Here is a 72,089-nt window from a genome sequence, read left to right as displayed (position 1 = left end):
TTTTTGCTTTGCAGTTCTCCATATAGTACAATGTGTTTTTAAGGACTTGAGTTATTGTTTGCCCTAGAAGGGATGGCAGACTGAAAATAAATGAATAGAATTACTTAAATGTTTTGTATTATGATTAAAAATAAATGAAAAAAGTAACATAGTGAAATTTACATGTGTTATTTTTTATCAGGTAAAATAAAGAATTTTAGTAAATATTTTACTCTTAGGATAATTAGGATAATTAAAAGTAAAGTCAAATAGAAGTCAAAGGAAAAGAAAGATAAAATATAAATGTTATGGCAGATGATTGGAGAAAAACTAGACAGCAGTAATGATTCATGATACTTACTTCAGTAACTCAGGTCAAAAATCAGCCAAGGTTAAAATGAAAAGTAGAAGTTCTAGTTTGACTAAGATAACTTATATAGAAATAATTACATTCTGAATGATATCTAAACAATTAATCCAGAGGGAATTATTTACAATTTCTAGATAGTAAGGGGCATAAGTGATATGCAGTGGATTTTTGCTCAACTGTCTGAAAAAGATAGGGGGTAATGTGATTGTGTTGCACTACATAAATCTTAAAGTGAAAGTTAAAAAGTATATATAAAGTGTTGTTTGATTATTTTTAACTTAATTATGTATTTTATTCAACTCAATATATCCAGATTATCATTTCAACATATAATAAATTTAAAATTATTAAAATCTTTTCTATTATTTAAAAATTTGAATTCTGAAAATCTGATTGAAGTTTTATATTTATAGAACATGCCAGTCAGTATTAGTCACATTCTAAGTGCTCAGTAGTTATGTGATGTTGGTGATTAATGTTATGGGCAGTGCAGCTCTGCATCATTAGACATGATGAAATGCCTTCTTCCCCTAACTGTCTGTGTGGGTATAGTCCTTTAGCATAGAACTTAGACATAATTCCAAAGTAGCTAGGTTGGTATTATTTCCTTTGTCAGGTGGGACACATACTGCAACCCACTCCAATCTTCCTAAAAGGATTTGAACTTTGAACTAAGTATTATTTTATTATACTAATTATATAAAATCATATAAAATAATTATATATAATTTTATTATTATATATCAGCTTCATTATACATGAAGCTGAAACATGTTTATATTTATTAAATAAAAGAAAGTTGGGGCATGGCTCAAGTGGTAGAACACCTGCCTAGCAAGTACAAGGCCCTGAGTTAAACCTCCAGTGGTATCAAAAGTAAAGAAAAATATAATACAGATCATTTTCCTAAAACTAAAGCTTAGATTATGGATGGCAAAAGATGTGAGGAAGAATTTTAATAGTTCACAGTAACTTACCCTTTTGCATTATTTCATGTCATGCATTCTAAAGATTGGAAAAACATAATATTAAATAGAAATGTTATCTAGCTTTAATAAAGCCACAAATGTATTTGTACTCACTGTATATGTGACTAGAATGCTTGTTGTTTCTGGTTATGTATATTTATATTTCTATTTAATAGTAAAATCATTTAAACCACTCAGTCAAAATATATTTATTGAATACTTGCCATGTGCCAGTACTCTGCTTAGTTCTAGGAGCACAGTAGATGATATATCCAAAACACAAAGACATCTATGGTGCTATAGGGCCTTTCAGTCAGTGGTGAAGTTAACAGTAAAAGAAGTAAATTAATTAAAGAAATATTTATTAATATAAAGAATATAAATTCAGGTTCAACATTCAGTCCCTTTTTTAAAGCTGAAAATGTGTAATATCTGTTGAAATTGTTCTGGGAATTGAGGAAGGGGGATGAAGGAGAGCAGCAGAAACAGTGAATGCAAGTATGATATATTTTATGCATTGTAAGAACCTTTGTAAATGCCACAATGTACCCCCACCCAGAACAACAATAAAAGAAAAAATAACTCACAAAGTTGTCAGGTTATAGTCATAGCTCTAAACTGAACTGTGATCCCAAATTTATTTTTTTAATTTTTTTTATTGTTTTATTATTCATATGTGCATACAAGGTTTGGGTCATTTCTCCCCCCTGCCCCCACCCCCTCCTTTACCACCCACTCTGCCCCCTCCCTCTCCCCCCCTACCCCCTCAATACCCGGCAGAAACTATTTTGCCCTTATCTCTAATTTTGTTGAGGAGAGAGTATAAGCAATAATAGGAAGGAACAACTGTTTTTGCTGGTTGAGATAAGGACAGCTATATGTGATCCCAAATTTAAACATATCATGTTAACTCACAGATACTTTTATTATTGAGGGACTGCTGTTTCTATGTTTAATGAAGTAGAAGGGTAAACTCTTTATTCTCCAATCAAATGACAACTAAGCTAAACAAAGATAGCTCCTGAATTAACAGGTTTACTCAAATGCACACAGAAAAAATAAATCAAAATAAGCAAAGAAATATATGAAAATACTAATAAAAATAAGTGAAATCACTCAAGCACAGAGTATTAGTAATGAACAAAACACTTTGTATCTAGTGAAGATGTTGCTCAGTTGTCTGAGAGATCAATCCATCCAAGATAACCATGAAAAAGGTCTGTAATGCCCTCAAGTCATTAGCAATGAAGCAAAGGATTGTTCCCTCAGGCATAGCCTCCAGCAGCTAATGCCATTTCAGAGTGAATATTTGTAAAGGGTGGAGTCATACTGAGCTGTGTCTCAAATGGCAGAATGAAGGCATTAGTATTTATATAGTCCTAGAAGATGAATTATCACAGCTTTTAGATATTAGCCTTATAGAGAAAAGTCCCTGATTCCTGTTATCTTATTTGCATATCAACACACAATTAACCTGGGTACTATCAATCAGACACTTGACTGGATTACAGTGTATGTTACTCAAGATGGAGATAGTCCTATCAAAGTATAGTCATATTAATCATAATAAAACACATTTACTTAGGTTTACAAGACTCAGAACAAGTCAAGATACACATTACAATAAGCTTGTATCATAACAATTCTCTATTTGAGAACTATATAAATTGTATGAAATGCAAATACACACAGCTTTCTGAAGTCATTGGAGGATAACCGAGAAAGTCAAGACTTTACAGATCAGTATGAGGAAAATATAGGAAATTCAAGGAGATATACCGGATATGCTTCACTCCTTTTCCCTAAAGCAACTGCTACAAAAGAATGAGAAGTTAAGAAAATGGTTGGGGGAAGGGGAGGGGTGTGTCATGGGATTAACGTTTATTGCTATTATGTAGTCTACGATTTGAAGAGTCAAATACTTGGAGAGAATGCCACCAAAAATAGTAGACTAAGGATCTCCAAAATACATTTCCTCCATAAAATTATTAAGAAAACAGGCAAAAATATTCAGAATAGGCTATTTTTTTAGCAGTTTGGGAATTAACCAAAGTCTCCTAGTGAGCAAGCAGGCTAGGTAGGTAGCTGAAATTATATAGTATAGCTGGGAGAGAAGGACCCCTGGAAACCTTCATTATGACCTCCCTGTGCCCTTAAAGGGCAAAAAGAAAGAAAAGCAGGACAGACTAGAATGAGGACACTATGAGGACTAGAGCAAGACCAATTAAAACTTTGTAGGCACAGCCAACTGGAATGCAGCTTTTTGCACAACCAATTATCATAGAGACTGAGCAATGCTCTGGAGAAAATGGATAAAAACCATAGACCATGTCACTTCTCTGACATTCCTCTCTTGGGACTCCTCCCATCTCTAGGAGCTCTACTCTTTGCTATTTTTCTATTTCAATAATTTTACTCACGCTCTCATGTCCATGATTTTCATTTTTTGAAAGTACAAGACAAAGGTCACAGGCTCAGACAGAGCAAGTCTGGTAACAGTAGCAGTTGAATGAACATTTACTCAAGAAAAACAACAGAAGCTAGATATAGTGGTCAACCACTGTAACCTCAGTACTCAGGAGGCTGAGGCAGGAGGCAAACCTGGGTTACATAAGCAAGACACTGTCTGAAAAAGAAACAAACATATGAGAAACAACAGTGTAGAATATCAATAAGAATAGTAAGCAATAACATGTATGATGCCCTGTTTGTATCCCACTCTCTTCATGTCTATGGCAACCTTGAAACCCCTACATCTAAGATAAGGTGGAAATCAACTATTTAGCAGCCACTTAGGCAAAACTAGTTTGTATCTAATTCTTCCAAGAATTATTCCCAGGTAATCCTAGAACTTTATTCGACTAGGAAGCATATACAAAGTAAAAAGCTTTACCTCTAAGATGTTAGCAAAAAACATTAGAGGAAATTGAGTTTAACTCTAGTTGCCTGACACAATAAATATCAGTTTGGGTAAACAATATAGGTTAACCAAAAAACATCAGAAATAAAGTGTCTATAGGATTTATGAAAAACTCTGACATATTTTCGAAAATCTAGAAAATCACTTATATATCTAGGGCTATGAATATGTCCAGGACTATGTACATACTCAGGGCATACTTTAGTAGACACAAAACCTTTGACTGATTTTGAGGCTTAGAACAAACAAAAAGTGAATGCTATGTTAATTCTCTGGCCAAATATTGAAGGCATAGCCAGCCCATTACACTGCCTTTTGGCAAATACTGGAAGACATTGATTCTAGGTGTTTATAGATATTTCTTAATCTTGCTTAGTTATGGATAATCAAACCAAGAAATACTTCATGTAGCATGTAAAAAAATAAAGGATTTACAGTAAGTTTGTAAAGGATATTAAATAAATAATGGGGGTGATTTTTTCCAACTGCCAATTACTATCACTGCAAATGTCTACTTTTTTTAAAAAGTAGGAGATATGCAAACAAGAAAGTATAGTTTATGCATAGGAAAAGAACAGTTACTGGTTTTGCCCCTTAAACTTTGTCTTTTAACCCTCTTGGAATTGTGAAACTAATCACAAGATGGAGCACCAACTGAGCATTAAAAGAGACTTTTATTCTTAGCCGAGAATGGGGAAAAAGGGAAATTAGCTCACAAATCAACTTCTTAGTGGTTAGGAGTCAAGAGGCTATGCATATATGATGAAAGAAATGAGGGGGTGGGTATGTTGATAAAAGGGGAACAATTTTCATGTCTTTTCTGGGAATTGGAGGGAATTGTCAGGAATTCAGTCTCTTTCTCTTTTTACTGCCTTTATAGTTCTTTCCAGACTTGTACCCATTGCTATTGTCAACTGTCATGGCCCAAGAAGGTAGGTAATTTAACATGCAGATGGGATTATAAGAAAGTTAGAGGTTGTTTGGTGGTCATAGTGGTAGCCATCCTAGATGCAGCTAGTTTTAGCTAACCATCCTGAAGAGGGCATCAGGCCTATAGGCATCCTGCCAAAACAATAAATAAGATTAGGGTGGAATAAAAATTCTGCCAGATCACCTAAGTAGTTCTCAACAGAAACAGGAATAAAATCTTTGCCCTTGGAAGCCAAGGTGTTGGATTAGCACAACAAAGATTCTAAATCAGTAATTTGAAGTTCATTTTATAAAAGCTAAAGGAAACAATATCTAATGAATTAAAAGGAAGTATGAAAAACTTTCACTAAGTAAAGAATATAAAGATAGATATTATAAAATAGAATCTAATAAAAAATTTTAAGTTGGAAAGTAAAATACTTGAAAGGAAAGAATGTACTAGAGAAGCACAAAAGCAGATTTGAACTGCCAAAAACACATAGTATAAACAAAATTATGCATCCATATAGGAAAAATAACTTAACAAAGAAAAGGCATAAGCTAAAAGCACAAATAAATCTCAAAAGAAAATGTGTGTTGAACGAAAGGAGCTATACTCCAAATAGTGTATACTGATTGATTTAACTTACATAAAACTCTAGAATGGGCAAGACAAATCTATAGAAGCAGGAAAAAAATCATTTTTTATGTAGTTATGGGATGAGAAATTGTTTGAAAAGGGGAAAAAAGTAACTTTTTAAGTGCTAGAAATTGAATTTAGGGCCACACTGAGCCACACACCCAGCCCTAGTTAAATTTTGAAGGGACAGAAGTTTTCTATAAATTCCTTGTGATGATGGTAACATAAGTGTATCGTTGCATTGAAGTCATTGACATGTTTTGAAGCGGGCATATTTTATTTTATGTAAATTATACTGATTGAAATTGATTAAAACTCATGCAAATAAAACAACATTGCATATTTTAAATGAATATACAAATCTGTTAGAATGGATTCTGCAGTGTGTGTGTGTGTGTGTGTGTGTGTGTGTGTGTGTATGTGTGTGTTGTGTGAATGAGAGTAGGGAATGGTAAAATATGTGAATCAGTAATAGAAGCACCTTGTATGGATAGTGATGAAAATATAACATGATCAGAGGAATATAATGAGCTCAGCCCTCCACATCTGCAGTCCAAAATTTGGAGAGGAATCCTTTACCTATTACATTATAAATATTTTTTAAATTTTCTATATATATGGATTTTGGAGGATAATAGTTTTCAACTCAGGTGGTCCTTGTTATTAGGCAAGAAGTTCTACCACTTGATCCATGCCTCCAGCCCTATATTGATACTTTAACATCTTAAAAACCTTTCTAGTCTGGGTGCCAGTGGCTCATACCTATAATTCTAGCTACTTAGGAGGCACAGATCGTGAGGATCACAGTTTGAGGACAGCCTAGGCAAGTAGTATGTGAGACTCTATCTCAAAACATACACAACACAAAATGGGCTGGTACAATGATTGAAGTGGTAGAATACCTGCCCAGTAAGCATGAGGCCTTGAGCTCAAATCTCAGTCCCATCAAAAAAGAAAAACTAACAAACAAACAAAAAACCTTTTTCATTTCCAGTTGAACAGAGACTGCCCATCTCAGGACAAGCCAATAATAAGGGTCTGCACAGAAGCATGTCTTTGTTATACAAACTAATCCATCCAGAGAGCCTTATATCTTCAATCTGTCCTTGACAGGAGACAATATTTCTCTACTTTTATCATCCTAGGGCTAGATATCAAGCAACAAGAAACTACCTTCTCAATAATCCAAAGCCCTCTGAAATTATTCAAATTAATCAATCCTAAACTATTCACTTTATCCTGCCTAGTCTTTTCAACAGAAACTCCAATAAAATCTCTGGTTTAAACCTCCCCTAGCTCTTATCTTCATCTTCCTGATTACCCAGGTATATCTCTTTTTTTTGTTTTACTTTTTTAAATTTTATTTTATCATTTTTACATTTACGTACATGTGTATACATTATTTGGACAAGGTACATTTCTTATATGGCCATGTATGGCACACTGTACTCATGATTCTTGTCTCTAGTACTCTTAAGTATAATAAACAGTTTTTATCTGAACCTCTACTGTGTCTCCTTTAGTGGTGACACAGGAATGATGACCATCTCATAAAAGAATTACAAAACAGCTATGTATTGAGTGAAGTGCTAAGCCATGTGCTAGATGCTGAGGATAACTGCCTCCACAGAGCTGATAGTATAGGGAAATTATATAATAAGTAAATTGTTATGATTACTTTACAAATTGCATGATTAATCATTTATGAGAAGGAAAAGCTTCAGAATGCTAAGGAAACACAAAGGAGACAGAAGAGGGGTTTAGGCCCGGTGAGACAAAGCTTCACTATTACAGTGACACGTGACATTAAGTATAAGTAGGACTTAGCTAAGGAAACAGAAGCATAGAGATTTTTCAGCTAGAGCAAGTAACATGTGTTTTGCTATGTTCACTCATATTTACTCATGTTGATCTTTTCAATTACTAATCTGACATTCAGCTATGATCACCCATCTGGACTTTTGGAACTTGTAATAAGTATTTCAAATTTTGATAATAATGCCTTATTATTTGTTATAGTATATTCTGCTGCTTAACTTTGTCCCCTTTTCTCTGTAGTGGCCTGATTTTGTTTTAATGATACAAATGACAAAAGTATTCAGCCATATCTTGTGTTTCACATGTAATAAAACAGAACTATAGCTGGGTGCAGGTGGCTCAGGCCTATAATCCTGGCTACTCAGGAGGTAGAGATCAGAAGGATCGCGGTTCAAAGCCAGCATGCGCAAATTGCTTGTAAAACTGTATCTCAAAAATATTCAACACAAAAAAAAGGGCTGGTATTGTGGTTCAAATGATAGAGTGCCTGCCTAGCAAGCATGATGCCTTGAGTTCAAACCTCCGTACTGCCCAAAATAAAAAAAAAAACAGAACTATAGACAGTTTATGTTCAGGTCAGCTGACATTTTTCAGTGCTTTATGGTAGTAATACTTTTTAGAATCTCAAATGATTCCTAACAAGTTAATGATGTGATGGGTACAAGCAAATTACTATATTTCCCGGTGATTTAAAAATTATGCTTTTCTGCATCTGATTCTCTTTGTTGAGAAAGAATATGTGTACTCAAGTTCTGTATTAGACTCTTGAGATTTTGAAGGAGAGAGAAATGCTGTGTTATAAATGAAAAGTATTATGTACTCTCAGAGTGAAATTGTGTCATTTCATGTACTCACATTACCCAAATCCAGACAGGTGATTTAGTAGAAAAATAACATAAAATTTAAAAGTATTCTATGCCTGATCTTTATCCAAGTAGCTTATTAAACTATGCAGTAGTGATAGCTAAACCATTTCCACTTAATGTAACTGTAATTAACAGTTAATTGGTTAATTAGTTCATTTTCCTACAGTTGCACTAAAATCATTTTGAAATGATTCTATTAAAATATGTTTTATTTGACTGTAGTGGCACAAGTCTGTAATCTCAGCACTTGGGAGGTAAAGGCAAGAGAATCAGGAGTTTTAGTCCAGTTTGGGCAGCATAGAGTTTAAGGCCAGCTGGAGCTACATACGGAGATCCTCTGTCAAAACAAACAAACAAAAGAAAGTCTTTATGAGAAATATGTAACATTTTGAAAGTATTAACTATTTTGCTGTCCAAAATTGAATTTATACATGAAGATATATATTGGAGTCTGTCTTTGACTAGAAAGACATCAAGAAAGTAATTGTTTGAAAATTGCTTAGTGAATATTTCTATTTTTTCACCTGTGACTTCTAAGTGACGAAAGCACTGAATGGTGGTATTATTTGTAATGTTCTCAACTAAATAAGATAATCATTAATTAATATTACTGTTTGAGATGCAGCCTCCTATTCTCTGAAAATTTGTGTTCTTCAACTAGCACTGCAAAAGAAATCACAGGTTAAATCGCCACTTAATTTGTTATAATAGTTTATCTTTTCATTGTAATTTTGTAAATATTTGTCATTGTAGGTGAAAGATAACATAGGTAAGAGGTGTTCAGTGCACAAGGATTGCAGATAGCCCTAAATATAGGCAAAGTTTGATGTATTGATTTGTGTAATAACAGTGATGATTTGATACTTCTACAGCACATAAGACATGGAGAGAGTAGTTTTACATGCCATTTCTTTCATCTTTAATACAGTTCTACATATAATTTACATTTCATAGATGAGTTAATAGAGAAATAAATTTTTTTATGCTTCCAAAATTAGCTGCTTTTATTCATGGTGTTATATTGCTTGAAGCGATTTACATTTTCTTTTTTTTTTTTAATAAAAGCATTAAATATCATTTTAAAATTTGGCAGTACTTAGGGTTAAACTTAAGGCCTTTTTTTATTGAGGGTAGAACAGATTCTGCCCAGGGGAAGTTTCCCCTTCCAGTGTGTTTGGAGAGGTGGTAGGGAAACCGGATAGTAGGGCAAAAATCCAAGACTCTATCTGATAAATAACTAAAGCAAAAAAGAGCTGGGTAATGGTTCAAGTGGTAGAGTAGTTGCTTAACAATCAGGACTTACTGATTTCAAACCCCAATATCACCAAAATAAAAGGATAATGTATTCAACAAATGGTTCTGGGGAAACTGGATATACACACATAAAAAATGAAATTACGTTCTTATTTTATACCGCACACAGAAAATTTCTCAAAACAAAAGGCATAACTTAAGAACTGGTACTATATACAACAAAATTAGAAATAAGGGCAAAATAGTTTCTGCTGGGTATTGAGGGGGTTGGGGGAGAGGGAGGGGGTGGAGTGGGTGGTAAGGGAGGAGGTGGGGGCAAGGGGGAGAAATGACCCAAGTCTTGTATGCACGTATGAATAATAAAGTAAGAAGAAAAAAAAAGAACTGGTACTATAAAAGCACTTAGATGAAAACATAGAGAGAAATCTTCCTAATAGTTAATCTTGGCAATACTTGCTTAGATCTGACACCAGAAGTACAGACAACAAAATAAAAAAAATACAGAAGACTATATAAAATTAAAATGTTCTGTGAAGCAAGGAAAATATTAAGTGGAAAGACAATGCACAGAAAATGAGGTAATATTAGCATATTATTTACCTGAAATGTGGTTCATTTATAAAATATACAAGAAACTTATAATTCAAAAAGCAATAAAAGCAAATAATTCAAATTCTCTTTCATTTTTGGAGAAAAGTTTTCCAAGATATATTACTCTTTTTAGACACCTTAAATGAGGATTTCTAACTTATCATCCCTCTCTATTTTTTTCTGGAATGTTTTTATGAGAAATTCACTAAAACAATACTATTACTATAATTCCCTTGTATATTACCTCTTAGTTTTTCTTGCTGCTGTCAAAAATTCTCTTTTTCTTTGTCTTTTGTCAATGTTATTTTTAATGTGTTTAGGTGTGGGATTCTTTGGACTCATTCCAGTTGGAGTTCTTTAAGTTTCTTGTAACTGAATGTCCATTTCCTTATAAAAATATTGAAGTTTTTAGCAACTAGTTCTTCAAAGAAATTTTATTCTACTTCCTCTCTCTCTCTCTCTCTCTCAACATCATGGATTCCCATAATGTCTACATTTGCATAGTGGTCCATTTGATCAAGTTCTTCAAGATTCCTTCATTATTCTGTTATTATTGCTCCCCTGATTATATAATTAGGAATGACTTCTTATTCAGTTCCATGATTTTCCAGAAGAAAGTTTCTGCTTCATCAAGTCCATTATTGAATCTGTCTAGTAAATTTATTCATTTCATAGTTTTCTTAGCTTCATGATTTTTATTTGGTTCTTATTTATATTTTTCTTTCTCTTGGTGATATATTGATTCTTTCATGGTTCACTTTTCTGGGTTTTCTGAGCTTCTTCAGAATGGTTATTTGTATTTACTCTCAGGTGAATAATATAACTCTGTTTCTTTAAGTTTGATTTCTGAAAATTTGTTTCTTTGATCAGTTCATGTTTATCTCTTCTTCATGTTCTTTGTAACTTTGTGATGGGATGCTTACATTTGAAAAAAATAACTACTAGTCATTATGGACTAAATACATAAAGGAAAGATTTTAACCTGACGAGAGGTTCAGAGAGTCTCTAAAACCTTTTGTCTATATGCATATTCTCTAGATTTGTCCAAGTAAATTCATGATTTCATGATTGAGTTAGTACATGCTATCCAAATCTTTGCTTTTGTTCTCAGTGACATTCAATGATGAAGCCATTCCTGTCAGAACTTAGATTCAGGTAAGATAGTAACCAGTCTCTCATTCACCCCTAAAACTCCGCAAAAAGATTTGCAGGTTGGAACTGTGTATATATCTTCTTTTTCCATTATCATGGTGAATCCAGAAGCTAGTTTTCTGCTGATCATTTCATCCTGAGTTAAGGAAAGAGACTAATGCAAATGAGTGTCAAACATTTTCCTGCCATTCCCTATAGTCGGAATCACACAGATATGAGGTGCAAGAGCCTTTTAAATATTTTGTGAACCTTTCATAAATCAAATTGTTCCGTGTATTATTGAATTGGTATCTCCAGGATGTCAAGGAAGGTATGGATCATTCTATTCCTCCACCTTGATTATATAATCCCTTACAAATTTTTAAAACTATTTTAATAGATTCTCATCAAGTATATAACTTCTCCACCCTCCAGACAATTAACAACCCTCTTATTTTTGTGCTTACTTATTTAATACTACTTTTCTACTTTATCTTTTTTTTGAGTACACATTTACAACTCTGACCTTAAGAGAAAAAAAAATCTCATTCCTTTTTGTCTTAAATGCCTTAATTGTGACCTGACATGTATTCTTTTACTTAAAAAGTAATTTTAATTCAGATAATATTTTTTATGAAAGAATTTATGTGGGCCGGAAGAGTAGCTCAAGTAGTAGAGCACCTGCCTAGCAAGTGTAAAGCCCTGAGTTCAAGCCCCAGTACCACCAAAAGAAAAAAAGTTAAAAAAAAAAGAATTTGTAATATGTATCCTCTGAATGTATTAATAGCAAGTTTCTGCTGACTCCACTCTGTTCAACTGCAAGTACTAAATAATTTCAACTGTCTGACAAACCAGTATATGTAAATCTTAACCAAAAAAACTAATATTTTAAGTAATCCATCTCTGCTAGTGATTGTTATCACTTTTTAATAGAATTCTACTCTGAGTCTGCTAGCTAGTGTATTTTGTGCTAATTCATGCCCCAAAAGTTAAATTTTTCTCCTGTGCACTACTCTTGCATGGGTTTTAGTACTACCTTCTGGGGAAAGAGTTCTGTACTAGTTCTAAAATTGTTTTCTCTGAATTTTGCCTACTGTTATACAGCAAGTCTGACTTATTTCTGGCTTTATTACATGTTGTTTTGACCAAGTATGGTCAAAAATAATACATAACTTTTTTAATTAAGAAAATTTTTAAATTTTTTACACTCATTAGGCAGGTCAGTTAATGAAGAGCTTTCAGTCAGTTACATGATACTGTCACTTGTTTTTAAATAATGTAATCTGCTGAGTGCTTCCTTGCCCTTAATTTTGTGAATATCCGTCATCCAAAAAGCAAATGGTACCCCAAAAGCAAGGTAAAAATTAATGTACCTAATTTAAATGATAAAGTGAAAATTTTAGATTTGCTGAAAGGTGGCATGTCTTTAGTAGAATTGGGTTTTAAAAACACAATATAAATTTGTATAGAATAGTAATGAAGCATTAATGCTTGAACCCAGGCTTGGAGTCATTTGTAGGCTAAGTAAAAGTGTTGAGTAAAGTCAGAGTCAAGCATGTTGGTGCAAAACTATATTCCCAGCACTTGGAAGGTTGAGGCAGGAATATCACAAGTTCAAGCCAACTTACTATGTCACTACGTAAGTGACATATGAGTGCTCTGGTTGAGATCAGCCAGAGCAACATAGTGAGACACTCTCTCAAAACACATAGAAAAAAGAATATATCTATATTTCTAAGTCTCTATATGAGGAGATACATGTGGGTAAGAGAAAGAGAGACAGAGAGAAAGACAGGGTGAACTATTTGGGAGATTTTAATTATTATTGGTAAATTTATCAAAAGATGTAGTGTCACTAATTATTCAATAATCAGCAGCAATATCAGCAGTCTAAAAGTGTTCTTCACTTCTTAAGCTTCTATAGTTATTTTTTGAGTATGAGAAATAATGGCTAAGTTTAGCTACATTTTTCACAAATTTGATTTTTAAATTGGCAACTTCAATCTCTTCCCACACTTTCTAAATACTCAACACATGTACACACACACATCCACATATATAATGTTATCAGTTGATTAACATGCAATTCTCAATTTTAACCATTAATTTTTTGTATTTATTATAATTATTTCTTGATATAGCACTATCTTCACTGAAGATTTTCCATAAAATATCTTGTAAACATTATAAACTGATGCTTATTTTGTAATGCTAGATTTTTTATTATAAAATAAAGATAAATGAAGTTATATAAGATATTATGTCCATAGTCAAAATTATTTTTGTAAGTGGCATTATTGCTCAATATATGTGCTATTTCTATGACCCTATAATGTTTGGGAATTCTTTTACTTTTCATGTAACTGAGATTTGAATTCAGGACTTAGTGCTTGCAAAGCAGGCACTCTACCACTTGAACCACTGCTCCAGTTTACCCTTATAATGTTCAGATTGGCATATGATTTATTTGTTTAATTTTATGCAGGCAGATGTGATTTTAAAACATCCAATAAATTCTAATTAATGCCAGTCTTCTTGAGATTCTAGTAGGTGTCTGCAGAATAAAATGTGTTATACAATGGGTATTAATGCATTCTAGGTCCCCAAGTTGGAAAGCACATCAAGCGTAATTTGGCCCCATTTTCAGCATGAATTCATAACAAGTCAAGATGAAGAAAGCACAGCAAAATTATAACTAACATGAAATTTCGTGGCTGAGAAATATACATTTGTTGTAATCTATGAGATCTGTGGGCTATTCATTACAACAAAATGGGCTTACATATTATGTTTGGAAAAGACATTTGATATGTATTTCCACAGTAAATAATAATCAAAATAGTATAACCAACTATTTTTGCTTAAGCATCCACTATATGCTTGCTTTCATTACAGACAAGAATATTAGGATAGTAAGTAATTGTTGCTGGCATTTATTTGGTGTCTCTTGGCTTCTCCATTGTTTTCTTTTTTGGTGTTTATGTGGCTGCCATAGTTTTAGATACTATATTAGCAATCAGTGCAAAAGAATGAGAGAACAAAAAGGGATAACATCTTATTTTTTTTCCACTTTAATTGGGAAAGGAAAAGCTTTTACAAAGGTGACCATGTCAGACTTGTGGAATTGGGTCACATGGACACTCCTAACTATAATGTAGGCTAAGTCCCAGCAATACACTAACCATATAGGGTTAGATAAATTATATCTCTTTATTTATAATGGTACAATGTTCCATACAAAATCTGGTTTTTTATAGCAAGGAAGAAAAGAGGAAATAGTGATAAATATTAAGGAGAAAACCAACAACGATTTCTGTTGTTAACATTGTTTACTACATTCTCTAATTCTTGCTCTCTCCATCCATCCCTAATGCCAAAAGAAGGTATTATATATGCTTAATTCCATGTATTTCAATAATGTGTTTTGCTGTGTTACAAAAATGTCCTACATTAATAATAAGACTTTACTAACAGATGTTACAGTTAATTGAAACAAGGCAATCACAGAAGTTAATTGAAGCAAAGAAAATACAGTATCAAGGTGAAGTCTTCTTCCCTTAAGGTTCATGTTTAGTGGGCAGTCATCCTAACAACACTGCTAAAGATAATAAAATTTTGTGTGTCAGACATAATGATACTGAATGTAGAGAATTCATATTAAAATGCAGTACAGGTACCATAGTCTGAGAGTACATGAACCGTAGCTTTTATTACTCACATTTTCCTTTATGATTGGATGTTATATATTATTATGCAATCTTCAAATGTTCAATGCAAAGTTGTGACACTGATATAAAATCCTTATAATGCAGAAGAATTTAATATCTTCAGGGTAACTATGTTGCTTTCATGCTTTCAAATATTATGTGAGGCAACATTTCAATACTAAGTTAAACATAAAATACAGTCACATACCTTGTTTCTGCGTATAAGTTTAGCTTATTCTTTGTATGTCATTATTTTGCTCTGAATACACAAATGAATCACATTCACTCACCAATGTAATCCTTTCTTGTTTTGGATAATATCAACATCCTAAATGTTTTCAGAAAACCTTTTATCTTCTTTTCTAGAACAGTTGGTTTCTTCTTAAAGTATAAATCAAAGTATATTTATATGAAATTTTAATATATAAATGCATCTGTTAGTTTTAAGAGCATCTCATCGTTTTAACATAATTAAAATAGAAGATATAATAGTGATTGATTCATCCCAGTCTTTGGCTGTAATTGTATATATTAAAAATTCCTTGCTCAGTTTTGGCTTGAATTGCTCATGCCCTGTGTTAAAGATAAAGAAAAAACTTAACTTTCTTTTCTTTTCTTTTTTGAAGGTACTGAAATTTAAACCCAAGGTCTGACACTTGGCAGGCAGATGCTCTACTACTTTGAGTCACTTTGCCAGTCTTTTATGCCTTTGTTATTTCTGATATAATAAGCCTTATGAAATGATGAATTAATGAACTTTAGCCCCATGCCATTAATCTCACTTAAAAACAAAGGAAAAATTCTAGTTTAAGATTATTTTAACAGATTAGCTACTTAATGGCAATGAGAGAAGAGCGGTCTCAGAAAGTAAAATGTTAAATAATTTTTGATGAATGAAATGATCACGTAGGAAATATCAAAGGTCAATTGCTTTGAAGTTTGTGCTCTTCCTTTTTTCATTCAGTAGTTAAAAAAAGAGGTTCAAGAAACTCCAATCACATTTCACATCTTTTACCAAACATTATCAGGAAATTGCATTGTTTTTCTTTTCTGTTTTAATGACATTTTATACTTTTCTAAGGAAAAAATTTAAGAGTCTAGAAAAATGCCCCTTAATATCATTTAAGAGTGGTAAAATAAAAATAAAAAGAAGTAAATATAGATCTTTCCACTACTAATAGGTATAGTCATGCTTGAAAGAGAGAAAACTATATGTTGTAAAAAATCAAAGCAATCATATCAAGAAAGCAAGCTGAGAGATAAAGACAAAATTAATGTAGAATTATTATATTTCTTTTTTCTCTTTGAATTTTTTATTGTTTATTCCTTTATTCATATGTGCATATATTGTTTGGGCCATCTCTAACCCCTACCCCCTGCCCCCTCCTCTCTCCTACCGACCCCCCTCGCTTCCAGACAAAACATGTTCTGCCCTCTTCTCCAATTTTGTTGAAGAGAAGACATAAGCAATAAGAAAGATATTGCGTTTTTGCTAGTTTGAGATAAAGATAGCTATACAGATAGATTCCTAGCATTGCTTCCATGCACATGTGTATTACAACCCAAATTGGTTCATCTCTACCACAAGTCTTCACTACTTTCTGGTCACCTTCCTATAGTGGCCTCTGTCAGCTTAAAATTACTTTATTTGGTCCTCTACAGGGGGCACATCAAACACTTTTAAATTTGGGGGTTACTCCCTTTCCCTATTCCTCCTGTACACATTCTCCCATTAGCATGTGACCCATGCCCAATAATATTATTGCAGTTACTTTAGGTTTAACTCTGCAGATGACGGAGAACACAATTTTTGGTATTCTAAGCCTGGCGAATTTCACTTAAGATAATGTTCTCCAGTTCCATCCATTTATTTGTGAACGACAAAATTTCAATCTTCTTTGTGGTGGAGTAAAATAACATTGTGTATAGATACTACATTTTTTAATCCATTTGTTGGTATTGGGGCATCTTGGCTGTTTCCATAACTTGGCTATTGTGAATACTGCTGCAGTAAACATGGGTGTTTAGGTGCCTTTGGAACAACCTGAGTCACATTCCTTTGGGAATATCCCTAGAAGTGCTCTTACTGGATCATATGGCAGATCTATGTTTAGTTTTTTAAGAAGCCTCCATTTTGTTTTCCAAAGTGTTTGTACTAGCTTACATTCCCACCAGCAGTGTATGAAGGCTCCTTTTTCCCCTGCATACTCACCAGCATTTGTTGTTGCTGTTTTTGATGATAGCTATATTAACAGGGGCGAGGTTGAATCTTAGTTTGGTTTTGACTTTCATTTCCTTTATGGCCAGATATGTTGTGCATTTTTTCATGTGTTTATTTTTTTGGCCATTTAGATTTCTTCCTTTGAAAAAGTTCTTTTCAGTTCAGCTGCCCACTTTTTCATTGGTTCATTGATTTTGGGGGAGTTTAGTTTTATGAGCTCACTGTATATTCTGGTTATCAGTCCTTTGTCTAATATATAGCCAGTGAATATTTTCTCCCACTCTGTGGGTAGTCTCTTAGATTTAAAGACCATTTCTTTTCTTGTGTAGAAGTTTTTAAATTTCATGTAATCCCATTTGTCCATCCTTTCTGTTAGTTGCTGGGCTGCTAGAGTTCTATTGAGGAAGTCCTTGCCTATACCTATTGCTTCCAGTGTATACCCTGCTCTTTCCTGTACTAACTTTAGAGTTTTGGGTCTAATATTAAGGTCCTTGATCCACTTTGAGTAGATACTAGTACAGGGTGATAGACATGGATCGAGTGTCAGTTTTCTGTGGGTAGATAACCACTTTTCCCAGCAACATTTGTTGAAGAGGCTGTGTATTCGCCATCATATGTTTTTGGTGACTTTGTCAAAAATAAGGTGGGCATAGCTGTGTGGATTCATATCCAGGTCCTCTGTTCTGTTCCACTTGTCTTTGTATCTGTTTTTGTGCCAATATCATGCTGTTTTTATTGCTATGGCTTTGTAATATAGTTTGAAGTTGTGTATTGCGATACCTCCAGCATTGCTCTTTTTGCTGAGTATTGCGTTGATTCTCTTGTGTTTCCAAATGAACTTTAGGTAGATTTTTCAGTCTCTGTGATTAATGTCATTCAGATTTTGATGGGAATTGCATTAAACATGTAGACTGCTTTTGGTAGTACAGCCATTTTTACTATGTTGATTCTACCAATCCATGAGCAAGGGAGCTCTTTCCATCTTCTATAGTCTTCCTCAATCTCTTTCTTCAGAGGTTTGTACTTCTCTTGTAGAGGTCACTCACATTCTTTGTTAAGTTTACTCCTAGGTATTTGATTTTTTTAAGGCCAGTGTAAATGGAATTGTTTGCATATATTCTTTCTCAATTTGTTCATTGTTGGTGTATAGAAATGCTAATGAATTTTTTAAGTTGATTTTGTATCCTGCCACATTGCTAAAGTTGTTTATGGTCTCTAGGAGTTTTGGGGTAGTTTTTTGGGTCTTTGAGGTATAGGATCATATCATCTGCAAATAGGGGTGCTTTGACAGTTTCTTTACCTATTTGTATTCTTTTTATTTTATTTTTTATTTGTATTCTTTTTATTTGCTTATCTAGGAATTCCAGGACTACATTGAATAAGAGTGGAGAGAGTGGGCACACGTGTTTTGTTCCTGATTTTAGAGGAAATGGTGTTTCAGGAAGTTGTTAGCTGAGATAGGGGACACTGAGACAATTAACAGGAAGCAACATTTTATTGTGCCTGCACAGACTCAGCGGACTCATGTCCAAAGGCTTTGCCCCAAGAACAAAGGGGTCTCACCTTATATACCCTTACAAGCAGGTTACAGAAGCAAAAAGCAAGGTCTAGTATATATATGGTTATATTTAATTTTATAGGTTATTTTACCCTAGTGCTACATGACTTTTTCCCCTCCCCAGTGCTATGTGACCTTCCTCATGTTCAGATTACTCAGGTTATATCTATCTGCTATGACATCCCTGCCCCCCTGCTTCTTTATCAGGACTCAGGCCTAGTCTGTTTTCTTCTGATCCTCCTCTGTGCTACAGTGGTTTCAATTTTTCTCCATTAAGTATGATGTTGGCTATAGGTTTGTCATATATAGCCTTTATAATGTTGAGGTACATTCCTTCTATTCCTAGTTATCTTAGAGCTTTTATCATGAAGTAGTGTTGAATCTTATCAAAGGCTTTTTCTACATTTATTGAGATGATCAAGTGGTTTTGGTCTTTGCTTCTATTAATGTGTATTATAACGTTTATTGATTTATGTATATTGAACCACCCCTGCAGCCCTGGGATGAAGCCGACTTGGTCATGGTGAATAATCTTTCTGATATGTTGTTGGATTCAATTTGCTATTATTTTATTGAGGATTTTTGCATCAATGTTCATTAAGGAGATTGATTGGCCTATAATTCTCCTTTTTGGATGTATTTTTGTCTGGTTTGGGGTAAGTTCTATGTTGTGGAAAAGTTTAAGGATAGTTGGTATTAGTTCTTTTTTGAAGGTCTGGAATTCAGCTGAGAATCTGTCAGGTCCTTGACTTTTATTTTTTTGGGAGAGTCTTTATTGCTGCTTCAATTTCATTTCATGTTATAAATCTGGTTAGGTGGTTAATGTCTTCTTGGTTCTGTTTTGGATGGTCATAAGTATCTAGAAATTTGTCTGTTTCTTCAAGATTTTCAAATTTATTGGAATATGGATTCTCAGAGTAGTCTCTGATGATTCCCTGGATTTCTGTGGTGTTTGTTTGCGTTTCTGATTTTACTGATTTGGGTCTTTTCGCTCCTCACTTTGGTCAGATTTGCCAGGGGTCTGTCAATCTTGTTTAATTTTTCAACGAGCCACCTTTTTGTTTCATTGATCCTTTGTAAGGTATTTTTTTGTCTCTATTTCATTAATTTTGGCTCTTATTTTTATTATTTTTCTCCTGCTTGATTTGGTTTTTGCTTGTGTTGTTTTTCTAGGAGTTTGAGATGAAGCATTAAGTTATTTATTTGAGAACTTTCTGTCCTTTAATATACTCACTCGTGGCTATAAACTTTCCTCTTACAACTGCCTTTGCAGTGTCCAGTGGATTCTGGTAGGTGGTGTATTCATTTTCATTAACTTCCAGGAATTTTTTAATTTCATCAGTGACTTACTAATCATTGAGCAATATGTTGTTCAGCTTCCAATTGTTTGCATATTTTCTTCTGTTGTTTTTGTTGTTAAGTGCAAGTTTTAATGTATTGTGATAAGATAGAATGCAGGGGATTATTTCTATTTTCTTACATTTTCTGAGGCTTGCTTTTTGTCCTAAGATATGATCAATTTTGGAGAAATTCCCATGGGTTGCTGAGAAGACTGTATATTATGCAGATATTTGATGAAATTTCTGTAGACATCAGCTAGGTCCATTTGATCTATGGTGTGATTTAGTTCTATAATTTCTTTACTGATTTTTTTGTTTGGATAACTTATCTATTGGTGATAGGGGGTATTAAAGTCTCCCAGTACCACTGTGTTGGAGTCTATATGTGCTTTTAAGTCCTTTAGAGTATGCTTGATGAAATTGGGTGCACTGTCATTGGGTGCATATAGGTTGATGATTGTTGTTTCCTTTTGGTGTATTTCCCCTTTTATTAGTATGAAGTGCCCTTCTTTATCTCATTTGATCAGTGTAAGTTTGAAGTCTACTTTGAGATAAATATTGGTACTTCTGCCTGTTTTCGGGGGCCATTGGCTTGGTAAATCTTCTTCTAGCCTTTTACCCTAAACCAGTGTTTGTTTCTGTCAACGAGATGGGTCGCCTGTAAACAACAGATTGTTGGATGTTCAATTCCTTTGATTCTTGGTTTGGTCTTTTCATATTACTTTCACAGGTTTTGAGTTGTTTGACTAACAGTTCTTCAGTTTTTTAATTTCTATTTTATCTTTGAGTTCTCAGATTCTGTCCTAGTCTGCTGGAGTGTGCTTCCACTGTGTTTTGTTTTTCTGTTTGATTCATTCTTCTGTGATTTTCCATATCATGGTTCACTTCCTTTTAAAATATTTTTCATTGTCATCTTTAATTCATTTATCTCTCTATTTATAGTGTTCTCTGTTTCACTTTGGTGTTTATTTAGTGCTCCTCTGTGTTCATTTATTTGTCTCTGTATCTTCTCATATTCTTTATTTTTGGTGTCTTGAAATTTCTTGAGTGCATCTTGTACATTTTGCTTAACCACATCTAGTATCTTCTCCATGAAATTCTCAGTGATTTCTTGCACCGTTTCTTCTTTGATGGTGTTTTTTGCGCATCACTGGGTTCCTAAGTGTCACTTAAATTTGTTTAGTTGAGGTCAGGAACTGGGTATCCATTTTCTTAATTTCTCTCTGAATTATGTTTGTTCTGACAATTGACATACAGGCAGGTTTGGAGCAAGCAGTGGCAGGGGACATTGGTGGCAAGAAATGGAGCCAAATTTTCTCAGTGTAACATAATGTGGGGTGGCTTTCCATGGGCTAGAAAATCAAGAGGTTAAAAGTTTGATTCTGGTTGTGCTTTGTTTCTGCTTGTTGGAGGAAGGAGAAGAGAAGGAAAGAAAAAAGAAAAGAAGTAAAAAAATCACTGTGCTAAAGGAGGATTTCCCTAGGGCTGGACCTGCCTTGCTGGCTGTGCAGTGGTTTGCACCTTTTAAGTGCAATTAAAGGCTGATTTCGGGACATTCTTTGAATTTTTTTCTGCACCTAGTGTGATGGCATTTATTATTTTGGCTGGAAGCAATCAGAATTACCCAAGTGTGACCCCAATGTCTCAGGGAGGTTTTGGAGTAAATGAGCTTATGCTTTCTGCTTCCGTATCCTAGTTGGCATCTTGGTTTTTTCAGAATAATTATATTTCTATTACTACAATTTGTTGCTATTATCAGCAGTTATTACTAGTCAGATGATAAAATGAGACAGTATAGGAGCCTATGGGAAGACCTAACAAAGTTATTTGAATATTTTTGATATATGTAAATCTATAAGACCTAATAACTTGCTACTTATAGTACTGAATATGAGTGAGGTCATTGTGGGATAATTATTTACTGGTTCTAAGAACTTGCAGATGAGTGGGAGAAATTAATGTATATTAGAAGAGGCACATTGAAAAACGTCAAAGTCTAGAAATTACATATTTCTAAGTTTAAGTCTAGTAACTTAGAAAAACATGGTAATTTATATTCCAATCTCTGAGAAAACTGTGATCATTTTAGCAGACATTTATATATTAAATCTATTTTTGAGTGAATTAAATACTTTCCTAAACTACAATAATAAGCTTTGGATTTCAGTAGAATTTATCAAAAAATTTATTTGGCTAGTTTGAATTCAAAACTAAGTAAACAGAATGAACAGATAGAAAATTGTAATCAAAGTACCACCTTGATTCTGAATATCTTATGAAGACATAATCATTTTTAGGTACCTGTGAAAACAAAATGTAAATATATACATACACAGTCATATGCATGTTAGTGGATACATGCATCCACACACCCTCCTACCTCTCCCCACACAAACATACACATACTTCATAAATAATTTACAAATGAAACAAAGATATAAGAACTACATGTTTTCCTAGTAGAAGTTATGGACTTGTGTTGAGATGCTTGAGTCAGCTGTTGGAAGGCACCTCTGTAAGTCTAAGCCTCATTTGTCTTTCAAATCAGATTTATATAAATATATTTTCAAATTCAATTTTTATTTTATATTTATTTCTTCAAATATTTTTTGTTTGCATTGAAAACTTCCCAGAGAAGGAAATGCACTAAAAACTGTTAAACAACACACAATAAAGGGAAAACAGTGAGATAGTGCAGTGGAGTTTGGGTTACATTTACTTAAGCACAATGCACATACACATATAATATCTAGGAAAAAGTCCCAGTGACCAAAGAACAGACATCTAAACAACAAAAGACAAGAATAAAAAACCTGTCATGCTAGGGGGAGGGCACACATTGGAGGAGGAGTGTAAAAGAAGGAAGTAAAGAAGGTGAATATGGTTGATGTACTTTCTTTACAAGGATGAATATAGAATTTTTAAAAGTATTGAAATCACCATGATAAGGGGAACAGGGTATAAAGCAGAAAAATGGAGGGAATGAACCAATTCTGGATACAATATACATATGCATGGAAATATCAGAATGAAACTGTAGATATGTAAAATAAACAAAAACATCTTCTTGTTTTTCAAGATCAGAGGACAGAAAGGTAAAACAGGTCCTGTCTAGAGATTGGTACCAGTGTAGGGTGGTATATAAGAAAGTGTGTAGGACAGCAAATATGGTGGAAATATTATACTCTTGTATGAAAATGGAAAAATGAGACCTGTTGAAACTATTCTAAGAATGGGGTGAGGGGGGATAAAGGAGAATGATAGAATGAGTAAATTTAACTAAGACATATTGTAAGCATTTCTTTAAATGTCAAAATATATCCCCAGTACAACAATATAATAATAAAAAGTTAACAATTTTTATGTCATAAATGAGAGCATAAGTAGCATTAAAGAATGAGCAAAAGATTGAGGGAAAATTTTTTCAGAACATTTATCAGTCAAAGAATTGCCATCCATGATATTTTTTAAATTCAAAAAATTATAAGACAATGAAACTCATGCAAGAAAAAATAAACAAAGGACTTGAACTTCCATTCTTACAAAAGAAATTCAAAAGGCAAGAAAGTATGTAAGAAAATGTATCACCTCACTAGTACTCATGAACAGAAAAATGTGAGTTTACCTACAATGTAACTTTTCTTGAAGTATTGCAAATTCTTGAGAGTTTCCAAGTGTTGAAGGATAAGGCATTTTTACATGTTGATGGTGGTATGACATTACAACCTATTAAGGGCAATTAAGTAGCAGTATTCCAAATCTGAAATAAATAGATTTGATCCAGAAAATTCAGTTCCTATTTTCTACAGAATGACCATATGTGGACCCAAAGAAATATGTATATATTCTTGATTGCTGTCAGAAGTGAAAAATGTAGAGTCCAGATATTTAGGAACATCAATAAAGATTAAAGAAACAATGGCACAGCCATGGCATGGAACATTGGGAAAAACACTTCCCAGAAAAGCAAAAAAGAAAAAAAAATTATATGGAAAGCAAAGACAATTAGACATAATTTATGCCCAAATGAAAGATTCCCACAAACCACTTAATATCTGTAGAGTTGTTTACTCATCTGCAAAATTAGAATGTTAGACTAGATTATTTCCAGTGTTTAATAGCTATATAAGATATTATAAGTTATGTTACATAGCATAAAATATTCAAGTAGGATACAATTTTCCAATACAAGCTCATTTGTCTTCAAAATTGTCATCCAAAATTGCCACCTTTATGAAAAACTCTTTTATCAAGAAATGATAAATATCATATTAGACAGTTAGACAATAGCATTACAAGGGGAGAGATGAAAAATAAAAAAAAAATTAAAGGAAGAATTAATTGACCCTGGTGATTGATACTGTATGTGTGAAAAGTGGTATAAAAGAAGACAAGTCAAGTACATCTTTAATGTATGAGCCATGAACTTGCAAAAATTATGTTATTATAGATTCAATTAGATGAGATATGAAGACAAATATTTTTGAATGCATCATAACTACTTAATTTTATTTCACATTTCAGTTGTTCAAAGGAAATTCCCCATCAACATTCCAACTGGAAAGTACAACTACTTGAGGTTTCAGGCATCACTACGACAATGTACCTGGGATACATATGTAAGCCAAATATTTGACCTGTCTCCAATATCTTTATCGCAACACCAAATTACCAGATGGCACTTCTTACTCAAAGTTAACTATGTCTCCTACTCATCCTGAAGCATTATAAGATCCATAGTAGACTCATTTCTTTGTCCAAGTGCTTCTTTGAGACTGTGTTCGGAAGTCTAAGCAGCTTAATTCTAAAAATTCTCTTCTTGTGACATCCATATGAATAATTGACAGTTTTACCCATTTCTGCATTCATTGACACATTTTTATTGAAGTATATGTAAATAATCTTCTTGAAAGTGTTCAGCATTAGATCAGAAATTTTCTTTCTCAATCTGCTGTTATCACCTGAGGTGCCATTGCTGTCTACATTGATTGCTTTTTTTTTTTTTGACAGTTCTACATGAGATTTTCATAATACTGTATTTTGTATTTACATATCATATAGACTTGACACTTCACAGCTCATTATCATTTTAAATTTACAAATTTGTATTATGAAAACACAAGGTTTAGAAGCAACGCTTCTTGCCCAGCAGATTGGAATTCATAATTGCTGACACGTGGTTCTACAACTAAAGATCAATCTCAGCCTAAAGTGAAATGCTTAGCAAATAGAGCATGTAGATTATCAAATGTCCCTTGGGGTTTTAATCAAATAAATAACTATGTTAAACCTTATAGTCCACATTAATATGGATGTACATAATTTTCAGTTGTAAGTATATACATATATAATAGAATCAGTTCCACAAAGTGAAATATATTTCAATCAAAAACTCAGCAAGTAGGTCAACATATTTAAAAAATGTGAACCTCAACTTCCAAAGTTTTTCACTAGCATGCTATAATTCAGGAGACTACACATGTTTACATTAAGCTGATACAGTCTTTTTTACAAACTAGTATTATACATTTTTTAAAACTCTTTTTCACATATTTCAGCCTTTCTAACTCACATTTACATGGACTGCTATTTGCACTCACGGGTTTATTCCCTTAATTCTTCCTTTGCTTGAAAGTATGGGTATCTCCCTCTTCTTTCTCTTTACTTTATAACAATTTGGGGTTATTTTATTGGCATATGATGTACTAATAGTTTATTTAAGTAGCTCTCTTGCTTATGTATGTGTATATATACATATATAAGAGTGTATACATTGTATATATATGTGCATATACATATATATGCAAACACACATTGTTTATTAAATGAACACATTCATATTATTTTGGAGGTTAAAAAATTCTTTTTATGAACTCATTAACATATAATAGTATAATACTTGTACAGGGGGATACATTGTGATATTAAAATCTATGCTTATAATGTATCTTAGTTAGACTTGCCCCCTCCATCATTCTCTTTCTTCCCCACCTTATTAGAACAATTCTTCTATTATCATACATAGATACAAAACACAGCCAACATATACATCCATATTTTTCCTTTCCTTGTGGCCATATCCCTCTCATGATACCCACCCCCAGAGAAGATTTATTTATTTTTCCCTTCTGTCCTTCATTTTTTAAATTGTGTATTGACAGTCTCAGGGAATTTTACCTTGGTTCTTCAGGTCTGCATATATCATGCCTTAACCAAGTTATCCCCCTTCCCTCGATTACTTATTCTCTATCACCATGCTCCCCTAATATCAAAAACTTATTGTAGAGTGCATTATATTATACACATATAGATGGTTTATTTCAATATTTTTCAATTTCTAACATTTTATTTCTCTATCCCTCATCCTTTAGCCTACTCAGACAGACTCAGTAATACATTAAGCTTGGCTTACTTTGCTTAACATGAAGCTCCCCAGTTCCATTAATTTTCCTGGAAACAACATGATTTCTTTTTGTGGCTGAATAAAACTCCATTTTGTATATATACCATATTTTTATAATCCATTCATCAGTTGTGGGGCATCTGGGCAGCTTCCAAAACTTGTCTATTGTAAATAATACTGCAGTAAGATGGGTGTACAAGTGGCTCTATTATGTCCTGCAGTACATTCTTTCAGATATATGTCTAGGTGTGGTATCACTGGATCATGTGGTAGTTTAATTTTTAGCTTCTGTGGGAATTAGTGGTTGCACTAATTTACATTATCATAAACAGTGTAGAACTCTTCCTTTTCCTCCAAATTCTAACCACAGCATTTCTTGTTTGTGTTATTGATGATAGCCATTTTGATTACAGTGAGATGAAATCTCCAGGTTATTTTTATTTTCAGTTCCTTTATGACCAAGGATGTTCAGCATGTCTTCATATGCTTATTGGCCATTTGTACTTCTTCTTTTGAGAATTGTCAATTCAGTTAATTTGCCCATTTATTCAGTGAGTTAATGATTCTTTGACAGTAGTTTTTTGAGCTCCCTGTGCATCCTAGTTATTAATTTCTTGTCAAAAGTATAGCTGGCAAAGATTTTCTCCCATTCTGTTCACTCTGGTGACTGCTTCTTTTGTTGTGCAGAAGCTTTTTTAGTTTCATGTAATCCCATTTATTAAAACTTTCTCTTAATTGCAGAGCTATTGGAGTTCCATTCATGGAGTCACTAAATATGCTTATGTGGTCCAATGTGTTGCTTACCTTTTCCTGGATTAATTTCACTTTCTCAGATCTTACATTAACATCTTTAATCCATTTTGAATTGATGCTTGTGCAAAGTGAGAGACTGGGATCTAGTTTCAGTATTCTGCTTGTGGACATTCTGTTTTGTCGAAGAGCCCGTCTTTTCTCCAACACATATTTTGGGCACCTTTGTTGAAAACCAGAAACAGATAGTTGCATGGCTTTGTGTCAGGGTCTTCTATTCTATTCCATTTGTCTGCATGTCTACTTTTGTGCCAGGACCATAATGTTTTTATTATTATGGCTCTGTAGCACAGCTGGAAGTCAGGTATTTTGATTCCTCCAGAATTGCTCCTTTGGCTCAGATTGCTTGGGCTATTCCAGGTCTTTTGTGCTTCCATATGAACTTTAATATTTACTTTTTAAATTCTCTTTCTTCTTTGTTTGTTTTTGATGGTACTGGGGGTTGAACTCATGACCTTATATTTGTTAGACAGGCACTTTACCACTTCAGTCATACCTCCTGCCCAAGATTGACATTTTTATCTTGGTGAAGTTTATTAGGATTTTGTTAGGGGTTGCATTGAACATATAGACTGTATTCAATAGGTGAGACATTTTCACAATATTGATTCTGCCAATCCATGAGCATGGGACGTCTCCATTTTCTGACGTCTTCATGGATTTCTTTCTTTTGTGACTTGTAGTTTTCATTGTATAGGTCAGTAACCTTCTTCATTAAATTTACTCCTAGGTATTTTAATTTTTTTGAAGCTATTGTGAATGGTATTGTTTTTCTGATTTCTTTCTCAGGCTGTTCATTGTTAATATATAGAAATGCTACTGATTTTTGTTTATTGGTTTTGAATCCTACTACTTTCCTGAAAGTCTTTATCATATCTAAGAGTTTGTTGGTTGAGTTTTTAAGGTCTGTCAGGTATAGGATCATATCATCCATAAGTAGGCACAATTTTATTTCTTCCTTCCATATTTGAATCCCATGTATTTCTTTCTCCTGTCTTATTGCTCTGGCTAGGTATTCCATCACTATGTTGAATAACAGTGGGAAGAATGGACACTCTTGCCTTGTCCCTGGTTTTAGAGGAAATGTTTTCAGTTTTTCCCCATTAAGTACAATGTAGTCTACAAGTTCTTCATATGTAGCCTTTATTATGTTAAGGAATGTGTCTTCTATTTCTAATTTCTACAGAACTTTTATCATGAAAGGATGTTGAATTTTTTTGAAGATTCTTTTTTCTGCATCTCTGGTTATGATGATGTGTTTTTTTACCTTGATTCTGTTTATAAGCTGTATTATGTTTATTGACTTGTGAAAGATGTACCCTCTTTTTTTTTTTCATTTATTCACATGTGCATACATTGTTTGGGTCATTTCTCCACCCTGCCTCCTTCACTCACCCTTTCCCCCTTCCCCATCAGTTCCAGGCAGGTCCTGTTCTGCCCTTATCACTAATTTTGTTGAAGAAATGAAATAAGTATAATAAGGAAGACAAAGCGTTTTTGCTAGTTGAGTTAAGGATAGCTATACAGAGAGATTCCTACTGTTGCTTTCATATACCCATGTGCTACGACCCATGTTGATTCAACTCCAGCTCAATGATCTTTACACTGGTTCTTGATCCCCTGCTCCTCTTTACATCCCTGGAATAAAACCTACTTGATCATGGTATATGATCTTTTTATTATGTTGTTGGATTCTGTTAGCACGTATTTTTTCTTGAGGATTTTTGAGTCTATGTTCATCAAGGATATTGGTGTGTCTTTGCCTGTATTCGGTATTAGGTTTATACTGGCTTCATAGGTTGTATTTAGTAGTATTCCTTCCTTTTGTACTTTGTAGAATAGTTTAAGAAGCATTAGTATTAGGTATTCTTTAAAGTTTTGATAGAATTCATCAGTGAATACATTAGGGCCTGGACTTTTCTTTGTTTGGAGGTTCTTTATAACTGTTTCAATCTCATTACTTTCTATAAATCTGTAAGTTTTTAGTAACATCTTGGTTTAATTTTGGTGAGTCACATGTGTCAAGAAATTTATCTATTTCTTGTTCATTTTCCAGTGTCCAAAAGTATAGGTTTTGAAAGTATTCCCATAAGAACATCTGACTTTCATTGGTGTCTGTTGTACTAGTCCTTTTTTCATAGCTAATTTTATTAATTCAGGCCTCCTCCTTTCCTCTTTTAGTTAATCGGGATGGAGATTTGTCAATCTTTTTTATTTTTTCAAAGAATCAACTTTTTATTTCTTTGACTAACTTTATTACTTGTTTGACATCCAATTCATTGCTTTCAGCCCTGATTTTATAATCTCTTATTTCCACTACATTTTGGGTTTTCTTGTTCTTATTTTTCTAGGAGTTTGAGATGTAGCTTCAAAGTATTTATCTGAGATCTCTCTAGTTTTCTGATTTGGGCACCCATGACCATAAACTTCCCTCTTAAGATTGCCTTTGCTTCATCCCACATGTTCTGGCTACTTGTGTCCTCATTTTCATTTGTTTCTAGGAATTTCCTAGTTTATTTCCTAGCATTGTCAATGATCCATTGCTCATTCGAAAGTGTGTTGTTCAAAGTCCATAAGGTTAAATGGTTTTTGTGGTTCTCCTTGATATTGATTTCTAACTTTAATTCAATGTTGTCTGCTAGGATACAGTGGATCATTTTAATTTTTTGTATTTATTAGGGTATGCTTTATGCCATAGGATGTGGTCTATTTTAGAAAAAGTTACTTGGGCTGTTGAGTAGAATGTATAATCTGCTGACATTGGATGAAATACTCTAATGTCCTCTAAGTCAATTTTGTTAAAGGTATTGTTTAGTTCTAAGGTGTCTTTGTTGATTTTCTGCCTGGATGTTCTGTCTATTGAAGAAAGTAGGATGGTGAGATCTCCCACAATTTTTGAGTCCGGTCTTATCGCCCCCTTTAATGTCAGAAGTGTTTGTTTTATGAATCTGGGGGCTCCAATTTTGTAGCATATATACATATATGTGTATGTATATATACACAAACAGATGCTTACTTAATGAACATTTTAATATTATTTTTGGGGTTAACTAAATTCTTCTAAATTGGTTTTCTTCATGTAAGGGTACATGACAAAGGAGAAATCCTTAGCTATGAAATTAAGTATTAATGGTTGAAAAAAAACAAAAATTAGAACTATGTGGTGGGTCTTTAAAAGCCTTTGCTCAGAATCTTTAGCTCCCATTTTGTTGGGAAAAGTAATTCATGACCAAAAGCTTATCACTGAGGCAAAGATAAATTCTCTTTTCTCAGTAAGGGTCTGAAAAGCAATGTATATTCTTTTGATGAGGGATGGTACTAAACAACATGTACCAGTAACATATAATTTAGTAGACTAGCCAACATGAGCTCCTACTGCCATCAAAAAGTATGATGCTAATGCTAGAATCATATTCTTAGCTCCTGCCTCATTAGACAAGCCAAGTTCCAAAGCAAATGGTTGTCACCATTGATAATCTTTACTTCTTTTTTTTTATACAATGTTGGGCTTTGAACTCAAGGCCTATAACTTGAACCACTCCATCAACTCTTTTTTTTTATGAAGGGTTCATTCAAGATAGGGTCTTGCAAACTATTTGCCCTGGTTGACTTTGAACTGCAGTCTTCTTGATCTCTGCCTACTGAGTAGCTAGGATTATAGACATGAGCCACTGGTACCCAACCAGTTATCCTTTCTTTAATTCTTTAGATTTTGAATACTGCTGAATTAAGTTATAAATGCATGCTATTAAGGTCCATTTGAAAGTTAAGTCATGTATTCTCAACATCGTTTGCTGCTTATTTTGTTTCTATATATTGCATATTTCCATTATCCTCTAATACTCTTGTTTTGCCAAATATTTCCATATCTAACAAATAGTATGTAATAATTAGAATGTTTTCTGTCCTTTTCCATTTACACTGTTTTCCCAAAGTCATCTGCATCTTTCATCTTATTTTTCTCATAAGACTTCAGTTACTCAATTGGGGTACTTGAGTATAATGCGTCTTACCCGCAATTATATTTCTGATGGATTTATAGAAGTCCTGAGATACAGAGAGTACTGAACAAGTATGTGATGAATTAAAGAATAAATGCATGGTTGAGAACTGCTTTTGTTTATAAGATTAAACTTTCTTACTATTCTTGCCATCTTCCTTCAAGAATGTCATCCACAATATCCTTCCTTCATCTATACTCTTTGTTACTGGACTTTTTTTAACCTATGGGGTTGATTGATTGCAAAATGGTTGCAGTTTCAACACTGTTCATAATGTAATGCTTCAGCTACTCCAATCCAAGAGATGTTTCTAGTCTTTTGCATAACAGCTAGCTTTATCATCTGCTTTGGCAAAAGGAATGCCACAGAAGTAACTGAATTCTCATTTTGAGTCATCTGATTCCACTTACCTCCAAAGGTCATATGATTTCTGCTTTCTCTCTAACTGCCCTCTTCAAAAACAAAAAAATTCCAAAATGTACTGCTAAATGATAAGAAACACATGGCTCACTCACACCAGCAGTTCATGCCTTCAGAAATTGAGCTGTCAAACATGATAGGCCATCCTAGACTAGCCAAGTACCTCATGATATAACAACACATTCTTTTTTGTATATTTTCACAAATTTTAAAAACCACGAATACATATGATTCAGAATGATTTCCACAAGGTAGAGAGAGTAGGGAAAATGATAGTGCTTATGCATTTTTACCTGCCAGGTTCTAGGCCACATCCTTTACATAATTTATCTTTTTTGAACCTCACAGCAATATTCATATTTAAGCATAATTTACTTTACTTAATATATGTGGAAACTAAATTTTGAAACGATTAATTTTCTTAGATTATATATTTAATTTAAAATAAGTCTAGCTCTACCAATACATCAGAAACCTTGAAGATAACATCAAAGATACATAAGTTACTGATCAGTGATTTATCTCTGTGAAATATAAAACTAAGTATCATAAGCTAATTAAAATAGATTGTGCTTATTAAGCACTAATGGGAAAGACATTATTTTTCTAACAGGTCATTAAAATTTGGTTTTAGGAAGTAATGGTAATGTTTAATATTCTCTGTCAGGGTTAGAGGCATGGCTTAAGTGGTAAAGTGCATGCTTGCATGAGCAAAGCCCCAAATTCAAACCCCAGTACCTACCTGCCATCACAAAAAAATCCTTTTTTTGGCAAGTTTATATACCTTTTATAAGCATATATATATATAAATTTCTGTGCTTTTATTTTTATCATAAGTACTAACAATGTTTTCTCCTTCATCAAAAGCAGAAGGTGAGGTTTTCTTTATATAACAAAATGGATTGGATAATTTGTTAAAATACAGTGGGAATGTTGACTATTTTCTGGTCAGGGATTGCTCAGCTACCTAGAGATGATAGAGATATTAATGGACCTTTGGAAGGGCTTTTAGCTATTCAGTTATTTCTTGATATAGTGAACAAGAGTAGTTTACAGTTACTAGAATTCTTTCCTTATTTAAAAATATTAGAAATGGCTTTTTCTGATAACATATTATTTATTCACTTGTAGTTTAATAACAGGAGGTGGAGGGATGAATTCAAATATAATGTATTTAATATATTATAAGAACTTTCGTAAATGCCACAATGTACCCCACCCAGCACAATAAAAAAAGAAAAAATAATAAAAGAACCACATTAAGATAAAAAAGAAGCATAGTAAAATACATTATTGTTTCAAGATTAGTGCTTCTAAATTATCAGGAAATGTCACTATAAACGACCAATGTAAAGGTGGGGTTTCAAATTACTGTGTTCAATGAATATTGGTCATGGAATCACTGTATTATGAAATGTCAAGGATTAAAAATGACTCTAGAGTTTTGCAATTCATTTTATATCTAAAATATCTGTAGCAACTTAATAAAAAATACCCAGTCTAGATCAGTCTTAATTTATCTCCTAATATTCTTTTTAGTAAGTCATGGTGGAAAATATGGTGACAACAGAACTGGACTTAAAATATGACACAATGTGGTCACTAGAACATAGACAAATTCTAGTTTTATAATTTATTACTGCATACCCTTCAGTAAGTCACTGCTGCTTCATTAGTTTTTATTTCCTCCTGTGTGAAATAAAGAGCTTGTAATAGATCACCTTCCAAATCCTTTCCAATTCTGACTTTGCAGTCACTTTGAGTATCTCCTTATCCCCATTCTTTCTTAAAAATTTTAACTAAATATCCCACAAGGTGATTCATTTTACAATCCTACAGGAATTTCCCTCTTACTACTCGTCTAGTTCTTGTCATTTGCTGCTTTTCATTGTTTACTCTCTTTCAAGAATAACTTTGTTAATGATGGAGTATTTTGTTTCTGCATTAGGTTATAAATGAGTAGAGGACAGGGACTGTATTTCATTAAGCTCCCTATCCCCACTGATTACTATGTACCAGATACTTAATAAACACTGATGATGCAGTTAGTACTGCTGCACCTAACACAGTTGCCTGGCCTCAGTACAAAATAGATAAATGGCTAATGATCATAACAATATGAATGCATAATTTTATGCCCCTGTGTTAAATACTTTACATATATTATGTCATTCAATGTATATGGAACTCCTATAGAATAGGTGCTATTATTATATTTCTTTTATACATTAAAAGGTTAAGATTATTATGGCCTAAGACTATATAGTCAATAAGTGGTAGAGCTAGAATTTGAGCCCAATCTTTTGAAGATGGAAAGCGTTAATAATAATAAAAAAAAGATGTGTATATCTGCTTTAGCAGTAAACTGAATTATTCACATACTATTGTCTATCTCAAATTGCGATGAAAATATGATCACTTATTTTTTATTAGCATTTATTAAGTCTTACATCGTAAGGGATTTCATCATATTTCCATACATGTATATAATGTGTTTTGATCACATCCATTCCTTCTATTGTTCTCTTTTATTCCCTGCTTATCCCTCCCTCTTTTCAGTTCCCCCTTCCACTCCCTAGTACCCTCCCTTTTACTTTGATTCCACTGATTTTGATTTTTTATTATAGGAAACATGCCCTACTTATATTTTTGGTATTGACTTATTTCACTTAACATGATGATCCCCAGTTAAACCCATTTTTCTTACAAGCAACATAATTTCATTCTTCTTAATGTCTATGTAAAACTCCAGTGTGTATATATGCCATATTTTCTTTGGCATCTGTTGATGGGCAAGAAAGTAATAAACATGGGTACAACACAGGTAACTGTATAGTAAGCTAACTTTGATTCTTTGAGTATATATCCAGGACTGGTATGGAAGGATCATATAGTAGTTTTATTTTTAAATTTTTGAGGAACCACCATACTGATGTCCATAGTGACTGCATTAATTTACACTTCTACTTGCAATGGATAAGAGTTAGTTTTCTCTGAACCCTTTACAGCAATATTGTATTTTAGTTTTCTTGATGATAATCATTGTGACTGAGTTGAGGTGGAATCACTATGTAGCATTGATTTGCATTTCCCTAATGGTTGAGAATGTTGATTATAATTTATTATTAATATTTCTTCTTGTGTACTAGGGTTTGAACTCAGGGTCTTGTAGTTGCTAAGCAAGCACTATACCATGTAAGCCATGTCCCCTACCCTTTTTGCTTTAGTTATTTTTCTTTTCAAAATTTAATATTTACATTTAACAAAGTAGATAAAAAATATAATTTAAAAACATAAACACCATAAAAACTGGTAATTTTACATTATTTTAATAGTACTGATTCCTTGAAAGCCAGTGAGTGTTTTGCATTTAAGAACATTACAGCTAAGGACTAACCACATTTAGAGTCAAAAATCATATGTGGTCAGTGTCTACTGTATTGGAAAGGACAAATCTAGAATATCAGCTCCAGAGGACACTGACAGTAATTGTCTTATTGTAATCCCCGGCACCTTTGCAGCCACATAGTACAGACTGCCATTTAGTAATAATTTCAACCTAACAAGTGAGGGAAAATATAAATTTGATATAAAAGCATCTTTACATCAGCTCCTCAAGATATAATATATGTGAATGAGTTATATTTGTCACAAAAATAGGTGAGAATAAACTTAGAATACCTTCTCTACTGTTTAGCCATCTAGAGAAAATCTTAGAATATGCTATAGTTCTTTTCATATTTGGTCATAAGCGGCTTTAAAAATCATCTGCTGGCACCAGGTAATACAACAAATAACATTATAGAGATTCTTATATTTTCTGTCTGTTGACTATGGAAACAGTTTTGTTTTTTATTTTGTTTCTATTTTTGAGACAGTGCTTCACTATGTAGACCAGGTTTAACTGGAACTCTCCATCTTTCTACGTCTGCCTCATGAGTGTTGGGATTAAGGGAATGAATCACCGTGCCTGGCCCATTTTCTTTAAATTTGTCTTGCTAGTTCTGTTTTTGTTTTTGTTTTTTTATTTTGTTTTTTTGAGATGGAGTCTCACTATGTAACCCAGGCTAGTTATTTTCCAAATAGGATCTCATGCTTTTTGGCAGGCTGGCTTTGGACTGTGGTCCTCCTATCTATGCCTCCCATGCAACTGGTATTATAGAAATGCACCACCATTCTTGGCTGATTTGTTGAAAACAGATCTCACAAACTTTTGCCTCAACCAGCCTTGAACCATGATTCTCCTACTGTCCACCTCCAAGTAGCTGTAATTATACTCATGAGCAGCTATGCCCAGGCCAGGATGCTGATGGTTTTTACATAGTGCAGAAACTATAACACAATCTAAGTTTTCCCACAACTACATTAGTACATTTGTTTATGCATTCATTGAGCAAATATTTATTTCTAACCAAGTTTGTGCCCAGAATAAAAATTGATATTATCTGATTCTATACTGATAATTTTTGTTACTATTATTTACATGGCAGATTTAATATCTTTTATAACTCCAGAAAGATGCACTACCTTCTTGGATGACTACCCCAATATCAAATTTCTTTTTCTGACTATGTCTATATGTAGTTGTGAAACATGAACCTTGAGAAACATTTTAAAAAGTCTTTCAAGATTGCTACATAAGGCAGAGAGTCCTGAAATTATTCCTTTGTGTTTCAATGCACATAGAAAACCTGACAAAGAATTTCAATTGCAGATTTTTAATATGTTTTTGCTATGCTTAACTATAACTGACTTTAAAGAAAACCTATCACACGTATCCTGTTAGTGTCTTTAGCAATTGTGCTTTATAATAGGACATTTAGCCCATACATGGGCATTAAAAGAAAGTTAAGAAAATTGCTTCTTAAGTGCTCTTTCACATTATTTCCTGGCACAAAATAGTCTTTCTTTATATATTAGGCATTTTCTTATTTTTTTCAGCTGTGGAGTCCTGGGCTTTGTTGAAGGGGAATTCCTCAGCATTCTACAGACTTGCCATGCTTTTAGTGTTCTTTATCAACCTTGATGAAAACAAACAATGCAAAAAGTCCTATCTGTTATTTATTTTTCCTTTAGTATTATACTATATAATACTCCCAGCTGAATGAAACAAACAAACTCTTTGCAATTACTTTTTGATGGAAAGAAGTAAATTATATTTTCAGATATAGTGTTGGATAAATTGGACCAACAGGGAAAAATAAAGAGATCACAGGCATGAGTTTTGTAAATGTAAAGGGCAAATGTATATCTAAACCTAAATACAGTTCTACACCAGTGGTGCTTTTCATGGTATTAGTACAGTATTTAATATTATCTATTTTGAAGCTTGGTAGGGTCTTCATTATGTTTAAAATCTTAACCACTTAGTTGAACTTTTCTTAACTACTTAATTGAACTTTTAATGAAAACTTTGCTTATATCTTATAAAAGCTTCTAAAATTTACTAAGATTTTTAGGAAAAAATTAATGAAAATGATTAGATCAGATATTATGAAAATCACATGTGCTATATAAGAATACTATGAGAGATATAAAAACAAATCTCAAAGAGATTCTGTGAGAAACCATTTATTAGAAAAATATAATGATATTTTGCTATAAAAATTTTGAAAATGTGGCACACTATATCCTCTTTTTAGTTAGAATACACATTAGTACTTCTTTAATGTGAAAAGGAATAATTACCAATATTAATTAATCATGAGCTATTTTGATCAAATGTACACATAGCCTAGCTTGTGATGCAATTTACAGGTTTATTTTGATAACAGTTTTCTTCATAATGGTTAGACAATTTTTAGAAAGACACAAACAGTGAGTGTTCTTGGGTAAGCTTTTTAAAGGACCCTGGTTTTGATCAGAAACAACTAATATATAAATTGATTATATAATATTTCTTATAGTACAGAATTTTCTGTGAGTAAGGATATGTCAAATTCACAAATAGCTGAGATATACAAACATGCTCTGGCTCAAATTATTGAATTTCAAAAGTTTGGAAAATGTATAGTTTCCTAAAGAAACCAAGTCCACACTTATCACTTACATTGAAAGGATATGTCAAACATCATTAACTTCAGAGCCATATATGGTTTTTGGGTTTTTTTTTGGCTCTAAGGGAATTTTTTTTTATTTTCATTTTATCATTTTTATGTTTACTTACACTTGAATACATTGTTTGTGCTGCCCTAGACCACCCACCCGCTTCTGGGCAGATCCTGTTCCACCTTCTTGTCCTCTGATTTTCTTGAAGAGAAAACATAAAAGATAATAAGATAGACAGCATTTTTGCTAGCTTGAGATAAAGATAGCTATGTAGAGGGATTAATAGCATTGCTTTCACTCACATGTGTATTGCAACCCAGATTGATCACCTTTACCAGACCTCTTCACTCCTTCTAGTTCCCTTCCCATAGTGGTCTCTGCAAGTTTAAGGATACTATATTTGCTCCTCTACATGAACACATTCAAGTTTTAGGTTTCCTTCCCTTTCCATATTACTCCTGTGAGCATTCTCCTCTTAATGTGTGACACTTGTATGATCACATAATTCCATTTATTTTAGTTTTCTAATCCGCATGTGAGAGAGAACATATGATTTTTGGCCTTTTACACCTGGCTAACTTCCCTTAAGATGATGTTCTCCAGTTCCATCCATTTACTTGCAAATGACAAAATTCCAATCTTCTTTGTGGCTGAATAAAATTCCTTTGTGTATAAATACCACATTTTCTTAATCTATTTGTCCTTAGTGGGGCATCTTAGCTGTTCCCATAGCTTGGCTACTGTGAATAGTGCTGCAATAAATGTGGGTGTGCAGATGCCTTTGGAGTAACCTGTGTCGCATTCCTTTGGGTATATCCCCAGGAGTGAGATTGCTGGATAATATGGCAGGTCTATATTTAGATTTTTAAGAAGTCTCAAAAATTTTTTCCAGAGTGTTTGTACCAGCTTGCATTCCCACCAGCAGTAGATTAGGGTTCCTTTTTCCCCACATCCTTGCCAACACATGTTGTTGGTAGTGTTTTGGATGATGGCTTTTCCAAAATGAATAAAGTGCAATCTCAGTGTGATTTTGATTTGCAGTTCCTTTATGGCCAGAGATGGTAAGCACTTTTTCATGTGTTTTTTTGCCATTTGAATTTCTTCTTTTGAAAAAGATCTGTTTAGTTCAGTTTCCCAATTCTTTATTGGTTTATTGATTTTGGGAGAGTTTAGTTTTTTAAGTTCCCTTATACTCTGGTTATCAGACCTTTGTCTGATGTATAAGTGGCAAATATTTTCATGAAGTGGTGTTGTATCTTGTTGAAGGCTTTTTCTACATCTATTGAGATGATCAAGTGATTTTTGTCTTTGCTTTCATTAATGTGCTGTATTACATTTATAGATTTGTGTATGTGGAACCACCCCTGAATCCCTGGGATGAAGCCGACTTTGTCATGGTCAATGACCTTTCTGACATGTTGTTGGATTCAGTTTGCCATTATTTTACATTGATGTTCATTAAGGAGATTTCCCTATAGTTCTCCTTTTTAGATGGGTCTTTGTCTAGTTTTAGAAGGAGTGTAATATTGGCTACATAGAATGAGTTAGGCTGTATTCTTTACTTTTCTATTCCATGGAAAAGTTTAGAGACAGTTGGTATTAGTTCTTCTTTAAAGGTCTGACAGAATTCAGCAGAGAATCAATCAGGTCCTGAAATTGCACTTTTGGGAGTCTGTTGCTGCTTCAATTTCATTTCATGTTATAGATCTATTTAGGTGGTTAATATCCTCTTGGTTTTGATTTGCATTTCCTTTATGGCCAGGGACGGTGAGCCTTTTTTCATGTTTTTGGCCATTTGGATTTCTTCCATAGAAAAAATTCTGTTTAGTTTAGTTGCCCACTTCTTTTTTGGTTCATTGAGTTTTTTGGGAGTTTAGTTTTTTGTGCTCCTTGTATTTTGGTTATCACTCCCTTGTCTGACGTATAGCTTATATTTTCTCCCACTCTGTGTGTGGAAAAGGGTTTTTCTTTTTCTTCTTAACCAGATTTATCTTGTTCTAATGTCAAATATGCTAGGGTAAATTACTGAGCAAGGAATTATATGATAGACTTACATCTCTTGAATTCAAACCCTTATACTACAAAAAATATATATATTGAGAAGAGTCTAGAACTGAGTGTAATGGGAGTATAAACTACAAAAAAATGAAAAAATACATGAATAGTTAAATGGATTTCAGATGAATATGAATGAGCTAAATAATGTGATTATTAAAAAACAAATATAACATATTTAATACATAGTATATTAAACTTAGAAGAGTTTTCTCCAATTGTACTAGTCATGGACAAAGGTATTAAAACAATACTATAGAGTGATACTGAACATATATCTTCAAAATAATCACAGAAAGTTACTCATTAAGATAACATCTTAGTGTTTAATATTTAATGAAATATAAATGTTTTATTTTATTTACAGGAAGAACTAATATATTGCAACCAGCCTTCATCCATGGTTAGTTGTCTGCAATATAATTTTAGCATTGAAAAATTAAAAAATCTTCAGCATCCACCAACTGAAGATAAAAAAGTCATTAAGGATCATAAGGTATAGAAAGAAAATATGTTCATATACTTAAATTCCACTGAATATACAATAACATAATTATTTTATTAGTGCCTTGATGAGCCAAGTATTATTATTATTTGAAGTCTACTTTGTCTGAGATAAGTATTGCTATCCCTGCCTGTTTTGGGGGAACATTGGCTTGGTAAATCATCTTCCAGCCTTTCACTCTCAACCATTGCTTACTTCTGTTGATGAGGTGGTTCTCCTATAGGCAGCAGATTGTTGGATCTTCATTTTTAATCCAGTTTTCCAATTGGTGTCTTCTGATGGGGGAATTTACTCCATTAACATTCAGTGTTAGTATAGATAAATATGTGGTGATCCCTGTCATGTAGTTGTCTTTGTTGTTTAAGGATTTGATTGTGTGCAGCTGAATCAGTGTTACTCTTTACTTTATTGCCTTATCTTCTCCTGTGGTTTGGTATTGCCTGCCCTTTCGTGGTTATGTTTCCTTTCATTTTCTGTGTGCAGAATTCCTTGGAGAATCTTTTGTAGTGTTGGCTTGGTGGTCATACATTGTTTTCATTTCTGCTTATCATGGAAGACTTTTATTGTTCTGTCTATTTTGAATGATAGTTTTGCTGGGTAGAGTATCCTAGGATTGAAGTTGTTTTCATTCAGTGCTTGGAAGACCTCACTCCATGCTCCTCTTGCTTTTAGTGTTTCTGTTAAGAAGTTTGCTGTGATTTTGATGGGATTATAGATCCATATCTATTACCCTGTACCAGTATCAACTCAAAATGGATCAAGGACCTAAATATCAGACCTGAAACTCTGAAGTTACTACAGGAAGGAGCAAGAAACACTCTGGAATGAATAAGTATAGGCAACGACTTCCTCAATAGAAACCCAGCAGCTGAGCAACTAAGAGAAAGGATGAATAAATGGGACTTCAAAAAATTAAAAAGCTTCTCTATAACAAAAGAAATGGTCTCTAAACTGAAAAGACGACCCACAGAGTGGGAGAAAATATTTGCCAGTCATACATAAAACAGTGTAAAGATCAGTTAGACTTGAATCAACATGGGTCGTAACACATGGGTACATGAAAACAATAGTAGGAATCTCTCTGTGTAGCTTTCCTTAACTCAACTAGAAAAAAATGCTTTGTCTTCCTTATTATGTTTATGTCTTTTCTTCAACAAAATCAGTGATAAGAGCAGAACAGGATCTGCTTGGAACTCACGGGGGGGGGTGGAGGGGAAGGGCAGGGGAGGGGGGCAGGGTGAAGAAATGACCCAAACAATGTATGCACATGTGAACAACAACAAAAGGAACTAAAAAAAAACCTTCTATTCTCTACCTTCTAGAGAAGGTATACCTTCTAGACAAAAGATATAGAGAGCTTCAAAGAGTATTAATTACACACTTATATCAAGAGAAAAGCATACTAATGAGCAAAATCATAACATTTCCTGAAATCATCATAGAGCTGAGATCACAGTGGTGTTAGCTAGCATAAGATATAAGACATGACTATTAGACTTGGGGCATTATGGAAGACTCACATATGCCATAAGTGGAGGAAAAACAGAGTTATCTTAAAGGTTAGTGAGAAGTCGAGTAAGTTTTTAATGAATTGCCAAATGCTACATATGGGGTAATATGAAACATACAAGCTAAAGACACAAGAGAAATTCACATCCATTTTCAAGTTCTGTCCACAGAGTTCCACATGTGACTAATGAAAAACAGTGGGAACAGGCCTAAAACAGGAAACTATCCCTGAGAGGTATAAGACTGAAGAAAGAAAATGACAATTTTTTTCCACTGAGTCAACCTAATCCAGTTCTTTTGTTCTTATAAGAAACAAACATCTAAACTTCTGGGATAATGATAGCAAACCCATAACCTCCAAGGCAGAGGTAAAGTTAAATTGTGATGGGTGAAGTTAAATTTTGATGGGTGAAGGAGAAAAAAACCCTTTACTCTTGTTGACAGGCAAAAAACTATTTTGGAGCCATATCCCTGAAGGGCTACTACTGCAGGGAATGGGACAGGATCACTGAAAGATCTAGATATGGTGTACATCTGAGGCTATACCCCCTTTCCCGCTTACAAGGCTAACTTGCAGTGAGTGAAAAGTGAATTATTGACACTAAAAGAGGAACAAGAATGTAGAAAATGATCTTCTCTGAGGCACAAATGCATAGAAGAGGTCTAATTCTTTAGTTGGAACATGAAGGGAAAAACACTCTACAGAAAATTAAGCTGTATGTTAAGAACAAATTAATGCCAGAAGAATTTGAAACAAAACCATGAAGTCAGCTATAGCAATAACAAAATCCAAACCCACCTCAACAGATTGACTCAATGCATATACTAGTGTCCTAACACATTTACTGGCAATCTTTACCTTAATCTCTACAGTCCAACATGTATCTGAAGACTATCATTCTATATTTTATATCCTTATGATTGAAAATAGTAATGAACAAGTGTATAATGTTTTACATATATCACAGTAGTTCCTTACATGGTATTTATCTAAAGTGAATTTTCTCAGTTGCAAATACTGTTCACTTGTTTCCGTATAAATATTCTGGGAAAAATTTTTAAATGTCAACTAGATAAGTAGGAATAAGGAAAGAAAATATTTTTTATTTATTTTTTCTTTGAATAAACATAACTGAAAAAGTCAATAAGTGTGCGTTTGATTTTTAACCTCAAACTGACTTTTTATTCCTGTGAAGAGTAGCTATCCAAAAACTGACATTCCCAAAGGATTAATCATATTAAAACAATATAAAAGATAATCAATACACGTTTTAATGTAGGGTCAGACTACAGAGGAAATCTGTAATTATAAATTTAATATTCAGTTACTTACTGAAAGTATAATCAGGTAAGTTTTAAGGGAGAAATATTGGAACATAAGAACACATTTTCTTGGAGACAAATGAAAACAATTATTACCTTTTCTTCTGGGTCATATGCTACATGTTTGCTGCACGACAGTTTTCTGGAATAGTTCTTGTATATATGGAGTTTAACTCTACTTTCAGTGAATTTTGTGTCCTTTTAAGATCATAACCTTGTCTTCTTTAACTGAATACGTCAGTTCTACAAGCCATACGTATCTCACTACAATCTGGGTAATCATATTCAAGGACTATCACAACTGCTATAATCCATATGAGTGCTTTAGCAGTTCCATTTTATCTATACCCAGAGAATGTAATTTCTTTATTGCAATCTGGAAGTTCTCTTCAAAGACTCTCTCCACAGTACAAATAAATGGAAGGACACTGAGAAAGAACAGGGGAGAGTATGATTTCTCTTCTTTCAATCAATATCGAGGAAATATCACAAGGGCACGGATGGGTCTAATATATAGCTCTTGAAAAAGATAAATCCTCTTTCACAAAGACCACAGCCAGCTCTGATTTGGTCCAAGGCCAGTTAGAAGGGAATGTCTATATGAGACATTTATTTTCTAGGATTATTTACGTTCATTAACTTAAGAAACTTATATTTAAATTACATACAACATTGACTAAGATTCATAGTGAATGTTTTCTGTTTAGGAGTATTCATGTATGGTTGTAACTATATATTAATTAGAAATATAAGAGGAATTGCAGAGGTAGTACCTGATCTAAACTGAAGTCAATCAGAATACACTTCTGTGATAAATGTAGGAAGAATTCTTCAATAGTATAACACATAGCATTAAAGGCCATACCTTATCATCTGTGGAAATGCCACCAGTTTTATAAGTCTACTAGAGATGTCATGTTTCAGGATAAATGAAAGCATGATATGTCCTTATAATCTAAAAAGCATTCTTTTTATCATTGCCCTACATTTATATTCTGCAAATCTCTGTTTAGGTATGACTCCATCATGAACAGAGTAATTTAAGCGCTATTTGATGTATTTATAATAAACTTGTACTCTTGGAGCCTGTCTGCATGTATGATAATGAAGTCTTCTCAATCCCTGTCATCATATGTAGCTGTGTCATTTTAGCACTTTAATCTACAGTATCCCCAGGTGTTCAAACATGATGTGCTATTATTCCATAGTAGAATTTCCTTTTGGCATATGTTCGCTTAATGCCTCTTGTATATTTTTTACCATGAGTGATTTTTAACTTGGTCATGTCTGATGATGCAAAGTGTTGTAATCATCTAATGCTACATATATACAAAAAGGTAAAATGTGATCAGCTTTTGTTTATAGCTCTCTCTACCAATAAAAAAAATCAGAAATTATACCTCTGAAACCATAATGAGTAAACTGCAACACGATAGGCAGATTGTTCATGGAACAAACTGTTAGACAGTGTTCTATGTTATAGGAGACTGTGAGTTACTTTGAAATGATATTGGGTTTTAAAACAGTCCTTTGGGAACAGTACAAATGGGAGTACATTTTATTGTTTGACTGATTTGGATTAAGGAAAGTCTTAAGAATTGCTCTTGCTGGGAATAGAGCTCAGTGGTAGGGTTCTTGCTTATCATACACAAAGCCATGGGTTGTATCTCCAGCTGTTTTTTAAACAAGACATGGAAAACCACTTAATTAGATGGCTTCACCCTAAAATTTAATTTGACCCTAAAATTGAGACCCAAGTTACTAACACTCTCATTTTTAGATAGAAATGAAAACTTTCACTTATATTTATCAATATGAAATTATAATTAAAATTTTCATAAAGATGAGGTAGAAATAAAATGAATAAAATCTTCTTTTGTCTTTATTTATTTATTTATATATTTACATGTCCATACATTGGGTAATTTCTTCCCCCTCCCCCCTCCCCCACCCTTTCCCCCCCTCCCCAAATCGCTTCCAGGCAGAACCTGTCCTGCCCTTATCTCTAATTTCGTTGAAGAAAAGACATAAGCATAATAAGGAAGACAAAGCATTTTTGCAAGTTGAGTTAAGGATAGCTATACAGAGAGATTCCTAGCATTGCTTTCGTGTACAAATGTGTTACAACCCAAGTTGATTCATCTTTAACTGATTTTCCATTTGATTTTGTACTACTTAATTTTCTGGGATTTTGGCATTTTCCTATAGGGATTTTACTTGAATTTTCATGAAAGCATTGACAGACATATTGTCATTGTTTCTCTCCATCACACAATATTGGTTTCTCATTATTGAAAATGGGTTTTACTCAGTTTCCACAATTTGACAAACCCAATGATAACGACGATGTTATCCTGGTTCTGGTATTTGCACAGGATGAAGTCTCTTTTTTTAATTTTTTTATTCATTTATTCATATGTGCATACATTGTTTGGACCATTTCTCCCCTCTATCCCAAGTCCCCTCCCTCTGCCCTCCACCTTCTTACTTCCAGGCAGAACTTGTTCTGTCCTTTTCTCCAATTTTGTTGGAGAAGACATAAGCAATAATAAGAAAGACAAAACGTTTTTGCTAGTTGAGATAAGGACAGCTATGCAGAGAGATTCCTAGCATCGCTTCCATGCACAAGTGTGTTTCAACCTGAATTGATTCATCTCTACCTGACCTTTTCAATAGTTCTCGATCACCTTCCCATATTGACCTCTGTCGCTTTAAGGTTTCTGAATTAGCTCCTCTGCAGTGGGGACATCAAACACTTTCAAGTTTTGGGTTTCGTACATATCCTTATACCTCCCGTATGTGCTCTCCCTTTAGTGTGATCATCATTCTGAACGAGATTAGCCAGGTTCAGAAGACCAAAAATCGTATGTTCTCCCTCATATGCAGACTTTAGATCTAGGGCAAATGCACCAATGTTGTTGGACTTGGGCCACACGCTAAGGATGAAGTCTCTTTAAAAAAGATGATTCTAGTTTTGCAGAATTAAGCATTTAAATGTGCTCTAAACTCAAGCTCACAAAATTGTACAATTATTATAACATTTCAACTTCAAAGGATATATGTTACTCCATGAACGATTGAATGCATGCCCATTCTTATTAATGACTTTTTTATAATGAAAACAATATTTGGTCTCTGTAACAGTGACCTTCTCCAAAATACAGAGTTATTATTAATACACACACACACACACATATATGTAAAATAAGGTGCCCATATTATTTCATACCTACCCTTCTGTGAGGGACTACTGTTGTTACTTTAAGGGAATTTTCCATAGTATTCTTTGTAGAAAAATAAATTATGGCTGAGTACCCCATTCTATAGGTCCTTAATAAACTGAAATTTTGATCTTTCTGACTTAGATATGTTTTTTGACATGAAAATAATGAACAAGAATGGATGTACCAGTAAGAACCGCATGACTGAAAACCTTTTTTATTATTTTCACAATAAGAATGGAGGAATGCTTGAAAAGTGGGGAAGTGAAACTAGAAAATGTTTTATTCTATAGAATAGACGAACAAAACACAAGAAGTGCCTACACAGAAATACTTGCATTATTTTATTAACTAGGCTAGTATTATATGTTGTGAAATACAACAGAGAAAAATAAAATGTCTCTATTTTGACAGAATTTGTATTTTTTTGCAAAAGCATGCCCTGTACACATGAGATAGATAAAAACAAAAAACAAAAAAGCAACAAAAAAAGACACCATGTGCTTTAAGGATAAAATAAGTGATGAAATAACAATTATTTTAACCTGCTATAAAGTCTCCACTGATTACTTTCGCTAATAATAAAATATTACTTTCACTAATAATATTTTTCTAATAAAAAATACAGAGAAATGTTCCTGATTATAAAGTTTCATATATCTTTTAATGGTTACTTTTATGAAATGGCAGCTGATCAAGTTTCTCTAGCGTGATTATTCATATGCTAAACAAGCGAAGATTTGTTTGTAAGCATGAAGATTTCTTGAGGACAAACATGTGCTTACTATGTTTCTTTCACAGCATAAATACTATTTCATATTTAATCAAATCTTAAATTCTAAGCAAAAAAGGTAATGAGCAGCAAGCCCAGTAAGAGGCCAGAGGTAAGAGGAAATTACTTGCTGCATTTACAGAGTACAGCTGATATATACCGTCCTCCTTTGCAAGGAAGAGTCAGTCTTGTTCTCCTTAAGTGGAGCAGCTGGTTGGAAACCCAGTATTTTGAGAATGGTGAGCAAATGTTTGACTACAATGCCACATCTTCAATCCAGTGACATGAACCTATAGCACTACCTAGCCACTATGCAGCCCTACGCAAACATTATGAATACTTCAACCGAAAAGACACAGAATATGAAAACCTACAACCAAAGTCACAGCCTCAAATGCATAAATCTCAATGCATGAGGGTTAGGAAAGAATAAAAAATTACACAAACAATAAAATAACAGAAATTACTACATATTTTTCAGTAATAACTCTGAATTTTAATGGTCTCAGTTCTCCAATCAGAAGACAAAGACTGATTAGATGGATTAATGAACAAAACCTAGCCATTTGTTGCCTAAAAGAAGCACATCTCACTGCAAGGAACAAGAAACTCAAAGTGACAGGATGTGATAAGAGTGCCCAAGCAAATAGAGCCCAAAGGCAAGAAGGAGTGACGATACTTCCATCTGACAAAGCTGACTTCATTCCAAAATTAGTTAGAAGAAACAAAGAAACTCATTTCTTATTGATAAAGGAAACAATCCAACAGGAGGAGGTAACAATTACAAACATATACACACTGAATATCAATACAACCAATTTTATAAAGCAAATAGTACTGGATGTAAAAACATAAATAAACCATAAAGCAATAACAATGGATGAACAATACTCTATTCTAACTAAAAGATAAGTCATCCAGATAAAAATTAGTAAGGAATTACATAACATTATAGACCAAAATGGACTTAACAGGCACCTACAGAATATTCTACCGAAAATCCAGAGAACACTCATTCTTCTTAGCAGCCCATGGAAATGTCTCCAAAATAAACCATATTTTAGGAAATAAAGCAAGTTTTAAAAATATAGGAAATTTGAAATAGCTTCCTTTTTATCACACTACAAGGGAATAAAACTAAAAATCAACAGCAAGAGAATCTACAGAAATATTTTTTCTGCACTTCTTTGAGCAAAAGTTTTGGCACACTTTTTATCTACTTACAAAACATATATGACAATAATCATATTGGCTTTATTTCCTCTGCACATCAGAGCATAGGATTTAGGGTATATTTAATGAAAAAAATTATGGACATTGTAAAGATTTGTTACAAGGCAAAAATTGAGATCAGTTAATAGCATAATGGCTATTCTAGGCAAATGATTTCTTTAGATATAAGTCTAAGAGAATGCTTACTAGAACATACTACTATTTAAAAATAATTTTCTTTTACTTTTTATTTTGGTAGTACTGAGGTTTGAACCCTGGGTCTCATGCTTACTAGGCAGGCACTCTACCAACTGAGCTACTCTGCCAGCTCCATATATTCTGGGATTTTTTGAGATAGTGTCTCATGAACTACTGGCCCAGGCTGGCTTCGAACCATGGTCCCCTTGATAGCTGCCTCCTGAGTAGCTAGGATTACAGTAATGAACCACTGGTTCTTAGTAATTTTATTTTCTATTTACTTTATCAGCATGTTGGAATTAAAAATGCTCATAAACATTGGTAAAAACGTGAAATTTCATTGGATACTGAATAATATAATAAAATAATTGGGAATAATATTTTAATTTAAAAACAAGTTATCTTCAAAGATATTAATGAGTAAGAACAACTATAGAACAATCTGTGTAGATCTTTTTTGACTGGAATATGCACTGCCATATTTTAATCTGAAGCATTTGACTCTCTTTGAATAAGTTAGCAAATATGATGAACTTCTGCCAACATAGATAAGGACTTTTCACCTTTAAATTATGTTTATAATAGAAAACAAAAAAACATAACTTTTGGTTTTTAAGACAAAATAGCTGTACCAAAGAAGAAAAATGTGTCCCCTGGTTCTAGAATTTACTTTCTAGGTAATCACTAACAGTATGAAATCATGGAAATAATTTCAGATATTAGCTTTATACTCAAATAATTAAAAGATCCAGAGGTTATGTTTTAAAACAGATTCCCATTAAGAACACTGGTTTCATCACTTTTGGCTATTTTATTTCTCCTGCTTCCTGTCACAAAGCAAGGAAAAGAAATATTGATCACAAAAGTCTGGAGAACATCATGATGGTGAGCTATATTATGAGAAATCACAATGTTAATTGCACAAGGTTAGCAAGCAGTAAGTAGTAAGCGCTTTGGACATTACAGCAAGGTTTATGTAAACCAAACATTGAAAAACTCTAAAGAATCAAGAACCTACTATACTGAGGGAATACATTGAAAGTAAGAGAAAATTATTGCACCTGGAAAATCCTCCTATTACTAATATGGAAAATTTTAATTTGGAATAAAATATAATATACTTAATGTTGGTGTAACACATTTTATGGATGATGTACAAGTTTGTCATTCTGAGGAGAGGTTTAAGAAAGAATTTTGAGGAAAGTCAAAATTGAGACAAACCATGCTTGATTTGGGGGATTATCATCTAAAATTTTGATTATGCTGGAAATATTTATTAGCAGGTAAGAATACTGTGTAGATTCCTTGATAAGCATGAATAGGAGAACAGCAGAAATATTAAGGGTTTTATAGAAAATCAGTGCCATTTGCAAAATACTCAGTAACCATTCAAAAAGCACCTTCCTGAAAAATTGGTGAGATGATGGATGTATTGATTGGTTTAACAGAATCTTTCTATAGTGTACACATTGATTAAACCAAAACTTTACGACTCCAAAATGTATACTATTATTTGCCAGTTAATTTTTTAAAGCTGTTTCTTCTGTGGTGGTAGGGTATAGCAGAGAATGAGTTTAAATATGATGGAAATATTATGTACTAATGTATGAAAGTATAAAAATGAGCCCTGCTGAAACTATTCTAAAAATGAGGGAAAGGGGGATAAAGGACAATGATGAAAGGGGTGAATTAACATAAATTGTTAGCACTTTTGTAAATGTCACAGTGTACCCCTGCTGGTATAACAATAATATGATAACAAAAAATTAAAATAAAAAATAAATGTCTGGTGAAATTCAGCAAAAGAAGAATCAGAGCTTCTTATCATAGCCAAGTTCAACTTGTCAATAACAGACTGATACTGACACTTGACATAGTACTAATACTGAAAAAGTTTAACCAGTCACTTGGAAACTTAATGGCATAGGATGTCTCTACTTCAGAGAAACATTGAGATATACTCACCAGAAAACTCATTAATGGTATGGGTTCTACATTTTCATCTTACAGCATCTTTTCTAAGATCTCACTGGACTGTGAAAAGCACAGTTAAAGTGTGACCTTAAAGACCATTAATCTTGAAATTTGTATGCATTTCTTCATTATGTTCTACATATACTTTCAGCCAATGTTCATTTTATTATTATCTGTCCCTGACAGTTAGCACATACATTTTTAGGAATCAGGGAGTAGAAGAGGTAAATCCCTCTCTACTCATTACTTGGAGAACCTGATTTTTCTATTTCTTCTACTTTGGGCTTTGCTTGTCTATAGTGAGATGAAATGATAAGACGTTTTTCCAATGTAGACACAGTAAGTATCAATAAACTTAAAATTATAGATGCCACTTGGTCATTTCAGCTATTCATGGCAGTAAGCAACAAGTGGATGATGAATTATTGCATTGGATGAATAATCAACAATGATTTACCTGTTAAGTTTGGTTTGATGACACAAAATAAGGTTATAAATCATTACATCTGAACTCAGGGAATTCATTGACCAGTGGGATGTCTATTATTCTCATATCTTCTGATACTCATAAGTAAAAATTTTATCAACTACAGCTCAATGACAGGTAGTAATAAAGACTGCATAACTGTTAGGGATTACAATTTGGGTGGCTTCAAAAAAGACAAACTGTAGTTCTTCTATTCATGGGTTTTTAGAGAAATTTTGACTACCTGATGTCACTTTTTCAGTGTGGCAAGATTTAATATATGTAATTTATTTTTTAGCTTGTGAAGAATGTTTTAGTATGCCTGGATCACATCATGGTACACTAAAAAATTTTAACAATGTGGCAGGCTATCATATCTTCAAATAAATTATCTTCCACCCCATTCCAATAATGTGCATGGGTTTTGCCAGGGTATTAAAAATTCATGAATGTTTCTTCCATTCTGACTATATTGTGAGATTAGCCATAGGGCACAGCTATGAAAGAATACTAGTCTCTGTCTTAAGTTAATATGAATTTCTTCTAATGGCCTATTTTAGAAAAGATGGGAAAGAGTGCATTTGATAGATCAAATTGAAATAATTTCAATTGAGGTCATCATGTGATTAAGTATATGATAGTCCACTGCTACATGCCGTAATCAGTCATGCATATTCAGGGGCCAGACATGTGAATTAAATGGTGATATAATGATCACCACTACCTCTGAATTCTTTAAGTCTTAGGGATTGATATTAATCTTTACCATTTCACCTGTGATGTAACATTGTTTCTGATTTAATATCTTGCTTGAGAGTGATACAATAATTTTGCTTTTTTGTACTATTAAGTCTTTACGACTCAGGAACAATGAAAGGAATCTGGGAGTCAAAAATATATCTATCCAATTATGCATTTGGAGACTGAGAAAATTACAATGAATTCAATCCCTGGATCCAGACATGAAACAGTAGTTCACTTATCACCTGGTCTCCATAATATCCTCACTTTAACATAAAATTGAAGATGCTTTATGTTCCCTTATGACAGTGTCAATTCAGATCTAATATTAAAAAATTCTGGAAAGATTTACATATATCATTACATTATAAGCATGTGTGAAATATCACAGTGAAACCCCTTAAGATATACTAATAAAAAGACAGAAAAATTTGTATCTGTACTAAACATGTACAGATTTTTTTTAAAGACTCGTATTCCTCATTTCCTTGTATATATTTCCTTAAGTACATAGTAAATGAAATGGCATTACAGGATCTTCTCCTAAATGGAACTAATTTACTCTTAATAGATTGTGGAGCATGCAACTCAGATCTGGAAATAAATTGAGGGATTATTATCCTCTGCTAGGGTAAATGACCTTGATCATTGGCTCCTTTGCCCTTGATTTCATTTTTGGTGGACTAGGGGAGAGGGTCATATGCATCAAATAATTCCCTGCTGTTCACTTTTATACTGCATTTCAATTCTTGACAATATGTTTTATTTGTTATCACTACTTGTTGGATTTCTCTAGTTAATATTAAAATTCGAGACCTATAATATTAATGTGCCCTTCCTTTTACAGTTAAGAACTACTATACATTGTTTTTTAAGTTCTTGACTCTTCCCATTCTCAATGATACTTGGGAATGGGCTGTCATAGTAGCATTCTTTACTTTAAATATTGTTCTACCATAGAGGGTATCCTGAGCTTTTGAACACATTGAATATCTCAACAATGTTGGTGATTCACTTTCTAGCACTTTCTCTATTATTTTGGTAAGGGGAAATTGTTCCCTTGTTACTTTTTCTGTTACTGCATAATAAATGTGTCCTAACATATCCATCACTTTTTAAATGATTTTTCTGTAAACTCTATCTCAGTTATTGGAAACCATTATTTTGATTCCAAGTTTCAAGGAAATACTCAAGCAACATTTATGAATAATTGCAGTGTCCTTACAAGGATATTTAACCTTGATTCATATTGACTTCCTCATTATCAAACACTATACCTTATCCAGCCTTGGATTCCATTGTCCCAAGATTTGAGTCCAGCATCACTGCAAGGCATGTTCTGCCAACTTCTTTTAGTACATATTAGATCTTTGGTGATTAGCCCTTGTTTCTTGAAGAAGAGAAAGTGCTAGGACTTGACTTGAGTTTCTGGTATAGGAGCTAAGAGAGGAATTAGGGCAAAATTTGTGGAATAGAGTGTCATAACCCTCTCAGTTAAGGTCATTCTCATATGTGGAATATAGACTTAATACAAATACATAACATTTATGAAAAACTGCCCACACTAAAGGGAGGCACATATGAGAGGGGTAGAGAAAAAAGAAAACTAAAAAGATGAATATGGTTGATATGCTCTCTATAAAAGAATGAGTAGAATTCTTAAACTGGCTAAAACCACCATAAGAAAAGGGACTAAAGCAGAATGAGGAAAAATAGAGGGGATGAACCAATTGGGGTTATAATACATATATACATAGAAATATCACAAGGAAACGCCCTGTGTAGCTACCTTTATCTTAAACAAGGAAAAATGTCATTTTTTTTCTTTTTCCTTCTACAGAATCTGAGAAAAAGATGGTGGAACAGGTTCTGCCCATGGGCAGTTGGTACCAGTGGGTGAGGGGATGTGGCAGGGAAAGGGGGTAGAAGAGTAAATATGGTGCAAAAAATGTGTACACGTGCATGTAAATGAAAAAATGATCCCTGTAGAAACTGTTCCAGGAATGGGGGAAAGGGATAAAAACAGAGCAGTAGAGGGGGTGAACTGAAGTCTGATATATTTGATACATTGTAAGGAACTTTTGTAAATGCCACAATGTATCCCCCACCTAGCACAACAATAAAATAAAAGGACACTTCATTAATTCTGGGCAAGGAAAGGTGCTACTCCCTTATAATATAGAGTGTTCTACTTCTTCAGAATAAGAATGAGTCTTACGTGGAGCAGAATCTAGGGTTCAAGACCTTCAAGTATCTCCCCTAAGGGTTCTGTCCTATAATTCAGGGTACTACTCCTTTCATAGGGAGACTAATGCTTTATCACAGTGCAATAAATAAGTTTTTAGTTAAGTTTTACTTACAATTCTACTGCTCTTACAATTAAGTCATGATTTGTTGTTCAGTACTTCCTTAAAAGTATAGAATTGCTTTCACACAGGCATTCACAGTTTGTCTTATATGAATATTTTACTCACTTTAAACAGTCATTTGCTTTACTCAGCACATATATAGCATCAAATAACTACCAAGTCACTAAGTATTCCATATAGTTCTACCATATTTGTCAATACCAGAGATATTACACAAGCAAGCAAATCTCTTTCCACCTATAAACTAATACTATTACAAGTGAATTATCATCCCTACTACTATCAAAAATAGGGCCCATTTGTACATGAAAGCAATGCTAGCAATCTTTCTGTATAGCTATCCTTAACTCAACTAGCAAAGACGCTTTGTCTTCCTTATTATGCTTATGTCTTCTCTAGGGATAAGGGCAGAACAGGTTCCACCTGGAAGCAAGGGGGGAGGAGGAGAGGGTAAGGGAGGGGGACAATGGAGAGAAATGACTCAAATAATGTACACACATGTGAACAAATGAATAATAAAAAATTAAAAAAAAAACCAATAGGGCCCTTATTATAATGTTGCCAATGAGAGATTTGGTTAAAAAACTGGAGGAGCAGTACCTGCCTATAATCCTAGGTATTGGCAAATAGTTTGTGAAATTCAATCTCCAAAATAACCAGAATGAAAGGACTGGAAGTGTGACATAAGCAGTAAAGCACCTGCTTTCCAAGTGTGATGCCCTGAGGTCAAACCCTAGTCCCAACAACAGCAAAAAAAGAACTTGTCCTAATGACCTTCTTTAAAATACTTCCCTAGGAACATTCTTTAATCTATTACTTTAATGAAATATAATCCATTTTTCTCTGGGTTACCCCATAAAAAGAACATTAATACAGTATTAAAGCATACATAGTTTATTTGGGAGATAATGGAATATACTGATAGATGAATGAAGAAGGGAAACAAGGGAAGAAGGGCAGCCAGCCAATAAAGAATACATGGTCAAAATTGATACTACTGATGTAGACCAGAGTTTAATGTCATATAGAAACTTTGGAAAATTTTGTAAAGCACATGTTTACAGTTATACAGACTAAATGCGTGAAGAAGTTGGGTATGTATAAATTGAAGTCTTAAAAATAGTTGCTTGAAGGCAAGTTGGCTTCATGTATATACATCTTGTTTGGTGGTACAGGGCCCTTTGCTCATAGTGTAAGAGATGCTTAAACTGCTTTTGCTAAAGAGCACTGACTCCTTATTTGGGTCCATGAACTAACCAAAAATAAGAGAAAAGCTTGGTTTCTTTGCCTTCATTTTGTATTTGTCTTTGCTCTGAGCCATTCTCTCTTGTAGCCACCTTGAAATCAAGGAAAAACAAAAATTGATCCATAACATCTTTATGACAAGAGACTGATCCTCAAACTGAAAGTGCCTATCTACTTTCTCCTGCTGCTTTACTCTAAATATAAAAACCTTTAAATCTTTCAGACCTCTCAGCCCAACTTAAGTTCCTTTCTTTTGATATATTACACCATCTGCTAAGAAAACATAAGACTTACATCCTGTGTCATCTTTAAAGCCCCCTAAAAGATCCAATTCCCAGAGAATCTGTACCTTTTGTCATCTTTTTCCCTGGAATGGCCTTTGTCCCCATGCCCACCATATCAGGTTAGGATTACATGATGCTTGGAAATGACTCCTTAAGTATTTCTTTCATTGTCCATCTACTCTCTTTCTTCACTTTTTCCCAGTAAGAGATATAAAATCACTCTTAAGTGCTCTAATCTAAGTGCTTGGCTTCAGTCAGGATATTAACCATTACTAAAATAGAAAAGGGGATAGCTTCTGCCAGATGTTACATGTGCCATCTAGGAGGCCAAACCATAAAGGTCTCAAGAAGTATGACCTGCAAACACATGTTAATCACTTAGAAAATCTCTCATATCCAAGAAAAACAAAATTCTCCTTCTAGTACATAATTCTAAGACAAATTATGTTCCAGGTACTTAAAAAAGGCCCAATTCTACACTCAGGATTTTTTAAATTGGGTTAGATCTGAAGGGCTCAAACAAAGGGTCTCCATGAACCCTTAGGAGTCTCAGGGAAGGAGAAAAAGGGACACTCATGGGATATAGGAAGCAACTGAGGCTCATAGCACTTTTCTCCTTGCCATAATGTGTGGTCACTTATACAACCATTGAAGGATTTGGGGGATGCCTGACATCCCAAACAGATAAGGAGCATGTAAGAGATTTCTTTCTCTCCCTTGACATTTCAGGTAGTTAACAAACCATCTATGGCTTGAACTCTATTGCAGTGCATCTTATAAAACTAGGACTCCTTTGACCCCTAACTTCTGTACTTGAGCCCAACCAAAATACAAGCTGGATGATGGGAAACCTGGTCCCCAGAACAAAATATAAATTCTAACACCACCTTACAGTTAGACTTGTTCTGCTGTAGAAAAAAAAGACATTGAGTTTCCTTATGTACATTTTTTTTTTATTTTGAGGGACAGTCTCAGCGTTTGCAAGCAATGCAGGTTTAACTCTGCACTTCTAGCTGCAGTCACCTCAGGAAATATGGTTATCTTCAATCAGTCTCTCCCACCAGAACACTTTAAAGGAAAAAGTATTCCCATGAGAAAAAAACTAAATTTGACTTTTCTGGCCATAAACTTTATCTCCCAGTCAGCCCCAGACATTTGGCACAAACTCCAAAAACTTGTAAGAGACCAAATACACTCATTTCTAAATTGATTAATGCTGCTTTTGAAACATGTTTTTAGCTATAGGGATAAAAAGCAAAGAGAGGTTAAAATTAAAAAATCATATAAACTTAAAACACAAAAAGCACACTGAGACTCTCCAGCTGATGGCTGGTTCCATTAGGAATGCCATTAGAGGGCAGACTTACCCCAGGCTGATCAACAATCCAATGCCTCTGGTAAGGGCCCCAGTGATGGACAACCTTCTACTGTAAGCAACCTGGCCAGTGGAATAAAGAGTGCTCCCAAAGTGACTGACTCCAAGACCTTGCCCCAATACATACTAGAGGGACACTGAAAAAATGGATTATCCGTTCCTTAAGAAAGGAGGGATCAAACCTCCCTAACATCGAAGTACCTTCAGTTGGCTCATCACTCCTGGGATTTCTAGACACAGAGGATTAAAGTGTCCCAGTGCCAGACCAGACTCCAGACTTCACCATTAACATGGTCAAGCCTCTGGTAACTGTAAGAAGTAAGTCAATTAATGTTCTTATCAGTACTGGAGCTGTTTACTCTCCTCCTTCCAAATTTACAGGCAATCATTTACCACCATAATTGGAGTAGATGGACAGACGTCTCTTAAGGTCTCCAACCCCCTCACAAGCTAGATGGAAACCTTCCCCACTACATCTAAATGGGCTTCAAAAGTTACTCAATTCTTATTACAGTCTTGTACCTAGATTTGTGCTTTCTGTTTGCAGAGTCACAATGGGCCAAACTTTATTTCTTAACTTACTCAACAGACTACACAAACATTGAGGATTACTTATTAACTTCACTTTACGTGATATTAGTCCCCAAAAAACAAAATAAAATAAGAGGTCCATTTTCTCTTTAAAATTCCACCAAATTTGGATACCACTCCTTCCTCTTGCTCTCCTTTGACTTTGATAACTCTGCCTCTTTATCTAATCTGACTAAGTGCATGTCAGATATAGCAAAAAATACTGAATCAAGCTTTAAGGACTTCCAAACTTCCCTAAATTCCTTGGAAAAGATGGTTTTTGACCATTGCCTCTTCTCGCCTTACATCTTGGCACAGGATGGAGGGGATGCACTATTGCAGACACCTCTTGCTATACTTATATTAACACCTCTGGACACGTAGCTCTCCAAACTCAACACATCATTAAACAAGTCAAGTGGTTTAAAAGGCAAACAGCAACTTCCTTGAGTGCCCAAATCTGGAATCAGATTTGGTCTATACTGCTTTCCCTCACTTCCTGGGTATTGTCCCTAGTGGGACCACTGCTCATAATCTTTCTCCTTTTGATAATTGGACCTTCAATTTTCAATCTCATAGTAAAATTTGTCTCTTCTCATTTAAAATCCATAAAATTATAAATGATACTAAAATGGAGCCTAAGATAAAAACAGATTTACCATGGACCCTTATATAGGCCTCAAGGAGGCCCTGACTGGTTTCCTTTTTCAGTGTGCCATTTCAAATTAAAGCAGTCAGAGTGGATATGGCCCTTTTTCCCTAATGGCAGTCAGGTTACCACTTCAGAGTGGTGAATGAGAGATTAGGTGTCAAGAACAAGCCAGGCAGATAGGAAAAGTATCCAACAAATATTTGTGAATCACAAATAAGACAACAAAAAGAAGCTAATCACAGAGCTTTTCACTCCTGTTTCACCATAAAGCAAGTGTTCCAGAATGGGACAGCAAAAAAGAGTGGTGTAAGACTGACCTATATGAAAGGAAGGACAAGGTATGGGAAGAGATGCAATTTAAGGACTATTCCAGCAGTTTGAATACCAACTACATCCAAAACCCATCCTTCACTCAAGACATAGCCATAAAAGAAACCAATAAAACTGCATTAGTTCAATACTTAGTTAGCATATAAAATCAGATAACACCTTATTTTGGTGAATGAAAGCCACTAGATACTGCAGAGTCATTGGCAACCCACTTGGGACCCTTCTCTTTTTCTGGGAGCTTTTGTTCTTTCCACTTGATAAACTTTCCTACCTCTATGCTCACCCTTAATTGTCTGTAAAGTTCATTCTTTGGCTTTGTAAGACAAGAACTTAGAAGGCCTACACTCTCTCTGGCTAAACACCTAAGCCCACAAGGTTGAGTGGAGGCTTTCAGAATTACACAAATCTCCAGTTTCATCATCACCATCTTAACATTACTTATAATTTCAACAAGGCTTCCTCTACTTTCATTTTGCCCTGGTTCTCATAGATTATGTAGCTTTTCCTAGTAGGAATGTGCTTTTGAGAATTCATTCAATTCTTCTCTTCTTCTCTGTGCTAAGGCAAGCTGAATTTCTATTATGTCCCCAAATTGCCTACAGGCAAAAATCTTTCAGATACTGGCTTATGTAAGTTAGTTGACATGCCATGATTCAATAACTATCTAAGAATATGAACAGAGCAAAAAAGCTATTTCACTTTGTCTTGATTATCTGGATAATACTTCCAATAAAATATCAATGAGTCATGGAAATAGTAAACATCCTAGATTTGGTCATCATTTTAGTGGACTTTTGTTTTTTTTGTATGCCTCCAATGAGATAGATATATGCATATGTTTATATATATACATATATATATAACAGATATGTGTGTGTAAATATTATCTATAATGAATATAATTAGCAGTTTATAAACAATAATGCACAATAAATATATTCCATCATGTTAAGGAAATATTCATAAATTCTAATATTACTGATATATTTGTTACCTAAACTTTGGTCCCTTGAGTTTGATGCCAATTTGAATAATGACAGCAGGGTTTCAGAGAAGGAGAAATGAAGGCTTATTAATTTTCTGACAAATTAAAATGTGCAGTGGTCTTAAAATCTTAATGACAGCAAACTATAACAAGGAGGAGAATGGATTTTTAGGAGAAAGCCTAAAAATCTCAAAACTTCTGGATTCACTTATCTACCATTTGTGTCAATGACTGTCCATCTCCTTTTGGCACAAACTTCTGAATCTTTATATTTTTATTTTATCATTTTTACTTGTACTCATATGTGTGTACATTGTTTGGGTCACCTCCCCACCCCTTCCAGGCAGAACCTGTTCCATCCTCTTGTTATCCAATTTTGTTGAAGAGTAAACATAAGAGATAATAAGAAAGATACAGCGTTTTTGCTAGTTTGAGATAAAGATATCTATATAGAGAGATTCCTGGTGTTGCTTCCATGCACATGTGTATTGCAACCCACATTGGTTCATCTCTATCAGACTCTTCACTACTTCCTGGTCTCCTTCCCATAGTGGCCTCTGCTAGTTTAAGATTACTATATTTACTCCTTTACAGTGAATACATCAACCACATTCACGGTTTAGGTTTCCTTCCCTTTCCCTATTCTTCCCATGTGCATTCTCCTCCTAGTGTGTGACCCATGTCCAAGAATATTACTGTATTTGTTTTAGGTCTGTTTTCCTTGGGAGATATGGAGCATGATGGTCAAGAAGGTGATGGAGACTAAGAATGTTAAACTTGAATTCCTCATCATAGATGGATGTAAGGGTAAGGAAAAAAGCAAAAGGAAGAATGGAAAAAAGGTTGGACTCCAGCAACTGAGTAATGCAAGGTTGTTAGGGAAGTGATTTAGTTACTAAAATTTTTGCTGTTAGCTTATATAAGTGTGTGTTCCTGTTACATTTAAAAATTCATATATAATTGTTGTATTTTTCCCACAAGAATAGAAATAAATCACCATGTGCTGTTGACTTATGCCTGTAATCCTAGGTACTCAGAAGGCAGAGATCAGATCTCAGTTTGAAGCCAGCCAGGGCAAGTAGTTCACAAGATCCTATCTCAAAATACTAAACATAAAAAAGTTCTGATAGAGTGGCTCAAATAGTAGAGTGCCTGTCTAGCAAGTGTGAGATCCTGAGTACAAACTCAAGTACTACACAAAAAATAGACATAAATAATTGCATTAATAAATTAATGGAGAAAAAATGAAAGGATCTCATTAATTACATTTACTATAATTCATAACATTAATAGTTTTTCTTTAAGAGTGAACCATCTTTACAAATCTGGAATAAATCACATATGCTCTTGATGTATTAATCTTTTTGAATTATGAATTCTGGTTCCTATTTTTAATTTAGAGTTTCACCAATACATCAATAATGTTTTCATGAATCAGCTTGGTCTGCAGAAGTGAGTGAGGTGTGTGTGTGTGTATGTGTGTGTGTGTGTGTGTGTGTGTATGTATGTGTGTATATGTTGCAGGTTTAGGTTATTACCAAGTTTATGTATTAATATTATGCTAGCTTCATAAAAAGAATTGGCAAAATTTCTGTGCTCTTGAAATAAATTATATAACATAGTTACTGATTGATCTTCAAAACTTAGTAAAATTGACTTGTGAAATCACCTTTGTCTAAAATTTCTTGAATATATAATACTTTTTTAAATTGTTGTATACAGATTGTTTTGCTATTATTCTTGTGATGGGTACATTGAGACATTTATAAAATTTCTTACAATATACCATAGTTAAACTCACCCCCTCAGTCATTCTCTTGTATCCCCCCTTCCCACATTCCTGGAATAGTTTCAACAGGTCTTATTTTTCCATTTGCGCATGTGTGTACATAATATTTAAACCATATTCACCCTCCTACACTCTCTCCCACTGGTAATAATTCCTCGTGTTCTCCAGTGTTGTAAAATAAAGTGATGTTTTTGTTTATTTAACATAGCTATACATTGATTTCCTTGTGATATTTCCATGTGTATATATGTATATATACACACATACACACACACACACATATATATATATATATATATATATATATATAGTAACCTGAACTGATTCATCTCCTCTATTTTTCTCCTATCAAATTTAGTCCTCTTATGGTGATTTAAACAGGTTTAAAAATTCTATATTCATTCTTGTATAGGAAGTACATCAATAATACTCTCCTTCTTAACTTCCTTCCTTTACCCTCCCTCTCTCATATGTGAACTCCCCTTATCATGATCTGTTCTTCATAATATTGCTACATTTATATTAGGTCTATGTGCCACATATGAGAGAAAACATGCAGTTTTTGGCCTTCTGAACCTGGCTAACTTCACTTAAGATGATGTTCTCCAGTTCCACCCATTTACTTGCAAACAACAAAATTTCATTCTTCTTTGTGGCTGAGTAAAATTTCATTGTATATAAATACCACATATTCTTAATCCATTCATCAGTAGTGGAGCGTCTTGGCTGTTTCTGTACTTTGGCTATTGTGAATAATGCTGCAGTAAGCATGGGTGTGCATGTACTATATTGTAATCTGACTTACATTCCTTTTGGTATATCCCTGTGGAATTTCTGAATCATACAGCAGCTCTATTTTTAGTTTTTTGGTTTTTTTTCTTTATTTTTTGGAGGAACCTCCATCCTGTTTTCCATAGTGATTGTACGAATGTACATTCCCACCAGTGGTGTATAAGGTTTCTTCTTCCCCACATCCTCTCCAAAATTTGTTGTTGTTTGTGTTCTTCATGATAGCCATTCTAACAGGAGTGAGGTAGAATCATAACATGGTTTTGATTTTTATTTCCTTTATGTCCATGTGTTTTTTGGCTGTTTGAAATTCTTCCTTTGAAAAAGCTCCATTCAGTTCACTTGTCCATTTCTGAATTGGGTCATTGAGGTTTGAGTAGCTTAGCTTTTTAAGCTCTCTGTATATTCTGGTTATTAATCCCTTATTAGATGTAGAATTGGAAAAAATTTTCTCGCATTCTGTGGGTTGCTTTTTCAATCTGGTGACCATTTCTTTCGCTGTGCAGATTTTTTTTTTTATTTCATTTAATCTCATTTGTCAATCCATTCTCTTTATTGCTGAACCATTTGAGTTCTATTTAATAAGTCATTGCCTTTGCCTATTAATTCTAGTGTATTCCTTGCTCTTTTCTGCATTAGCTTCAAAGTTTCTTGTCTTACATTAAAGTCCACTTTGAGTCAACACATGTACTGGGTGAAATACATGGAACTACTTTGAGCTTTCTGCATGCAGATATCCAGTTTTCCCAGCAACATTTGCTGAAGAGGTTATCTTTACTTCATTGTATGTTTTGGGTATCTTCATCAGAAGTCAGGTGGCCATAGCTGCATGGATTCATATCTGGGTCTTCTATATCAGTTTTTGTGCAAGAACCATGTTGTTTTTATTGCTATGGTTCTGTGGTATAGTTTCAAGTCAGGTGTTATGATGCAAACAGCATTGTTCTTTTTGCTAAGTATTGCTTTAACTATTCGTGGTCTTTTGTGCACCAAATGAAGTTTAAGTGTTAGTTTTTCAATCTCTGTGATGAATGTCATTGGTATTTTGATTGGATTATATTGAACATGTACATTGCTTTTGGTCATATAGCCATTTTCACAATATTGATTCTACAAGTCCATGAGTATGGGAGATCTTTCCATCTTCTATAGCTCTCTTTAATTTCTTTCTTCAAAGATTTGTAGTTTTCCTTGTAGAGGTCTTTCACTTCCTTTGTTAAATTTATTCCTAGGTATTTTATTTTGTTTGAGGCTATCATAAATGGAATTGTTTTCTTATATTCTTTCTCATTCTGTTCATTGTTGGTATATAGAAAGGCTATTGATTTTTGTAAATTGATTTTGTATTCTACTACTTGGTAGAAGGTGTTTATGATGTTTATGAGTTTTTTGGTGGAGTTTTTCTGAGGGGTAATCTCCATAACATGGAAAATCTAATTTTTTAAAATTTTGTTCTTTCTTCTAGAAAATTATACCCACTTGTGACTTTGAATTTATTGAGAAAAAAATTGATTTTTTTCTTTCAAAAGCATTTAATCTAGGTTTTTGAATTTATCCTTTTTTGAATTATACAAAGTCATTTCATTCTTACAAATTTCCTCTGTTGTGTTGTTTTTCTTCTTTTCAATGCAATTTTACTTTTTCATTTTTATTTTGATTATAGAATGAATAATTTATCAATTTTGTGTATTTTCTATAAGTATAGTATTTGTTTCTAATAATTTTTATTTTTATCTCATAAATTTGTGCTTTTTTTCTTTATATTGTCTCTTGTATTTTTGTTCCCATTCCTTGGCTAAGTTTCATGTTTGTTCATTTAAGTCTTGATTTTTATGTTATAAGCATTTAAAGCCATGGTTTTTCCCTGATTGTTACCAGAAACTAAGGTTCATTCTGTTTTATGAGATACAAAAAAAAAAAAAAAAGAGAGAGAGAGTAAAGAAAGAAGGAAAAATAAAAAAAGAAAGGAAAGAATGAAAAAAAAGAAAAACAGAAACAGATACTATTTAAATAAAATGTGTTTACTCAATGCCAGCCTTGAGGAAAATTGAGGAGAATTTTCAGTCTCAAATCTCCACTTTCCCTATTTAGGTATGTTGAATACTTTTATGGGACATAAATGTTACAAGGAGACAATGTGCGACAAATCCCCATTTGGAGTATATCTTTCCAGAATGCAGTCTTTCCCCCTTTCTTTGAAAAAAGATCTTGGACTTGAATATCCTGGGGTCAGGTGCCAGCACCTGTATTTTCTTTTCCAATAAAGCATAGTAGCTTTCTCCTAGTCAATTGTGTGAGTTGAGGAAAAGGGAAGTGTTATAGATGTCTCTCTAGAATTTAGAATAACATGTGAATGGGATGGGTCCTTAGAAGATTAGGGAAAAGATTAGAGAAGCAAGGCAAAAGTAAAAGGTTTCTCCAACTTTTTTGCATTGCATGTCAAAGAAAGCCAAAAAAAGAAACCAAACCATCTCTTTGGCAAAGCAGTATTTTGGTGATGTTATCATTTCTCACAAAGCCTCTAAATATTAGGTCGATATCATAAGTCAATATTTTCAGCTTCTCTGTCACATGATCACTGTTCTAATTTAATCAAAGTCTGAAAAGGTGTGTATATACTATTTTCTAATTCTGTTATTTAGATGTACATTTTATTTTGGGCTTAGTTTTTTATATTGAGTTTTAAAAAAACTTAATGGAAGTCTTACTAAAGGATATGTTATTAATGTCTAGTTTTATTACACTGATAAAAGTGTCTTATATGGTTAACACTTTATAGAACTCATTGAGGTTTTCTTTGTCACTTATTAGAAGTCAACTTCCTGTATATGTGGATGGTTTATATGCTTCAAAAGATGGTACATGACTTATTATAGGGTAATACGTACCATGAAACAATACATATCCTTCAGCTATTTAAGCTTTCTAAAACATTACTTGTTATGTTTCATTTAATCTGCCTTAAACTATGAGTGCTGTAAATTCTCCTAATACTACTTTGTATCTGTATGTTTTTCTTTATTTTTTTTTTTTTAGTTTCTACTTTTGTAATTCATTGCAGGTTTACTTTGATGAGTGTTAGACATAGTTTATCATCATTATGTTACTGGAGGGTCAGTGCAGCTACTTCATTCTTATGTCTAATGGGAGAAGATTTCAAGCAATGTGGAAAACAGAATATTAAAAGGTATGGTTTATTGGAATAGAAAAGGCATTTTCAAATGTGAAAGTGGCTCATCTCAAAAAGACAGGTTGAGAAAGACAAACACCTTGGCACAGGCTTTTATTAAAGTTGAAGAGTAGTAGAGCCTCAGGTCACTTCCCAAGACTGGCCTACAGGGAATGATTGACATGAAAGTTGAGAAAGAATTACTATACCTCTCAAGAATCATTCTACATATGCAATTATCCATGACCTCATGAGGGTAAATTTAAAAGTACAATGAGATTATAATGACATGATAATGGGCAAAAGACAACTCTTCATCAAAGTAGTTAACCTTAACTAAATTAGACCAGGGAAAAGTAAAGGAACAAGCAAATGTTCCTTGACTTGGAACCAGATGAAGGGGGCCATAAATGATGTGTATGCATTCCAATGCAAGGTTAATCTTGAGGAAAACCTAGCCATGTAGGATCTTCTCCTTATCAGTTTATATCAGGTCTTTTCTCTACAAATCTTTTCTGGATGTTTCACAAGGATGTGGAGCCAGAAGCTTAGGTCTAGAAAAGTTTAGCATCTAGCATAGACACAAGTAGTTCATGAGAGAGAGAGAGAGAGAAGACAATAGGGCTTTTTGCATTTACATACCCAAACAAACATTCTTCATTTTAGGGTTCCCTTTCCATAATCCCATTGCTCATGTCTAACTGCTACTTATCAATTAAAAGTTGTGGATTTGCTCATTAGAACACATTCTTCTTGGTCATTTTTAATGCTTTGATTTTTAATTCCACCTTGCAGAATGTCAGGATTATTACACTCACTTTCCTATTGTTTATATTAGCTGCTTTGTTTATTTTTGCCCATTTTTATATTTTGGCCCCTTATGCCTCACTCTTCTTCATGTGTACCTTTTATAATCATCATGAAGTTCCTTAGAAGGACAATCTAACCATAATTTTGTCTTTTAATGTTGTAAGCATGTTTATATTTATTGATATGATTTGTACATTTATTTCAATTTCATGAAATTATTTTATATATATTATTCCTCCTCAGTCTTTTTTCTTTGCATTTTATGTAATTTTATATTTTGTGTGATATTTAGGAAGTTAGTATTTTTGTTTTAATATTTACTTTTTCATTAATGTTTGCATAATATCCTTATGTTGGGTAACAGTTAGCCATGAGTGATAGATGAGGCAAGATAGATAGATGAGAATATAGGGAAATTATGTTATTTTAATAGATATTAAAAGGGCCATACTCAGACATTGGTACTAGAAAGTAAAAACTAAAAATCCAGAGCAACTAGCCACTCCCTCCCATCTCAATTTAGATGTTTAAATTACAAAGGCCATCTTACATTCCAGGGCTGTCTGCATTTGCCTTTGCCTTTGAGATGTTAAGCTCCAAGGCTTCATGGATGGGTGGAAGGACAAAATGAATGAAAGAAATGTCTAGCAAATGGAAGGCTTATACCACATCTTTTGTCCCTGTGATTAGTGTAGGGTGGGATGATAATTCCTTGTTTCAACACCCATCATAGTCACCCAGATCCACTATCTTTATGAGCATGTGTATCTCCCCAGCATGGAAAGTATAAGACTAGAAGATGAGGGCCACAATTTTGAATCTTTACTACCATTTCCTGAATGGAAAAAAGAAATGTTTCTTTCCTTTTTCTCAGTTTCTCCCCATTTTTATTGCAGTATATTAAATTTCTGTCTTAATGAACTTTACTATTTTATTACATTTCACATCTTGCCTGAATTCTTCTCTCACTGGACACAAGAACAGAGATACATACCAGTACTAAACTTTCTGGTAACATTTTGATCTCTCTTAGTTGTCTCATCTTTCTATTCTTTGATTTTTCAGCTTCAACTGGTATTTTTTATGTATTTATTAATAAGTAAATTAAATGAGCAAATTCTGGATGCTACTTTATCTATTCCTTCTTCTTTGATGATTTGCACTATTTTAAATTGTCAATACACATAATATCTACATATATGCTCCCATTATAACTTTGTCTCCATTTATGTTTTAGTCTTAGATCTGCATTTGTATTCATTTAATGTTCACCATCAGTTCTTTTGCCAAATTTTCCATAGTCATCTCTTGGCTAGAATTAAATCATCATCTGAAAAATTTCTTGTGAAAGGTTTTGAGTAGTTTTGAGTTTTGAATTGTTGTATGCTTTAAAATGTCTTGTTATAGCTTAAAAACTTGAAGGATATTTCATTGGACTAGTGCCATTCAAAGATACAGGGAAATTTTATTATGCATACAAAATTTATTTAATTGTTTTTCACTGTAATGTCATTTAAATAATTTCAAAATAAAATTCAGTATAATCCCTAGTCCTTTTATTCATATTTCTTAAAGTATTATAGGCTAAAAAATATTCACAAAGCAAATGAAGAGTAAGCAGCAAAGATGATATAATTTAAATTTACAAATTAATTTAGTATGACATGTAGGCAAATGTAGGCCCCAAAAGTGACCACGTGGAGAGGAGTGATCTGGCCAAGAGATTCTTTATTGCCAGGTGGGAGAGGGAGAAAGCCAAAAAAAGAGTGAGAGAGGGGCAGGGGCTTAAGTACCCCTCAGTGAGACTCAGCATGATCTGATTGGTTAGGACCTTATGGTTCATGTCGATTGGAGGTTGGGGCAGAAGGAGAATTTAAACTAGACTTGAGGCAGGACCTTGACCCTGAAAAATAGAAGCTTAAGGGTGCAGTAAGAACCGAAACCTATTGGTGCCATTATTGCCAACATTCCTCCTTTTTTTTTGTTTGTTAAGGAAGGGGGGCATTGTGTTCACTCTGGCTTCTTCGAGCTGGCAAGGGGCAGCGTAGGGGAAGGGAGGGTTAGTTAGGAAACAAAGTTGGGGTTATGAGCCTCATGATGGCATAAACCCAGGCTCTGAAAATGAAGATTTCCTCTTCCCTGAAGCTGATAAAGGTCCCTTGTAGCCATAGGTCATAAAGAGTCTCAAGCCAATCCTCTGACCTCCGCATGGTGAGTATCAGCCAACTATCCTCGTGTTTTGGAGAGGTTGGTATCCCTGGAGGCTCAACTGGTTAAATTTTTGATTAGCAATAGCAGACATGTAGTATAATATAAGGGAAGAAGCTTAAGAATAGGAGAGCAAGAACATAAGCATTAGGATGGATATTGGCCAGGCGAACCACTGTGAAAACTTGTTCCATAGACAATTTCAAGAGTCCTCCAATTCCCTTCTCCATTTTCTAATTGTTTTTTGAGTGGTGCCACCATTGGGGGAACCCATTGAGCTTGACAGCAGTGGTCCATCGAAGTCCCAATGGAGAGGGTAGAAAATACTTTTGGAGGACAAGATGCCCTGGTTTGACAGAAATTGTTATGGGGTGGGGCAGGATCTGGTTTGCACACTCTCTGAGAAGTTCCCTGAGAAGGCAGGTAGTCAGCCAAAGGAGCAGAGTCTGTTGGAGGCAAGTTTTTCTAAGAGAAAGAGGTGACCATATATTATCTAAGACCCAAATAAGAATATTAGGAGGAGCATAAAAAGGTATCTGTTCAGGGACTACATACCTAGGGATCTAAATTTTGCAAATCCTATAACTGCCAGGAAAGCTGTAAGCTGTCTTATGGTATGGGGGTTTGGAAACAGAAGAGTGAGTTGATGCATTTATGACTCAGGGAGTGAGTCTGTCCCTTTAAGGACACACCTAGGTAGGTGACCTGTGGGAGGCAGGGGCTGTCAGGATTTAAATGTAACACTATTGGATAAAAGAGAGCTTTAGCTCATTATTTTATATAAATTGACACTTTTAACTTTTTAAATGTTTGTACCATATTTAGATAAAGTATAACAAAACACTGTTACAAGGTGGTCATTTAAGACACATAAGCAAATATGTAAATGAAATCTGATTTAGTAGTACTTAAAGCTTGAAAAGATCAGCAGAAAACACAAAATTTCTTTGATAAAATCTTTCTCTGTAATGGTTTTTTGTATATGTTACTCAGAGCAGAACAATATTAAGATAACCTTGTTATTTCACAGACATAAAGGATTTGATTTTAGTTTGACATGACCCTAAAAATCTTTTAGGCAACTTTTAAATTGTATTCAACTTTAACTTTATCACACACCAAAGCTTTTATTATACACTTTTCAAACATACTCAGACCTTCATACAACATACTAAACCCTTTGATGGTTTGTCCTTATCCTTTCTAATTGAAACAATCTTTAGGACAAACCCCTTCTTTACAAAATCCCTTCTCATCCAAAAAACCATTCTTTTTTCCTTTAACTTCTCAAAAAATACATTTATTACCTATCTATATCCTTTCCATTTGTTTACTTTGTAACTTGTATTTTAAAATTAACTTTTATAAGAATTTTTAATTTATTATAGGGGATGGAGCAACTAATTAGTAGCCCTTATTGCTTTAAGGAATAGGCATAAGGTCCTCAGGCTTGAGGGGATATTGTTTTAGATGTGGAAACTGTGAGGGATTTTTGAGTTTTATTTGAATAAAGAGGGCCATCTTGGCTCACCCTACACTCATCTCATCAGTCCACACTCTGGAATCTCTTTGTTCCTGAAGAAGGGGGCAGCAGAGATAGCTGCCTGGGGGGAGTAGAATTTGAGCTTTTAATTGAGATAGTAAATCCTGTCCCAGCAGGGACACTGGAGTTTTAGGTACAATGAGGAAAGAGTGACAGAAGAGGAGGTCTCTCCAAGAGCAGGCCAGAGGCCAGGTAAACTAATGCTTTGGGGGTTGGCCAGATTTGCCCTGAATGATAACTTTTGTCATTGACCAGGGACCAGGAGAAAAAGGTAAAACAGAAACAGACTCCACTGCCTAGGAGGAAAATGACCTTTTGTTTTTCTGCCATTATGGCTCCTCAACATTGATGCCAAGAAGTGGAGTGTGGGACAGGAGGCTGGAAGCCATCACCCATCAATCCATAGGAGGTGGCTTCTCGCCTTCCATCTGGTGATGGGGGCACTTAGACCTCCAGTGGTTACCCTTGCAGAGGGCAGGGTCCTGGTTGGGGGTGGAGCTGTCTCCCATGTTGTCTCCCCTTAAGCATTCTCTGCAGAAATGCCCCTCCTGTCCACCATGGTAGCAGGTTCAGGATATAGGCCCCAGTCGGGTGGGGCCCTCTCTGAGAGCAGCAATGAGGCCATGGTGTCTCTTATCTTTTTCTCTCCTGTTAGTAAGGTCCCAGACTTACAGACATAGCCGTAAATACAGACATGGCTAGCTGTATTACTTGGTTCAATGACTTTTCCCTTCAGCCACAGTGAGTGTTTTATAAATATCTGGGGCTGACTTTAGAAATTTATCTTTGAGGAGAGCCTCTCTCACCTGTGACTGAGTCCACCGTAGTATGCTTTCTGATAGCATCCTTAAGATGCTGTAGAAAGGTAAGAGGATTTTTTTTTTCTTCTTAAGTTGTTGCTGTAAAGTAAAGTTGTTATTTTACATTGACACCTGACACTCTGGAAAGCAAGTCTCTGAACTGTTCTGGGCCTCAGTTTCCTTGCTTGAAGAATGAGGGATCTGGTCTAGGTTAAACTATGTTTTTCCACTATGAGATGGCTGAAGTGACATTAATGCCATTTATCTTCTTTACCATTTTTTATTTTTATTTATTTATTTTTTTAGTAATGCTGGGGAATTGAACCCAAGGCTTTGCACATGCTGGGCAGACATTCTCCCACTGAGCTACTTCCTTAGCCCCAAATATTATTATTATTTTTTACTTCGGCCATACTGGGCTTGAACTCAGGACTTTATGCTTGTAAAGCATCACTCTACTGCTTGAGCCACATAATCATTTCCAACCTGAGTGGCCTGGGCCAGAACCCATTGCTTTTCTAATGAGATAAGAGTCTGCTCTAGTATAAGCATAATATCCTTTCATGTCAGTTGAAATGTTTGGATCACAGAGATAAAGACTTGGATGTATTTGGGCATCAGTACAGCTGTTTAGATGTTTTTAAATTTCCCTTAGATCTGATAGCTGGAAGGGGACATATGACTTGCCCTCTTCCTACCATTGCCTGCTGAAGAGGGAAGCACTCGTTAAGAGGTTCTGAGTATTGGAGTGGCTTAGAAGGTAGAAATTTGTATAGGGGACTTCAGTTTACTTTAATTTATTTTTATAGAAAAGGTCTAATTGGAGTATGGTATTGTAATTTAAGGAGCCCTGTGAAGGCCACTTCTCTTGGTCACCCAAGGCATACTGAGGCTGACCTCAGTACAAAGCTTCCAACATCTACCAGTCAGAAGACTGGAAGATGCAAGTCCCACCTAGAAAGAACAAAACGTTAGGATCCTGTCTTTTAGCTATCAGCAGGCAGCCTCTTTAATAAAGGCTATCTTTTTCATTTGTAAAGTTAGAGAAAGGCATTCAGAGGGCATTTCAGGCCAATAACAGTGCCATATGGGACAACTAGTGTTAATATTTGGAAGGAAAATTTTATGTTGAGGCCAAAAGTACAGAAAATTCTAAATGAGAAGTTTAGAGACCACAGTAATGTCTATTTTGTTATTTCTGGAACTATAACTTTGAGCTAGCAATTGGCTTACAAGGGCTG

This window comes from Castor canadensis, chromosome X, assembly GCF_047511655.1.
Source record: "Castor canadensis chromosome X, mCasCan1.hap1v2, whole genome shotgun sequence".
Lineage (NCBI taxonomy): Eukaryota > Metazoa > Chordata > Mammalia > Rodentia > Castoridae > Castor > Castor canadensis.
Note: the sequence above shows the minus strand (reverse complement) of the source record.